Source organism: Bos taurus, chromosome 18 (genome assembly GCF_002263795.3).
Source record: "Bos taurus isolate L1 Dominette 01449 registration number 42190680 breed Hereford chromosome 18, ARS-UCD2.0, whole genome shotgun sequence".
NCBI lineage: Eukaryota > Metazoa > Chordata > Mammalia > Artiodactyla > Bovidae > Bos > Bos taurus.
The window spans coordinates 45654903-45712372 of record NC_037345.1 but is presented as its reverse complement, the minus strand read 5'-3'; the positions used below and the strand labels follow the sequence as shown (position 1 = coordinate 45712372).

The window sequence follows — 57470 nt, the reverse complement described above, 5'->3', positions numbered from 1 at the left end:
TGGCCAATCATTCTAATTCAGAGTCTTTCCTGGTGACTCAGCCAAGATGGATGCTAGTGAGAGGGATTCTGGGAAGTGGACGGACAGGAGGTGTCTCCTTTAGACTTTTCCCGAACTCTTCCTGTTGGCGGTGGCTTATTAGTTCCGTATTCCTTATCAAGATCTCCTGTCCTAAAACAACTCATGCAAATTGTTACTATGGTGCCTGGCCAGGGTGGGCGGTTTCAATCAGTGTGCTTCCCTTAACATTAGTACACAAAGAACCCGTATATTAGATATTATCTTTATTATTTAAAGTGAATCTAGGTCCCGGGGAGCCTGCAGGATCAAGAGACCAGCCTACACCCACACAGGCAAGTGTGGGTCTCAAATTACAGACTTCTGAGGGCAGGCGGCACTTGGCCCCAGGCAGTCCCAGAGGTCTGGAGACCGTCCCTTAAGGAAGAAAAGCTCGCGGTGCCTCCCGGCCAATGTCAACCACTAGCGTAAGGTCCGCTCTCTTCCCCAGCCCACCTCCCTCCCGCTCCTCCCTGCGGCCCCTGACCCACCCTGCCGGATGCGGGACAGAAAACACTGTCCGGGAGGCTATGCCGGTGCGTCACCGGCTGGCGCTGGGCCAATGACAGCCCGGGAGAGTGTCGTTTCTTCCGGTCGGGGAGGTGGGGGCCGGAACTTCCTGCGTTTCTGCCCAGCTAGTCGTTTCCCCGGGCTGGGTCGGTGTGCCCCGAGCCGTGGGTCCGGGACTGGGGGTGGGGCTGGGCGGGTACCGCTTCCCAGGCGGTTTTCGGGAACGGGAGGGGAAGGACAGGGAGGCCTTGACCCTTCTCTGCGCTTTTGAACCATCAGTGACCCCCTGGAACGCGGTGTCCGCCAGGGTCCCGCCGCGCCGCGCTCTCCGCGGCACCCGACTCTGGGCGCACTTGACCCGGAGGAGACTGAAGTCCCACCTCGCCCGGGGCCAGGCGCCGTGTCGCTACGCAGAGCCCGCGACACCCGTCTCGGTCACCCGCCTCTGAGGGCTCCTGCGTCCAGGGGCTGCGATGGCGGCGGCTGCGGCGCTGATGGACACAGCGCAGGTGAGTGGAGGGGCTTCAGGCCCGCAGCCGCTCAGCCCTTCATCCTCACGTACTCGCAGCCGCGGGATCAAAGATGGGCATTGCTCTACAACTTGACGTCTTTTTCATCTCTCTGCTTTTGAGTATGGGCTCCTGAGGGTTTGAGAGGGAGCGAGTGGTCACTTGCAGCCTCGGGTCCTGAATCCAGGGCAGGGGTCATAGAGAGCGGGTCCCATTTCTGAACTCTAGTGGATGAGGTGGGAAACGGTTTCCTAGGCAATAGGAACCAGCGGTGTGCAAGTACAGGATGGAGCTGGGAGTGTTCAGAGAGCAGGTGGGCTGAAGTCAGCCTGGAATGGCCGGCTGAGAAGCCTGGCGTCTATTCTGAGAGTGTTGGGAGCCACAGAAGCCACAGAGCAGAGGAGGAAGGTGATGTGATTTACATCCTAACAGGGTCACCTGGATGCCAAGTGGAAAACTGACTGTGGGCTGAGGGTGAAGGTGGGGAGAGCAACCAGTAGCTGCTGCAATACTGCTGGCCAGGTGAGGAGGGCAGGTGATTGCAGGTAGAAGAAGCGATTGGATTCTAGGTAGGTCTTCTAAGTGAGGCTGACCAGATTTTCTGAGGTGGAAACTGAGAAAGAAAAGCAGCGACTCGATGGATTTGGTGTTAGCAGCTGGAAGGATGGATGAACCATCAACTGAGAAGGGAACTTGTTTGTAGGAGGAATTTTCATTGGAAATAGCAGAAGTTACATTTGGGCCATGTTCTGATGTTCCAGGGACCCCTGAGTGGAGTTGAAGCTTGAGCAGCTAGACACACAGTTATGGTGTTTGGGGGAGGCTTAGTTTAGGTTAAGAGACACTGAATATATCAAGGGACATTGGCAGACTATACATAAAATAGAACTCTGACCCACAACCTGCGGCAACCTGGCCAGGAAACAAACCCCCTTATCTACAATAAACAACCCAGGAAGCCATTCTGCTGTAAGTTAGACTTGCAGGAACCCAGATTGCTATCTCTAGTGACAATCCAGGGAGTTAATAATGTCTATAACAGTTGGCCTCAAATAACCAGGACGTAATAACTGACAACTGCTCTCGTTTTTGTTCCAACTTAAGACCAACCAGAAATAGCCAAATATGCACCTCTAACTGGTCACCTAGGATGCTCTGCTTCTAGTTAGTTTGCCTACAGCTTTCGCAGGCCAACAGGGCTTACCTGAAGCCTTCCTTTTTTTTTTTTTTTCCCCACTTATAAAGCTGTCCCATTCCTCTGCCTGCCTTTGAGTCTCTGCCAACATAGGTGGTTGGGAGATGGGGATTGACACATATGCACTATTGATCCTATATATAAAATTGATAACTAATGAGAATCTACTGTATAGCACTGGGAACTCTACTCAGTGCTCTGTAGTGACCTAAATGGAAAGGAAATCCAAATAAGAGGGGATATATGTATACATATAGCTGATTTACTTTGTTGTATGGTGGAAACTAAACATTGTAAAGCAACTATATATCAATAAAATTATTTTTAACAAAAATATTTAAAAATAAAGGGAACACACATAAATTAAAAAAAAAAATCAAAACTTAAGTGGCTAACTCCCTTTCTATAACAAACTCAGAATAAATAGCCTTTAGCTTTCTTGTTTGGTTGGTCTTTATTGTCACAGTGAGAAACACCAGGGACTTCCCTGGAAGTTCAGTGGTTAGGATTCCAGGCTTTCACTGCAGGGGGCATGGGTTTGATCCCTGGTCCAGGAACTAAGATCCCACAAACTGCACTGAGTGCTTAGTCACTCAGTCATGTCTGATTCTTTTGCGACCCCCATGGACCGTAGCCCGCCAGACTCCTCTGTCCAGGGGATTTTTTCCAGACAAGAATACTGGAGTGGGTTGCCATTTCCTCCTCCAGGGGCTCTTCCCAACCTAGAGACTGAACCCACATCTCCTGTGTCTCCAGCATTGTAGGCTAATTCTTTACTGCTGAGCCATTGGCAAAACCTGTGTGACAAAACAAAAACAAAAACATCCAAAATGTGGCATCTGGTGTGTGGACAAGGGTGTAACTGTGTGTCTGATTTGGAGGGTGGCAGTGACCTTAGGGGGAAGGAGGGAGGAAAGTGGAGCCTGAGAACTGGGCATCTTGCTTCGGTACGTTGGCTGGCTTGTTTGGCATCATAGAGGCAGTTGAGGGAGAGTTAGTGTTTGTGGTAGTAGCTGGGTGGGGAGAGGGGGTCTGTGTGTAGGGAAAAGTGTGTCTGGCAGCTGGCCAAATTTTCCTGGGGGCCTAGATACGAAAGGAGGTCTGAGGCTTGATGATGATGGAAGTAGCGCTCAGTGAGGCCTCGGCTGGTGCTCGTTTGGCCATCTGCATTCTCACCAGGCCTTTGTGGACCCTCGAGGGAACCATGGGATTTTCAGTCAGGCTGGAGAACCAAGGGGCAGATGGGGCAAGCTGGGAGAGCTATTAGACCCTGGTGGGTGGGGGCAGGAGGACTGGCTTTGAATAAGTGATGGTGAAGGGATAGAATGTGCCATACAGAGAAGCGAGGGGTCTGCTGTAGTCCCGGGTAGCTTGGATTGAAGCTAGGATCATGGCCAGGTTGGGAGGCCTTCACCTCAAGGGTGGATGTTGCCCTTGGCAGTGGGAGTCATAGAAGGTCTGGGGCAGGTTGGGATCGTAGTTGTATTTGTCTAGAATTCTCTGGATGCTGTCAGGGAGGGGGAAATTTTTCTCTCTACCTCTTGTTTGAGTTCTCGTGGATGCACTAATAAAAATAATTAGCATAAGGCACATTAACAGGAGAAAAATACATTTTAATGTAAGTGAAGTCAGAAATGGGACCTAAAAAGTGGCCAAAGTCAGCATCTTTTACTTATTAGACAAACAATACCTTTGTGAGTAATCAACTGGACAAAGGAACTTAGATTTTGGGTGCCCAATTATGAAGAATCTAAACAAAGTTTGGGCTTCAGGTAGTAAATTAAAGAAGTAACAAGGTTTACTTATATAGGTTTCTTGGTCCAAATTCCCTCCCTTTGGCAATAAAGGTGTGCTTTACCTCCAGATACAGGGGGTGCACTTTTAAATAGTTTTTTTTTTTTTTTTAAATATCTTGACCCAGTTTATTTTATGTATTTATTTATTTATTTTACTTTTTGGCCATGTGTGACATGTGGGATCTTAGTTCCCTGACCAGGGGTCAAACCTGTGCCCCCTGCAGTGGAAGTGCAGAGTCTTAACCGTTGGACCTCCAGGGAGTGCACTTTTTACGTAGAAATTAATTTTCTGTTTTCAGGGAGACAGAAATGTGGGTCACAGTATTCCTCTTGTGTTGGCTGTTTCTTCAGTAATTTTAATTCAAAATAATCAATAGGCCATTGAGGCACATTTTGGGGAGGCCTACACTAGACCCCTAGAGAAGGCAATGGCAACCCATTCCAGTACTCTTGCCTGGAAAATCCCACGGACGGAGGAGCCTGGTAGGCTGCAGTCCATGGGGTCGTGAAGAGTCAGACACGACTGAAGTGACTTAGCAGCTTAGCAGCAGCACTCTAGGCCCCAGTAGTTCCCTCTCTGGAACTTCCTCTGTGGAAAGAGAACAGGTAAGAGGAGTTCTCCAGCTTACTGAGGGCTTCCCAGGTGGTGCTAATGTTAAAGAATCCACCTGCTAATGTAGGAGACATAAGAGAGGTGGGTTCAGTTGCTGGGTGGGGAAGAGCCACTGGAGTAGAAAATGGCACTCCACACCAGTATTCTTGCCTTGAGAATTCCATTGACAGAGGAGACTGGCAGGCCACAGCCCATGGGATCACAAAGAGCTGGACACGACTGAGCGTCTGAGTACCAGTTCATTGAAGCAGATTGTTAGTTCTGAGAAGAGGTCAGTTCAGGAAAACAATTATACCTCATTTCAGGAGGCAGTGATGCAGATGGGCTCCAGAAGCTAGGCCTATGGTAAAAGCGATCAGGTAATGAGACATTTCTAGGAAAACAAAAGAAAACAAAGGGTTAGTGTTTGGAGCCAATTATAAACCAGTTTCTGACATCAGGATGCAGTCAAGAAGATTTCTAGATGTCAGGGTCGAAGCATCTTTTGCAGTTTGAAATGTCTCTGATGTCACCAGGTGTTCAAGAATGCTTTCTAAGTGGCTCATACAGCAGCAAGCATGAAGATTGTTTAAATATGAGCTGTTGTGGCAATTTCTCTGAAATTTCTATCAAGTTGTCTAGCTTCAATTTTCAAGGCATGAGGAAAAGGGCAGTTTTAGTTCTCAATTATTCCAGGTCAAAAGGGTGGGAGAAAATTGGAAACATTAACGAGTTGTAGCCAGATATTGGATGAAATTAGAACACTTCAGGATCTAGTCCAGATTTCAAGTAAACAGCAAAACCTCAATGAAACTGCTGCTGCTGCTGCTAAGTCGCTTCAGTCGTGTCCGACTCTGTGCGACCCCATAGACAGCAACCCACCAGGCTCCCCCGTCCCTGGGATTCTCCAGGCAAGAACACTGGAGTGGGCTGCCATTTCCTTCTCCAATGCATGAAAGTGAAAAGTGAAAGTGAAGTCGCTCAGTCGTGCCTGACTCTTAGCGACCCCATGGACTGCAGCCTACCAGGCTCCTCCATCCGTGGGATTTTCCAGGCAAGAGTACTGGAGTGGGGTGCCATTGCCTTCTCGTCAATGAAACTAACAGTACTAAAATCATACATACAAGGGTTCAATTTAGAACCAGGGTTTAATCCCCGGTCAGGGAACTAAGATCCTGCAAGCTATGGTGCAGCTAAAAAGAAAAATAATGAAATAAAGTCAAGTTCTTTCAAATTGTTTGATCGTATCTGAGTCTGTGTGTATTTCTCAAATATGACTTTCCAGTCAAAGGCCTTGATAAGATAACCAATATTTCTAATTGTGTTCTATTTTAAGGAGAACAGAGTCTTATTGAACTTTTCCAAATGTAATTATATTGTTAAGAAAATAAGAATACTCATGAGAGTTTCTGAATTCTGGAGCAATCAGGTGGGGAGAAAAAAATGTTTCATTTTTGCTTACAAAGGTATGCTGTGCCATGTTTAGTCACTTAGTCGTGTCTGACTCTTTGCGACCCTGTGGACTGTAGCCAGCCAGGCTCCTCTTTCTATGGATATTCTCCTGGCAAAAATACTGGAGTGGGTTGCCATTTCCTTCTCCAGGGGATCTTCCCAACCCAGGGAGGAACCCAGGTCTCCCGCATTGCAGGAGGATTCTTTACCATCTGAGCCACTAGGGAAGCCCAAGAATACTGGAGTGGGTAGCCTATCCCTTTTCCAGGGGAACTTTCTGACCCAGGAATAGAACCAGGATCTCCTGCACTGCAGGTGGATTCTTTACCAGCTGAGCTACCAAGAAGTACGATTCACCAAACTGCTGTAAATCTTTTTAAAATAATTCCTTGCATTTGGAAAACAAAAGATTAAAAAAAGTAATATTGTATTTTAAACAAAAAGTCATAAAAACTATAATCATATTCATTAGTTCATTCAATTCCGTGTAATTAATTTTTGTTCCTCTTTGTGTCCAGTTCTTCCATTAGTTCTGTTGACTTTGCCTGATGATTAAGCGTGAGGGTAACAGTGATATTCCAAGGAGTTTGTGAGATTTTTGTTAAGGCTTGAATGATTTGCCCAGTGAGGTGGGTGCCTTGATCACTGGAGATTATGTAAGTTATACCCCAAATAGAAAATACATTATAAAAAATTGTTTCTTTGCCCCTGTGGTGTCATCAGTCTTGTAGCAAGGGAAGGCTTCAACCCATCTGGAAAGCATACATGTAATAATAAGAACATTCTGATAAACCATACTTAGTGGCAGTTGAATGATGTCCAGCTGCAGGTGCTCAAAGGGTCCAGAGAGAAGAGGTCTGAGGCACCTGGGGCAAAAATAGTTTTTCCCAGGGTTATGGACCTGAAAGGTCAGACATCACTGATAGGGTGTTTTTTCAGTTTTATAGAGTTCTCCCTGCCAATGTCTATTTAAATGCACCTTAAATGCATGATGGTGAGTGAAGGAATGCAGGGGGAAAAAATGAGATTTGCCAGGGAGCTGGGGAGAACTAAGTAGCCATCTTGGTTTTCCCATAGCTCTGACTATTTGTTTAGTTTGCAACTATTGTTTACCTATTTTAATTTCTCTTATTCAGTAGCATACTGTTGCCTTGGTACAAGGATATCAGGATGGCAAAAGTCTGGCAAGAAGGGGTCAGGATTTTTGCAGAAGCAGAATGGATTTTGTTCACATGTGCCACAGTCTGTATAAATTCTGTTGCTACTGCCTTCGCTTGAAGGTCAGTTAGGGCATTTCTCTGATACTTGGGTTCAATTCCTTTAGTCTGAGCCTCCATCTTGATGACAGATAACATTTTATGCCAGGACATATATGACTTCAGGAATTTCACCTTATTTCTGGAACACTTAGAACACATACCTATATAGACACAACATAAAGAAGATGATAACAATTTCCACATAATTTAACGTATCAAATATAGCTGATTAATATCTTTTTATAAGGAGAAAGAATAAATCTTTGAGGTATTTTAGATATATATCTAAAAACTATCTCATCTCTCAAAGTCCTAAATCAAAAAGATTTCATTTACAATTTGATTTGAGGGAAGTTTGTCAAAAGTATTTTTAAAAATTGGACTTTGTCAAATAGATCTTCACAGCAATGCTTCGTTATCCATTCAACGAAACTTAACAATTAAAACCTTCGGCAAATATAAATGGTTATGTAGTTCTGAGCAAAATTTAGCTCTTTTAATAGCAATAGATTTACTCAATGAATCAAAGAACTGATAAAGACAACAGAACATAAGTAATTATTTTGACAAGACAGAAGATCTTTGGTGTTTTCCTAAGTATATTATTTAAAGGTAAAGAAAAGCCTTTCATAATCTCTGATTATCAAGAGCAGACCAACAGGAAAACAAAACTTTGTTCTTTTAATAGAAAACCAAATTCCAATTTTTACTGTTTTACTTTGATATTAAAACTTATTTGTTTAACTAAATCCATTCCAATCTTATTCAATCATGACCACATATAAAATTCCTTTCTAAAGACTCCTTTATGCACAATCCTACAGAATTTCATTTTAGTTTATCCCTTGTTTTCTTTCCCATTTAGAAGAAACTAGCTTTAGGACAAAATTACTTTCATTTTCCTTAACAAAAACACCTCCACACCTTATTTTTCCTCTTCCCCAAACACATTCTATTTCTATTATTGTATCTGGCAGCTTTAACCACATATTTAATTGGAATCCTCAATCCTTTGAAATCTTAATTTTTTAGTGAAAATAAAGAAGTAAACAGCTGTAAATTTTATTAACATTTTGTGGCTTGGCAAATTTATAAGTACATTGTATAATTTCTAGAAACATATGCTATTTCATAGTACAGTCTTTCAATAAAGCGCAAGATATATTCACCAGAGCCAAACATACTTAATCTGTCTGTAATGAGAGGCCAAAAGTACATATAAACTTAGACTTTAGCAATTAATGTTTCAGTACTTTATCTTACTTGGAAATGATCTAGGCATCCAACAAATTCCCATCATTTAATTTAACATAGCAAAACATAGGGTATAACTTACCAAATGGATTTATGGAGTTATTTAAGTGGACATACTGTAACACAATTATTGTTTAAAAATCTACCTAAAAACTGATCACATTTACATCTATTTTATATATTTATTTTTATTTATTTTTCCTGTCAAGTTGCATGGTTTACAGGATCTTAGTTCCCTGATCAAGGATTGGCCTGGGCCATGGCAACAAATCCTAATGACTGGGTCGCCAGGGAATTCCCTAATTTATTTGTTTTTAACAATTATACTTAGATTACTCATAAAAATTTCATAAGACTTTAAAATAATCATTATTCTAAGTTTGTTTGTTTGGTGACAAACTTTGCAACAGAGGCAATGAGCCCATTTGACTAATAAACCCAGGTAGAACAAGTTGTTTACATTATATTTAATGTTAAATTTGAGATATTCCTGTATTAATTTAACCAACAAGTTTAAAAGTAGCTCTTATTTACTAAAGATTATCCTAAATATATGAACTTGAAAGATATTTGTTTTTTTTATTACATATTTGAGAATTTTTATATAAGTGCTTATTTTTATAAGCCAATTAAATAAAGGCCTTTTAGAAATTAATTTTGGCAGTGCCATCAGAGGTAGCATACACATATGGACTTACAGACAGACACAACCAAAGAACTCATAGTTCTCATTTTAAAACTTTAATCATGAATCAAGTACAACATAAAACTTACGCATGTGTGCTCAGTCTATTAGTCATGTCTGACTCTTAGCAACTCCATGGACTGGGGCCTGCCAGGTTCCTCTGTCCATGGAATTTTCCAGGCAAGAATACTGAAAAGGGTTACCATTTCTTACTCCAGGGGATCTTCTCGATCCAGGGATCAAACCCAAGAGACTCTTGAGTCTCCTGCATTGGCAGGTGAATTCTTTACCACTGCACCACCGGGGAAGCATATAAAATTTGCTAGTTTATAAGTAACAGTTGGAATAAATTAGATTATTTGCTCGGATTGTGTCCTTTGAGGAGAAGACAAATAAGATATGTATTTGCCTTTGGCAAACAGTTTTAAGGAGGTTGTGACTTAGAGTTTCAGCAAGAGAGGCTTTTTAGCAGTTGGGGTTTTAAAAAGTCTCTCTCTCTCTCTCTCTCTCTCTCTCTCTCTCTTTTCAATTTCAAGTTTTACTAATTGAGCTAATCTAGGCTCAGGCTCAGTGGGCTGTGTTTACATTCAAAAAACATGATAAGGTTTATAACTTGAAGAGACAGAAAAAGAAAATATGCTTTCTCCTAGGAGTTTTGGAGTATCTTTGTCTATTATCATATGCCTTAGGGTAATTATTAGGGGCCCTGCATTTCAGACCCAGAGCTCAACTGGTATCTCTCTGCCTACTTGCCTGTGGGTATTGCTGTGGACTGACACAGCAGTCATAGAAGGTGTGGAACCGGGGTCTGAGATCTCCTCTGTGTTGGGGAGCTGGGGAGGAGGGTGAACAGTGAACAGAGAGGGAATCCTGAGGAAAGAAGCTGATCATGGAATGAACTGTATCCATCATCATGGCAGGGCTGTGTGACCTTTGAGGACGTGACCATTTACTTCTCCCCGGAGGAGTGGGGACTCCTTGATGAGGCTCAGAGACTCCTGTACTGTGATGTGATGCTGGAGAACTTTGCACTGATCGCCTCCCTTGGTAAGGCTTTTACACCCACCCAGGTGTCCTGAGCTCATCTCCGCCCATTCCCTCTTCCCAAGAGGTGGTTCTTTCCTTCCCACAGCTGCGCTGTGGGCATTGCTTCCTCCCCTCCCCACTGCCTTTGTTTTTGGGGCTATGATGGGTCTTTGTTGAAATGTTCAGGCTTCTCTATTTGCAGTGAGTGGGGTTCTCTAGTTGTGGTGTGCAGCATGTGGGTTCTTAGTTCCCCGACCAAGAATTGAACCCAAGTCCCCTGCATTGGGAAGTAGATTCTTAACCACTGGACCACCAGGGAAGTCCTCCCACCTCTTCAGGTATATGTGCTGTGGATCCAGAGCTGAACTGTGTGCAGGGTCCCATGCTCTCCCCAAGCAGCCTCAACACCTACTGTCTCAAAGCCTGGTGGGGAAGGGTCCTAGAAGGAGGAGTCTTGTGGTCAGCCCAGCAGATCCTGTCTGACTCAGCCACGGATCTCCTGGATGATTGTTCAGATCTCTGACAGTTCTGTTTGGCTCCTTTGCTTTAGCTAACATTGCCTAAGGCCTGACTGCCAGGAACTCTAGGCACTTATGTGGTCACTGTTTGCCATGACCACTGGGATGTTCCTGCCAGATCTCCCTTGTGTGTTCCTTTTGTAATTATGTTTCCTTTCCTGTGTTCTATTGTGGGATAATTCACCTGGGCAAAGTGCTGGTCCCTTATCTGCTCCATCTTCCCCCTAGGACTTGCATCTTTCAGGTCTCACATAGTTGCCCAGCTGGAGATGGGGGCAGAGCCCTGGGTGCCTGACCAAGCGGACATGACTTCAGCCATGGCAAGAGGGGTGTATAGAGGGCTTGGCTCAGGTAAGTGTGCGTGGGGGAGCATGTGACATCACTACTGTCTTCAAATCATACCTGACACTTTTCTTGTGTTCATCATTCTTTTGGTGCCAAGCCAATGGGCTTATATCTTTTCTACCTTGCCTTTCCTATTTTTGGTATGTTGACCACTGGTCATTTCTTCTCTGATTGGGGCCTTTTCCAGTCAGGGGCCCTTTTCCAGTCCTGTGGCCACTGCTGAGTTTTCCAAATTTGTTGGCATACTGAGTGTAGCACTTTCACAGCATCATCTTTCAGGGTTTGAAATAGCTCAACTGGACTTCCGTCACCTCCACTAGCTTTGTTTGTAGTGATGCTTTCTAAGGCCCACTTGACTTCACATTCCAGGATGTCTGGCTCTAGGTGAGTGATCACACCATCGTGATCATCTGGGTCATGAAGATCTTTTTTGTACAGTTCTTCTGTGTATTCTTGCCACCTCTTCTTAATATCTTCTGCTTCTGTTAGGTTTCTACTATTTCTGTCCTTTATCGAGCCAATCTTTGCATGAAATGTTCCCTTGGTATCTCTAATATTCTTGAAGAGATCTCTAGTCTTTCCCATTCTGTTGTTTTCCTCTATTTCTTTGCATTGATAGCTGAGGAAGGCTTTCTTATCTCTTCTTGCTATTCTTTGGAACTCTGCATTCAGATGCTGATATCTTTCCTTTTTTCCTTTGCTTTTCACTTCTCTTCTTTTCACAGCTATTTGCTAGGCCTCCCCAGACAGCCATTTTGCTTTTTTACATTTCTTTTCCATGGAGATGGTCTTGATCCCTGTCTCCTGTACAATGTCACAAACCTCCATCCATAGTTCTTCAGGCACTCTATCTATCAGATCTAGTCCCTTAAATCTATTTCTCACTTCCACTGTATAATCATAAGGGATTTCATTTAGGTCATACCTGAATGGTCTAGTGGTTTTCCCTACTTTCTTTAATTTCAGTCTGAATTTGGCAATAAGGAGCTCATGATCTGAGCCACTGTCAGCTCCTGGTCTTGTTTTTGTTGACTTCTCCATCTTTGGCTGCAAAGAATATAATCAGTCTGATTTTGGTGTTGACCATCTGGTGATGTCCATGTGTAGAGTCTTCTCTTGTGTTGTTGGAAGAGGGTGTTTGCTATGACCAGTGCGTTCTCTGGGCAAAACTCTATTAGCCTTTGCCCTGCTTCATTCCGTATTCCAAGGCCAAATCTGCCTGTTACTCCAGGTGTTTCTTGACTTCCTACTTTTGCATTCCAGGCCCCTATAATGAAAAGGACACCTTTTTTGGGTGTTAGTTCTAAAAGGTCTTGTAGATCTTCATAGAACCGTTCAACTTCAGCTTCTTCAGCATTCCTGGTTGGGACATAGACTTGGATTACTGTGATATTGAAAGGTTTGCCTTGGAAACGAACAGAGATCATTCTGTCATTTTTGAAATTGCATCCAAGTACTGCATTTCGGACTCTTTTGTTGACTATGATGGCCACTCCATTTCTTCTGAGGGATTCCTGCCCACAGTAGTAGATATAATGGTCATCTGAGTTAAAGTCACCCATTCCAGTCCATTTTAATTTGCTGATGCCTAGAATGTCGACATTCACTCTTGCCATCTCCTGTTTGACCACTTCCAATTTGCCTTGATTCATGGACCTGACATTCCAGGTTCCTATGCGATATTGCTCTTTACAGCATCAGACCTTGCTTCTATCAGCAGTCCCATCCACAACTGGGTATTGTTTTTGCTTTGGCTCCATCCCTTCATTCTTTCTGGAGTTATTTCTCCACTGATCTGCAGTATCATATTGGGCACCTACCGACCTGGGGAGTTCCTCTTTCAGTATCCTATCATTTTGCCTTTTCATACTGTTCATGGGGTTCTCAAGGCCAGAATACTGAAGTGCTTTGCCATTCCCTTTCTCCAGTGGACCATATTCTGTCAGACCTCTCTACCATGCCCCACCCATCTTGGCTGGCCCCACAGGGCGTGGCTTAGTTTCATTGCGTTAGACAAGGCTGTTGTCCTAGTGTGATTAGATTGACTAGTTTTCTGTGATTATGGTTTCAGTGTGTCTGCCCTCTGATGCCCTCTTGCAACACCTACAGTCTTACTTGGGTTTCTTTTACCTTGGACGTGGGGTATCTCTTCACGGCTGCTCCAGCAATGCGCAGCTGCTGCTCCTTACCTTGGATGAGGGATATCTTCTCACTGCCACCCCTCCTGACCTTGAACATGGAGTAGCTCCTCTAGGCACTCTTGCACCCGCACAGCCACTGCTGCATGGATGTGGGATTGCTGTTCTCGGCAGCCGTCCCTGACCTCCGGCTTCTGGTATGGCCTCCCTTATTTCATGAGCTTACCGGCCCAGGACTGCTGGGAAGACCATTCCTTATTTTGACCTTAGGCCTCTCATCTTGCCAACAGTCCCATGGACTCATTCCTGGGTCAGACTTGCATTTGTGATTGGATTGTTTCCTTCCATGAAAATTAACATGAATATCACCAGCATTTCTCTACTTTCAGATTTTTACTGTGGAACAGAGAGTGAGGAATCACCTGCTGAGCTCAGTGTTTCTGTAGAAGTGTCACAGAACATGAACTCCAAGGCAGTTTCATCCACCCAGAAGGGCTACCCCTGTAACCTGTGTGGCCTCCACTTGAAAGACATTCTATATCTGGCTAAACATCGGGCAACACATTCCAAGCAGAAACCACATGTGCATGAGGCACATAGGAAAGAATTGAAGTTCAACGCCCACTTTCACCAGCCACAGATGCAGCAGAATGTGGACAAGTCTATTGGAAGGAATGAAGGCAGGGCCTTGCTTGTGAAAAGCTTCAGATATGACACATCAAAGAAATCTTTCACATTCAGGGAGAATGGGAAGGCCTCTGTGGCCAGATGTGGTTTTCTCCAGCATCAGGTCACTACCAGTGTGGGGGAGCCAGAACAGAGCTCTGAAAGTGTGGTGGATTTTCCCACTGTGCAACTCCATAAGAAGTGCAGTGAATTTGAGAATGCTGTCAGTGACAAACTTTCGCTTGTTCAGCAGAGAACCCACACTGGAGAAAGGTCTTATGAGTGCAACAAATGTGGGATATTCTTCAGCTGTGCTGCTGGCCTCTTTCAACACCAGAGAGATCATAATCGAGGAAAGCCTTATGAGTGTGGCGAATGTGGGAAATTCTTCAGCCAGCACTCCAGTCTCATTAAACATCAGAGAGTTCACACTGGTGAAAGCCCTCACGTGTGCAGCGAGTGTGGCAAATTCTTTAGTCGAAGTTCTAATCTTATTCAACATAAGAGGGTTCACACTGGAGAAAAGCCTTATGAATGCAGTGAGTGTGGGAAGTTCTTCAGGCAACGCTCGAACCTTATTCATCATAAGAGGATTCATACTGGTAAAAGTGCTCATGAGTGCAGTGAGTGTGGAAAATCCTTCAACTGCAACTCCAGCCTAATTAAACACTGGAGAGTTCATACTGGAGAAAAACCTTACAAGTGCAATGAATGTGGGAAATTCTTTAGCCGCTTTGATGGACTTGTTCAACATCAGATAGTTCATACAGGTGAACGACCGTACAGATGCAGCGTATGTGGGAAAGCCTTCCGCCGGAGCTCTGACCTCATGAATCATCAGCGAGTCCACACTGGTGAAAGACCTTATGAGTGCAGTGAATGTGGGAAAACCTTCAGACGAAGTTCTAATCTGAGGCAGCATCGGAAAGTTCACAAACCAGATAAGACATATAAATGCAATGAATGTGGAAAAGCCTTCAGCCAAAGGTCTACTCTCATCCAGCATCAGAAAATTCACGCTAGAGAAAAGAGTACAAAGGATGTTCTCCCTCCTTCAGCACAACAGCACCTCCTAGAGATGAACTCTGAGAGTGGTCTTTATGAAGGAGCTGTCAGCCAGAAGTTAAACCTTGTTCATCCAAATATCTATGCTGGAGAGATTCCCAATGGATGCTAAATAAATTGGAAGCTTTCTGGAGAAAGCATACATTTTCTGATCCCAAATTTTGTCAGAGTTTTTGTCACTGCTAGTATCTGTGGAAGAAGTCATCTCAGCTCTACCCACTGGCAGGTCTCCAGAGTGTGTGCCAGCCACTTCCTGTTCTCAGAGAAGACAGGCCTCTGTTTCCTCTTTTGAGACGGAATTGTGAGTAGCCTGAGGCCATAGGAAGATGTCTTCCCTTCCACTGTGACTGCTTTAGCTGTGATCATGACCCATCTTTGCCATGAAGACCTGATCTGGGTCCTACTGGCAGCTTGCAGAGGTTTCCCTTTTCCAAGGACATTGTTGATCTTGTATGATGCTCATGATGGATTCATCCAGCTTCCACATTATCCATCCTTGACTTTACATTGCTCTGGTTTGGGTGATAAGGGCCTTATTGATAAAATCACCTTTAATCTCCTGTATTCTGACAACTGTGTGGAGTGGGTTGAGAACAGGATGAAGGTCTTGCAAACCAAACAAGTCTCCAAATTTATTGCCTCAGTGAAGAGTGGGATGGCAGAGAACAGTTCTCAGTCCAGAGTTGGCCTCATTTGTGTTGCTACCTGAGGTCTCCTAGGGAAGATTATAGGGCTTGGTCGGCCTAATGTTGTGACCTGAAGGGCATGACTTTTTGTAGATCAGAGATTACCTTGAGGAAGGGAAGGTTGTGCAACTGCCAGTGTATCTGGAAGCAGCCTGATTTAGCCCCCCCCCCCCCTTTTTTTTTTCTGAGGATGGCTTCTATTCCTTAGCACTGTCTAGTAGACATTGTTTACCTGGCCTCTGCCAAGGAGTCATATGCCTTTGATGTCTAAAATCCAGTATAAGTCACCTATTGTAAGACTTACTGGGTCCAATTGGCAGATTAGAGGGAATGTATCTTATAAAATTGCATCCACAAATGTTCCCTTAAATGTAACTATGCAGGATTCAGGACTTGAAGAAATTCTCAGGACCTCCAGACCTCTGTCCTATGACTAAGGCCACTGGCAGAGGAAATCAGCTAAAGGTTTTGTGGATTATTGCAGGCTGTCTGCATTATTCATGTCAAAACCAGTGTTGTGTTGGCAGAGAAATAGGGACTAAGAGAAGGTATATCTTGTAACCCAGGGAGGAGGCATTTGCAACACAGCCAACTATTTTTGGTGCCAACACATGAGGAGAGAGGGAATATGGAGGTGCCAAATCTTAAATTTTCTAAAATGAGTGGGAGAGCAGATTTTTACTTGCAACAATTTCTTTTAATGCTTTGTTGAGATATAATTTCTATGCAATAATTGGCTGTACATATTTAATGTGTACACTTTGATAAGTTTTAATATATGTGTACACTCAGGAAACGAACACCACAACCATAATAATGAACCCATCCGTCACCCACATGGCTACCTCGTGCCCCTTGACAATCCATCCTTGCCTTCCCCAGAGAACTGTTAGCTACATCCCAAGGAAACCACTGATTTACCTTTTATTCACTGTGAATTTGGTTGCCTTTCCTAGAATTTTGTACAATTGGAAACATAAAGTATTTATACTCTGTTTTTGGTCTGTTTTCTTTCATACAGCATAATCATCTTGAGAATCATCCATTCTGTGAATATGAAGAGTTCATTCCTTTTACTGCTGAGTAATCCTCTCCTGGGAACTTCCCAGGTGGCAGAATTGGTAAAGAATTCACCTGCAATGCAAGAGATGTGGGTTTGATCCCAGGGTCAGGAAGATCCCCTAGAGTAGGAAAAAGCAACCCACTCCAGTATTCTTGCCTGGAAAATTACATGGATAGTGGAGCTTGGCAGCCTGCCATCCATGGGATTGCAAAGAATTGTACATGACTGAGTATTCACACACACACACACACACACACACACACACTTCTCTGATGAATGAATACCTTAACTTTTGGTTTTTTAATTAAAAATATCTTATAAAATCTTAAACATTGTTAGGTATACAGTTTAATGGTATCAAGTATAGTCACGTTGTGCAACTATCACTACTATTCATCTCCAGAATTCTTTTCATTTTGTAAAACTGAAACTATATTCATTAAACAATAACTTCTTATCCCCCCACCCATTCCCCAAGCCCCTAAAAACCAATATCTAACTTTATGTAATGGAATTTGACTACTCTGGTTACCTCATATAAATGGAGCTATATATTATTTGTCTTTTTGTGACTGGATTATTTCACTTAGCATAATGTCCTCAAGGTTCATCCATGTTATAGCATGTGTCAGAATTACTTTCCTTTTAAACTGAATAATATACCATTGTATGTATATGTCATATTTTGTTTATTCATTCATCCTTTAATAGATACTTGTTTCCACCTTTTAGTTATTGCAACTAATGCTGTTATGAACATGGGTGTACAAATATCTGTTTGAAACCTGCTTTCTCTTTTGGGTATATACCTGAAAGTGGAATTACTGGATCATATAGTAATTACATTTTTAATTTTTTGAGGAATCTCCATAATGTTTCCCACAGTGTCTATACCATTTTACGTTTTCAACAAGGGTTCTAATTTTTGCACATCTCTACTGACACTTGTTTTTTCTTTTTAAATAATATCTATCCTGATGAGAATGAGGTGGTATTTCATTGTCATTTTGATTTGTATTTCTGTTAATGAGTCATGTGTTTCTTGGTCATTTGTATATCTTCTTTAGAAAAATGTCATTTCAAGTCCTTTCCACTTTTTGAATAGGATTGTTTGTGTTTTGTTGTTATTGAATTTTAGGAGGGCTCTATATATGCTGGCTATTAATTTATTAGGTATGTGATTTGCATATAATTTCTCCCATTCTGTGGGTTACCTTATTACTCAGTTGATAGTGTCCTTTAATGCACAAAAGTTTTTAATTCTCATGAAATTCAGTTTGTCCTTTTGTTGTTGTCTATGCCTTTGGTGTCATATCCAGGAAATCATTGCCAAATTCAATGTTATGAAACTTTGGCCCCATGTTTCCTTCTAAGAGTTTTATAGTTTTGGGTCTTACTTACATTCAGGTCTTTGATCAACTTTGAGTTAATTTTTGTGTAAGGTGTTAGGTAAGGGTCCAGCTTCATTGTTTTGCAGGTGGATATTCAAGTTTTCCCATTGGTTGATCTTGTCAAAAATTATTTGACCATATATTGGAGGGCTTATTTCTGGACTCTATTCTATTCCATTAATCTGTACTTTTATCTTTACACCAATAACTCAGTATTTTCATTAATGTGGTTTTGTATTACAGTAAGTTTTGAAATTGGAAAATGTTGAGTCCTCCAATATTGATATTCTTTTTCTTTAAAAAACTTTTTTTCTAATTGGCAGTGCTGGGTTTTCATGGGATATACCTGGGTTTTCTCTAGTTGTGGCGAGTGGGTGCTCTGGTTTTGTTGCGTGGGATTCTCATTGCAGTGGTTTCACTTGTTGTGGAGCATGGGCTCTAGGGTGCATGGGCTTCAGTAGTGCAGCTTGTGGGTTCTAGAGTGCAGGCTCAGTAGTTGTGGTGCAGGGGGTTAGTTGCTCTGAGGCATGTGTGATCTTCCTGGACCAGGAACAGGAATCTGTGTTCCCTGCATTGGCAGGCGATTTTAAACCACTGGACCACCAGGGAAGTCCTTTGATATCCTTTATCAAGAATGTTTTAGCTGTGTCCCTTGAGAATCCATATGAATTTTTGTATAGATTTTTGTTTTCCAAAAAAAAAAAAAAGGTTACTGGGTTTTTGATTGGGATTCATGAAATCTTTAGATTGCGTTGGGTAGAATCAACATCTTAACAACAATCAGTCATCCAATCCATGAACATGGGTTATGTGTGGCTGCTAAGTTGTTTCAGTCGTGTCCGACTCTTCAACCCCGTGGACTAGCCCACCAGACTCTTCTGTCCACAGGATTCTCCAGACCAGAATACTGGTGTGTGTTGCCATGCCCTCCTCCAGGGGATCTTGACCCAGGGATTGAATCCACATCTCTTATGTTTCCTGCATTGCTAGGCAGGTTCTTTACCACTAGCGCCACCTAGGAAGCCTGAACGTGGGATGTTTCTATTTATTTATGTCTTTAATTTTTTTTCAACGATGTTTTATATAGTAGAGTTTATGTAGTAAAGTTTTTACCTCCTTGGCTAATTCCTAAGTGTTTTATTCCTATTGATGCTATTGTAAAAACCTGTTTTCATCATTTTCTACTCATTGTTAGTATACAGAAATGTAACTGAGTTTTCAGCATTGGTTTTGTACCCTATTTTGTTGACTTAATTTACTCTAACGGTAATTTTGTGGAGTCTTGAGGGTTTTCTAGGTTTAAGATTATTTCATCTGTAAAAAAAGATAATTTTACTTATTCCTCTCCAGTTTGGATGCCTTTTATCTCTTTTTCTGGCCTGATTGCTCTGGCTAGAACTTCCAATACTATGTTGAATAGAAGTGGTGACAGTGGGCATTCTTTCCTTATTCCTGTTTGAAAAGCTGTTAGTTCTTCACTGTCAAGTATGATGTTAGCTGTGGGTTTCACATATATATCTTTTATTATGTTGAGGTAGTTTTCTTCTATTCTTAACTTGTTGAGTGTTTTTATTGTGAAATATTGTTGAATTTTGTCAAACACTTTTTCTGTGGCAAGTAGATGATCATGTTGTTTTCCCCCTTTATCTTATTAATGTGATGTGAGATAATTTTCATACGTTGAATGAACCTTGCATTCCAGGGATAAATCCCACTTGAACATGGTGTTTAGTCCTTTTAGTATGTTCCTGAATTCTGTCTGCTAGCATTTTGTTAAGGATATTTGAATCAGTGTTCATAAGAAATATTGGTCTGTACTTTTTGTTCTGTATCTTTTTCTGGCTTTCTATCAAGACAAATGAATTAGTGTTCTCTTTCAAGCTTTTGGAAATTTTTGACAAGGATTGGTGTTAACTTTTCCTTAAATGCTCAGTAAAATTCACCAATAAAGCTTCAGGTTCACAGCTCTGTGTGTTGTTGGGAGATTTTTGATCACTCAGTCATTTTGCTTAGTGCTTAAGAGTTTTATTCAGATATTCTCTTTTTTCATGACTCTGTCTTGATGGATTTTGTGTTTCCATTTGATTTATTTGATTTATCTTTATTTTATTTATCTTTAAATATTACTATTTCTTTCTTTATAGCTTTTAGTTTAGTTTGTTTCTTATTCTAGTTCCTTAAGTTGTACAGTTGGGTTATTGATTTGAGATCTTTCTTCTTTTTAATACATGCTTTAAAGCTGTAAACTTCCTTCTTAATACTGCTTTTGCTGCACCTCATAAGTTTTGGTGTGGTATGGTTTTGTTTTCTTTCATCTCTAACTACTTTCTAATATTCTCTGTGATGTCTTCTTTGTTCCATTGATTGTTTAAGGGTGTATTGTTTAATTTCCACAAATTTGTGAATTTTTCAATTTGCCTTTTATTATCGATTTCTACCATCATCTCGTTGAGATTGGAGCAAACACTTTGTGTGATACCTACCTTTTAAAATCAACTAAGCCTTAATTTGTGGCATAACATGATCTATTATGGAGCTGTCCCATGTGCACTTGAGAAGAATGTGTTTTCTGCTGTTCAGTACAATATCATGTACATTTCTATTAGAGTTAATTGGTTTATTATGTCATCAAGTCTTCTGTTTCTTTATTGATTATTTTTGTCTGGTTCTATCCATTACTGAGAGTAGGTATTCAAGTCTCCAGGTATTATTGTAGAACTCTTTTGATTCTGTCATTTTTTTGCTTTGCATATTATCTTGATGTATTGTTAGGTGCTTAAATGTTTATAATTGTTTTATCTTCTTGCTGTTTAGAACCATTTATTGCCATGTGAAGTCTGCTTTGGCTTTTGTAACCTTTTTTTCCCCTATAAAGTCTGTTTTGTTTGCTATTAGTATAGCTATTCTTACTCTCTTTAGTTATTATTTGCTTGGAATATGTTTTTCCATCCTTTCATTCTCAATGTACTATAGTTGGTTCATTTTTAAAAAATCCATTCTGTCAATCTCTATCTTTTGATTGTATAGTTTAATTTATTTACATTTAAAGTAATTACTGATGAAGGATTTACTTCTGTCATTTGCTATTAGTTTTCTATATGCCATATAGCTTTTTCTTGGTCCCCCATTTCTTGTATGACTGTCTTTTTAAATTTTAATGTGAATTATTTTAATTCCCTCATTTCATTTTACATATATTCTATAGCTATCTTCTTTGTAGTTATCATGTGGTTACCATCCTAAAGTTATAACACTGTAATTTGAATTTATACCAGCCTAACTTCAATAATATATAAGAACTGTGCTTCTATACAGTTCCATCTCCAACCTTTTCAGTTACTGATGTCACAAAATTACATCTTTATATTTTGTATATACAAAAACATAGACTAATAATTTTTCTTTTTAATGCATTAGTTTCTCAATTGTACAAATTTTTAACTGGAGTTACAGACCAAAGTTACAATAATAGTAGTTTAAAAAATTGCCAATGTATGTACCTTTGCCAGAGATCTTTATTTCTTCATATAGCTTTGAGGTATTCTAATGTCCCTTTATTTCAACCTAAAGGGTTCCCTTCAGCATTTCTTGCCAGGCATGTCTAGTGGTAACAAACTCCCTTAGCTTTTTTTAATTTAGGAATTTATTAATCTTCGCTCCCTTCTGAAAGACAATTTTGCCAGATATAAGATTCTTGATTAACAGGTTTCTTTCCTTCAGCAATTTGAACATAACATGCCCATTGCCTTCAGGCTTCCAAGTCTTCTGATGAAAAAACTCTTGTGTATAATCTTACTGTGTATCTTTTGAATGTGACAAGTCACTTCTCTATCATTTCTTTCAAGGTTCTTCATCTCTGTTTTGACTGTGGTTTCTTTTTCTTTTTGGCTGTGCTCATCTTTGTTGTGGTGCTAGGGCTTTCTCTTCTTGCAATGCATGGGCTGTAGAGGGCGTGCATGCAGTAGGTTTGGTCCGGAGGTTTGTGGGATCTTAATTCCTCGACTAGGGATTGAATCCCAGCCCTCAGCAGTGAGAGCTTGGAGTCTTCACCACTCGACCACAAGGGAATTCCTGAAAGCAGTTCACTGTAGTGATCAAAGGGCAATCTTTCACCATGGTAAATGACATAGATGAAAGATCAAAAGCTAAGATTATATTTAATGGGAAAGAACTATATGTTTTCTTCCTAAGATTAGACAAGAGCCAAGATGTCCATGCTCATCCCTTCTATTCTACAGTATACTAAATGCCCTAGGAAATGCAGTAAAAGAAGGAAATTCAGACTAGACAGGAAGTAGTAAAAGTATCTTTATTCACAAATGACATGGTTTTGTATGCATAAAATTCTAAGAAGTCTAAAAAACCTATTAGAACTCCAGTGATATCATAGGAAAGAAAGTCAATATACAGGAAAATTATATATATAATTTTCCAGTTATTCAGCAATAGAATTTATCATAATATTAAAAATTATGATATACTTAAGGCTAAGTTTAACAAAATATGTAGAAAACCTGAACACTGAATATTACAAGACATTGCTAAGAAAAATTAAAGGCCTAAATAAAAGGAGATGTTTATGGACTTGTCAGACCTAACAGTGTTAACATATGAATTACCTCCATATTGATCTATAGATTCAGTGCATTCCATGTTATAATCCTTAAATCCATTGTGCCCTATAGAAATTGACAAGCTAATTTTAAAATGTGTAAAAAGGACCTTCAACAAAGCAATTTGAGATGAGCAGCAATTAATATTTTTTGGTATTAGAAGAATAAGAAACACATGGTACCATGGCATTGGGGAGTTTTCTGAGATATGAGTTTATATTTTGCTAATTTTGAACAAAGCAACTCAATAGAGAAAGGTAATCTCTTCAAGAAATGGCCCCAGAATAAATGAATATTCCTTCTTTTAACAGATATATTGGTTGCATACACTATGACAATTATTGCACAAGTGGTAGGGATAAAGAAGTGAGCTATCAAATTCTGGCTTTTAATCCTGGTTTCCTGTAGGCATTATTTTTCTAATTAATTTTGTTATTTTAAAATTAATGTCCCAATTACAGTTCTTTCTTCATAGAAAAAGTTTTGATACATAGGTATCTCATTATTATTCTTTCCTGAATAGGCTACCATTTCAAATTTATACATACATACATGTGATCACTTCCCAAATGGAGATGTTAAAAATATCCCTATTCAGATCACTAATTACAAAACAGGAGCTGTATGATAGAAAACTCCAGCAGTGACTACCTCGACCAATTCCAATTAGTATTACTAATTACTATTAGTAATTTAGCAATTAGTATTACTAATTATGGGAAACTCTGATAGTAGGTGTTTGCAAATATATGCAGTATTACCTTAGAAGTGTTCTTCAGAATCCACTGAAATCTTTTAAACTTACAATATAGGAAAAACCTGGGGTTGAGGAAAAAGTTAAATGACAGAGTGAGGAAGCAAATCTAGAAAGTGAGCCATTCGGTAATCAACTTCCTTCAAGAAAAAGGTGGGGTTTAAGTGCAAAAGATTAATATTCAGGGGCAAAGTCTACAGCTTCTTCTTCAGTTCAGTTCAGTTCAGTTGCTCAGTCGTGTCCAACTCTTTGCGACCCCATGAATTGCAGCACGCCAGGCCTCCCTGTCCATCACCAACTCCCGGAGTTCACTCAGACTCACGTCCATCAAGTCAGTGATGCCATCCAGCCATCTCATCCTCTGTTGTCCCCTTCTCCTTCTGCCCCCAATCCCTCCCAGCATCAGGGTCTTTTCCAATGAGTCAACTCTTTGCATGAGGTGGCCAAAGTATTGGAGTTTCAGCTTCAGCATCAGTCCTTCCAATGAACACCCAGGACTGATCTCCTTTAGGATGGACTGGTTGGATCTCCTTGCAGTCCAAGGGACCCTCAAGAGTCTTCTCCATCACCACAGTTCAAAAGCATCAATTCTTCGGCCCTCAGTTTCTTCAGTCACGTCCAACTCTTCATGACCCCAAGGACTGCAGCATGCCATGCTTCCTTGTCCATCACCAACTCCCGGAGCTTACCCAAACTCATGTCCTTAGAGTCAGTGATGCCATCCAACCATATCATCCTCTGTTGTCCTCTTCTCCTGCCTTCAATCTTTCCCAGCACCAGGGCCTTTTTCCAATGAGTCAGTTCTTCGTATCAGGTGGCCAAAGTATTGGAGTTTCTGCTCCAGTGTCAGTCTTTCCAATGAATATTCAGGACTGATTTCCTTTAGGATGGACTGGTTGGATCTCCTTGCAGTCCAAGGAACTCTCAAGAGTCTTTTCCAACTGGTTTTTAAAAATTAAGATGAATTACCTGACGTTCCAAATGATTTAAAAGCAATTGGAAGGCTTTTAAATTCACTTATTCAATCGTATTAGAATATGTCATAAATGCTGTCAATATTATGAGCATTAATAATGTTTCCCACTTTCTCTGAATTGGCCACCAGTATGATGATGATATTCTGATAATTTAAACACAGGAATGACAAGTGAAGGCTTTCTTACCTTTTCTGAATTAAATATCATGAATTCTCTAATAAAAGATGAGAATATTTTCTAAAAGCCTACCAACATATTTTATATTCAAAAGATTCTCACCAGCACAAATTCTCTGATGTTAAACAACGTTTGAACCATACATAAAGGACTTTCTAAATTCCTTAAATTCTTAGGGTTTGATAGCCATGTGGTTTCTCTGATGTGCTCTAAGGCCTTTATGTCTAAAGGCCTTTATGTCTAAAAGTCTTCCTGTATTTTTTACATTTAAAAGGTTTCTCAACAGTGTGTATCCTCTGATATTCAGTAAGAAATGAATTAAGTCTAAAAGTCTTTCCACATTTCCTTACATTCAAAGGGTTTCTCACCTGTATGAATGCTCTGATGTCCAATAAGTTGTCCATACACAGTAAAGGCTTTGTCACATTTGTTACATTCATAAGATTTCTCACCAGTATGAATTCTCTGATGTTGAACAAGGTAAGAGTCAGAACTAAAGGCCTTCCCACATTCCTTACACCCATAGGGTCTCTCACCAGTATGGATTCTATGTTGTACAATGTATGAGGCATGACTAAAAATTTTGCACATGCTTTACATTCATAGGGTCATTAGTGTGAATTTTCTGATGTTGTATAAGATGTACATGTACTCTAAAAGCCTTTCCACATTCCTGACACTCAGAGGGTTTCTCACTAGTATAAACCTTCTGATGTACAGTAAGTTGATAACAACTAATAAAAACCTTGCCACACACCTGACATTCATAGAGTTTCTCACCTGTATGAATTCTCTAATGCTGAACCAGCTAAGCCAGTACTAAAGGCCTTACCACCCTCCTTACACTCATAAGGTTTCTCACCTGTATGAAGCCTTTCATGTTGAACAAGGTATGAGGCTTGACTAAGGGCTTTTCCACATTCTTTGCATTCATAGGGCTTAACTCCTGGATGAATTCCCTGATGTGCATTAAGAAATGAACTAAGTCTAAAGGCCTTTCCACATTCCTTGCATTCAAAGGGTTTCTTATCAGTGTGAATACTCTGATGTCAAGTAAGCTGTCCATAAACAGTAAAGGCCTTCCCACATTCCTTACACTCATAGGGTTTCTCACTTACATGAATTCTCTGATGTTTAATAAGGGGGAGGGGGGAGCTAGTGCTAAAGGTGTTCCCACATTCTTTACATTTATAGGGTTTTTCACAATATGAATTCGCTGATGTTGAACAAGGTATAAGAAGGTACTAAAGGCCTTTTCACATTCTTTACAGACAAAAGGTTTTTCCAGTGTGAATCCTCTGATGCCAAATAAGTTTTCATGCACTATGAAAGTTTTCCTTTCATTCCTTACATTCACAGGGCTTCTCACAGTTATGGTTCTTTGATGTTGAACAAGGTATGAGCTATTATAAAAAGCTTTCCCATATTCCCCACATTCATAGCGTTTCTCACTAGTATGCAGACTCTGATGTACAGTAAATTGATGGCAACTGCTAAAGGTCATCCCACATTCCTTACATGCATTTGGTTTCTCACCAGTACGAGTTCTTCCATGCTTAACAAAGGCTGAAGTGAAGTGAAGTCGCTCAGTTGTGTCCGATTCTTTGCAACCCCATGGACTGTAGCCTACCACACTTCTCCATCCATGGAATTTTCCAGGCAAGAGTACTGGAGTGGGTTGCCATTTCCTTCTCCAGAGGATCTTCCCAACCCAGGGATCGAACCTGGGTCTCCCACATTGTAGGCAGACGCTTTACCATCTGAGCCACCAGGGAAGTAAGCTTTCCCACATTCCTTACATTTTTAGGATTTCTCACCAACATGCAACCTCTGATGTACAGTGAGCTGATTTCTTTTGCTAAAGTTTTCTCCACATTCTTTACACTGGTAGATTTTTCTGCTAGAACATGTTCTCTCATGTTGAACATGCATTGAGACTTGACAAAAACTCTCCCCATATTCCTGACATTCACTTCATTTCTCTCTATTAAAATTTCTCTGATGCAGAGCAAAAGATGCACATTTTTTCATAGGTGAGAATTTCTTTATAGCTGATTATTTCATCCTTCAATGAAAAAATCTGAAAGAAAACAAAAACTTCCCAAATATTTTATTTTCCTATATGAGAAAAATTGGATTTCAATGGAAGGAACAAATTGAAAAGAGTGTCCATTAAAAATGGGTAACCTAGATAATATTAAAATACTGTTATGAAAATTTTAAAAAAGGTCAAAGAGGAATGCAGAGATGAATGAGAGTATGTAAAATAGAAAGGCTGGTGATTAGCAACAAAGGTTTCATTTCTGATACTTAGATATGGATAAGAATCTCTAAAAGAGCCTGTTAAAAAACTGATACTCAAGCACCATCGCAGACCCCATGAATCAAAACATGCAGGGAACATTCCTGGGCACTAATATTTTTTTTTTTTTTTTAAACATTTCAAACAGGTTTCTGGTATAGATGAAATTTCATCCCCCACCCCCTTTTATACTTGACATTTAGAATAGAATCCACATATCTTTCCATTAATAATATGGTCCCTGCTTACCTATCAGGCCTCATATCAAGTCATAATTCCCTTTGTTCCCTATTTACCTCACTTGCCCCTTTCAGCACCTAGAATGTGTCACAAATTTTCTCATCTTTGGTTCCATCTGCTGGTGGCTTCAACTCCCCCAAACCCTTTGGCACATGTTGTTTTCAGACTGGATCTTTCTCATCCTATATATGGTGGTGGTGATTTAGTTGCTGAGTTGTGTCCAACTCTTATGATCCCATGGGCTGTAGCCTGCCATGTTCCTCTGTCCATGGGATTCTCCAGGAAAGGATACTGGAGTGGGTTGCCATTTCCTTCTCTAGGGGATCTTCCTGACCCAGGGATAGTTTAAGGTAAACCATCACTTCATCAGGAATACTGAAAACTGCTAACCTTGTCTAAGGATGTCCATGCTTTTCTGTTCTAATGCTTCATTCTTGTCATTCCTACCTGTTTCAGTTACACAATTATTTCTCTTTGTTATGATTTTTATTTCCCCCAAACCTCCCTCTAGTAGGTAGTATTAAGGCCTTCATGACCTTTGCTTTCATCATGCCTATGAAGATACTGCATCACATGGAAAAAGGTATATAATCAAGTTTACCCCATTAGCTGATATATCACAAGGTGATGATCCTGGATTCTCTGGGAAAGCCCTTCAAAGAGCTTTCTCTTGTCTCAGGAAAGAAGGGGAATCAGAGACATTCAAAGTGAGAGGACGAGACCTTGCCGGCTGTTGGCTTGAAGACAGAGGGGGCCACATGGAAAGCTGAGAAAAGAAATTCTGCCCAATAACCAGAAAGAGGTTGAAAGAGGACTCCATGTGCTAAAGAACTGCAGCCACAGCTGGTACTTTGTTTAGCCATCACATGCTGAACTTCTGACCTGCAGAACTACGTGATAATAAGTAAGTGTAGTTTTAAGCTACTAGTTTCTGGTAGTTTGTCACATAGTGGTAGAGAGATAATATACTTCCCAAGAGCAAGCCCAACCCCTGTTTCATTCAGCACTGAGTGGACAGATAATGCTCTAGCATGAAGTAGGAACTGATTACAAAACAACAACAAAAAAATACCTAGACTGAAGAAATGAATTAGGATATTATTAAAACATACTATTATAAAAATAATTAACTGATAATCTATTAATATGAAATAGGGAATCCTTGAAAAAATAAACAGTTTATGAATGAGGCAGGGAAAATACAAGGTGAGCCTGAGAAAGTAAGGAAAATTTCAAAGATTCATGGCTTGGCCAAGAATCAGAGAAGACAACATGGAGCTCTGTGTGGCAGATACAATAACAAAGGGAGCATACATGATTATTTTGAATTATACATTCTTAGGTGGCTGCGCGGGTGCAGGAGGGCCGAGAGGAGCTACTCCATGTTCAAGGTCAGGAGGGGCAACGGTGAGGAGATACCCCTCGTCCAAGGTAAGGAGCAATGGTGGCGCTTTGCTGGAGCAGCCGTGAAGAGATACCCCACATCCAAGGTAAGAGAAACCCAAGTAAGACGGTAGGTGTTGCGAGAGGGCATCAGAGGGCAGACACATTGAAACCATAATCACAGAAAACTGGTCAATCTAATCACACGGACCACAGCCTTGTCTAACTCAATGAAACTAAGCCATGCCGTGTGGGGCCACCCAAGACGGGCAGGTCATGGTGGAGAGGTCTGACAGAATGTGGTCCACTGGAGAAAGGGAATGGCAAAGCACTTCACTATTCTTGCCTTGAGAACCCCATGAAGAGTGTGGAAAGGCAAAATGATAGGATACTGAAAGAGGAACTCCCCAGGTCAGAGGGTGCCCAATATGCTACTGGAGATCAGTGGAGAAATAACTCCAGAAAGAATGAAGGGATGGAGCCAAAGCAAAAACAATACCCAGTTGTGGATGGGACTGGTGATAGAAGCAAGGTCTGATGCTGTAAAGAACAATATTGCATACGAACCTGGAATGTCAGGTCCATGAATCAAGGCAAATTGGAAGTGGTCAAACAGGAGATGGCACGAGTGAATGTTGACATTCTAGAAATCAGTGAACTAAAATGGACTGGGATGGGTGAATTTAACTCAGATGATGATTATATCTACTACTGCGGGCAAGAATCCCTTAGAAGAAATGGAGTAGCCATCATGGTCAACAAAAGAGTCCGAAATGCAGTACTTGGATGCAATCTCAAAAATGACAGAATGATCTCTGTTGGTTTCCAAGGCAAACCATTCAATATCACAGTAATCCAAGTCTATGTCCCAACCAGGAACGCTGAAGAAGCTGAAGTTGAATGGTTCTATGAAGACCTACAAGACCTTTTAGAACTAACACCCAAAAAAGATGTCCTTTTCATTATCAGTTCAGTTCAGTTCAGTTCAGTCGCTCAGTCATGTCCGACTCTTTGCAACCCCATGAATCGCAGCACGCCAGGCCTCCCTGTCCATCACTAACTCCCGGGGTTCACTCAGACTCACGTCCATCAAGTCAGTGATGCCATCCAGCCATCTCATCCTCTGTCGTCCCCTTCTCCTCCTGCCCCCCAGTCCCTCCCAGCATCAGAGTCTTTTCCAATGAGTCAACTCTTCGCATGAGGTGGCCAAAGTACTGGAGTTTCAGCTTTAGCATCATTCCTTCCAAAGAAATCCCAGGGCTGATCTCCTTCAGAATGGACTGGTTGGATCTCCTTGCAGTCCAAGGGACTCTCAAGAGCCTTCACCAACACCACAGTTCAAAAGCATCAATTCTTTGGCGCTCAGCCTCTTCACAGTCCAACTCTCACATCCATACATGACCACAGGAAAAACCATAGCCTTGACTAGATGGACCTTTGTTGGCAAAGTAATGTCTCTGCTTTTAAATATGCGATCTTGGTTGGTCATAACTTTCCTTCCAAGGAGTAAGCGTCTTTTAATTTCATGGCTGCAGTCACCATCTGCAGTTATTTTGGAGCCCCCCAAAATAAAGTCTGACACTGTTTCCACTGTTTCTGCATCTATTTCCCATGAAGTGATGGGACCAGATGCCATGATCTTCGTTTTCTGAATGTTGAGCTTTAAGCCAACTTTTTCACTCTCCTCTTTCACTTTCATCAAGAGGCTTTTTAGTTCCTCTTCACTTTCTGCCATAAGAGTAGTGTCATCAGCATATCTGAGGTTATTGATCTTTCTCCCGGCAATCTTGATTCCAGCTTGTGCTTCTTCCAGTCCAGCGTTTCTCATGATGTACTCTGCATAGAAGTTAAATAATCAGGGTGACAATATACAGCCTTGGCATACTCCTTTTCCTATTTGGAACCAGTTTGTTGTTCCATGTCCAGTTCTAACTGTTGCTTCCTGAAGTGCATACAGATTTCTCAAGAGGCAGGTCAGGTGGTCTGGTATTCCCATGTCTTTCAGAATTTTCCACGGTTTATTGTGATCCACATAGGGGACTGGAATGCAAAAGTAGGAAGTCAAGAAACACCTGGAGTAACAGGCAATATTGGCCTTGGAATACAGAATGAAGCAGGGCAAAGGCTAATAGAGTTTTGCCAAGAGAACGCACTGGTCATAGCAAACACCCTCTTCCAACAACACAAGAGAAGACTCTACACATGGACATCACCAGATGGTCAACACCGAAATCAGATTGATTGTATTCTTTGCAGCCAAAGATGGAGAAGTCAACAAAAACAAGACCAGGAGCTGAATGTGCCTCAGATCATGAACTCTTTATTGCCAAATTCAGACTTAAATTGAAGAAAGTAGGGAAAACCACTAGACCATTCAGGTATGACCTAAATGAAATCCCTTATGATTATACAGTGGAAGTGAGAAATAGATTTAAGGGACTAGATTTGATAGAGTGCCTGATGAACTATGGATGGAGGTTCATGACATTGTACAGGAGTCAGGGATCAAGAGCATCCTCATGGAAAAGAAATGCAAAAAAGCAAAATGGCTGTCTGGGGAGGCCTTACAAATAGCTGTGAAAAGAAGAGAAGCAAAAAGCAAAGGAGAAAAGGAAAGATATCAGCATCTGAATGCAGAGTTCCAAAGAATAGCAAGAAGAAATAAGAAAGCCTTCCTCAGAGATCAATGCAAAGAAATAGAAGAAAGCAACAGAATGGGAAAGACTAGAGATCTCTTCAAGAAAATTAGAGATACCAAGGGAACATTTCATGCTCACTTGGCAACCAGCATCTGTAAGCTGCCAGCCTTTCCCCTAGGTCTCTGTCTCCGGAGGCGGAGGCTGGAGCCACTCTGATCCTCCCAGCACAGGGAGCCCCTGGTAGCAGGAGGGCAAGAGCTGTAAACTCCTGGGGCAACCAGCATCTGCTCAGGCAGCCCTGGAGGCCACAGAGGGTGGGGGGCTGAGGTGGAGAGGAGAGACCAGAGCAGCAGGGGCCTAAGACCCCCCAGCGTCTTCCTTTCAGGCAGCTGCTATAAAGGACATGTTTTTCCTTCCTCTCCTCCTCATACAGTAGTTCAGAGCTCCCGATGCTACCTCTTCCCTGGCCATATCCAGCCCCTCTCCATGCCCTGGTGCCAGGGAAAGGTATGAGCCAGCAGCATTACCATCTGGGCACTGAAGCTTTCTGAGGTGAAACCTGGGACGCTGCTTTCCACAGAATCTTTTCCTGGTAACCATGTTCTCTTTTCCTTCCTTCAAATTTGGTAAAACAGCATACAAGCCTTATACTTATTTTCTAGGTGGTATAGATGATAGCAGCAGCCCAGAATTTTTTTTTTTAATTATTATGATTATTTTTTAAATTTAAATTTATTTATTTTAATTAGAGGCTAATTACTTTACAATATTGTATTGGTTTTGCCATACATCAACATTAATCTGCCATGGGTGTACACGTGTTCCCAATCCTGACCCCCCTCCCCTGCCCCCATACCATCCCTCTAGTTCATCCCAGTGCACCAGCCCCAAGCTTCCTGTATCCTGAAGCAGCCCAGAATTTGAACCCAGTCCATCTGATTCTAGAGCTCCTGAATTTAACCACCTGGGTTGTGGCACCTCATCATGCCAGCATCACTTACAATTAAAAAAATTAGTCTTTATGGTACTTATTGCAAAATTCAGGCTTAAATTGAGGACACTAGGGAAAACCACTAGGCCATTCAGGTATGACCTAAATCAAATCCCTTATGATTATACAGTGGAGGTGACAAATAGATTCAGGGTATTAGATCTGGTAGATAGAGTGCCTGAAAAACTCTGGACAGAGGTTCATAACATTGTACAAGAGGCAGTGACCAAAATCACCCCAAAGGAAAAGAAATGCAGCAAGGCAAAATGGTTGTCTGAGGAGGCTTTACAGACAGCTGAGAAAACAATAGAAGCAAAAGGCAAAGGAAAAAGGGGAAAATATACCCAACTAATGCAGAGTTCCAGAGAATAGCCAGGAGAGATAAGAAAGCCTTCTTAAGCAAACAATGCAAAGAAATAGAGGAAAACAGTAGAATAAGAATGACTAGAGATCTCTTTAGGAAAACTGCTGATACCAAAGGAACATTTCATGCAAATATGGGCATGATAAAGGACAGAAACCACAAGGACCTAACAGAAGCAGAAGAGATTAAGAAGAGGTGTCAAGAATACACAGAAGAACTATACAAAAAATATCTTCATGACCCAGATAACCATGATAGTATGATGTCTCACCTAGAGCCAGACATCTTGGAATGTGAAGTCAAATAAGCTTTAAGCATTACTAACTACTAACAAAGCTAGTGGAGGTAATGGAATTCCAGCTGAGCTATTTCAAATCCTAAAAGATGATGCTGTGAAAGTGCTGCACTCAATATGCCAGCAAATTTGGAAAACTCAGCAGTGGCCTCAATACTGGAAAAGGTCAGTTTTCATTCCAATTCCAAAGAAAGGCAATGCCAAAGAATGTTCAAACTACTGCACGTTTGTGCTCATTTTACATGACAGCAAGGTAATACTCAAAATCCTTCAAGCTAGGCTTTAATGTATGTGAACCAAGAAGTTCCAAATGTCCAAGCTGGTTTTAGAAAAGGCAGAGGAACCAGAGATCAAATTACCAACATCCAATGGATCATAGAAAAAGCAAGGGGATTTCAGGAAAACATCTATTCCTGCTTCATTGAGTATGCTAAAACCTTTGATTGTGTGGATCACAACAAACTGGAAAATTCTTAGAGATGAGAATGCCAGACCACCTTACCTGTCTCCCAACAAACCTGTATGCAGGTCAAGAAGCAATAGTTAAAACCAGACATGGAACAATGGACTGGTTCAAAATTGGGAAAGGAGTACATCAAGGCTGTATGTTGTCACCCTGCTTATTTAACTTATATGCAGAGAACACCATGCAAAATGCTGGGCTGGATGAAGCTCAAGCTGGAATCAAGATTCCCAGGAGAAATATCAATAACCTCAGATACGCAGATGACACCACTCTAATGGAAGAAAGCAAAAAAGAACTAAAGAGCCTCTTGATGAAGTGGAAAGAGGAGAGTGAAAAAGCTGGCTTAAAACTCAACATTCAGAAAACCAAGATCATGGCATCTGGTCTCACCACTTCATGACAAATAGATGGGGAAAAAATAGAAACAGTGAGAGACTTTATTTTGGGGGGCTCAAAAATCACTGCAGATGATGACTGCAGCCATGAAATTAAAAGATGCTCCTTCGAAGAAAAGCTATGACAAACCTAGACAGCATATTAAAAAGCAGAGACAACATTTTGCCAACAAACGTCTGTGTAGTCAAAGCTATGGTAGTCATGTACAGATGTGAGAGTTGTACCATAAAGAAGACTTAGCACTGAAGAATTGATGCTTTTGAGTTGTGGTGCTGGGAAAGAGTCTTGAGAGTCCCTTGGACAGCCAGGAGATCAAACCAGTCAATCCTAAGGGAAATCAACCCTGAATATTCATTGGAAATACTGATGCTGAAGCTGAAGCTCCAATATTTTGGCCACCTGATGAAAGAGCTGACTCATTTGAGAAAACCCTGTTGCTGGGAAAGATTGAAGGTGGGAGGAGAAGGGGATGACAGAGGATGAGATGGTTGGATGGCATCACTGACTCAATGGACATGAGTTTGAGTAAACTCCAGGAGTTGGTGATGGACAGGGAGGCCTGGCATGCTGCAGTCCATGTGGTTGCAAAGAGTTGGATGCAACTGAGCATGAACACATGCAAACATATGATCTCATATATTCTTCTTTTAGGTTGTAATTAGCTGATCTTTACTACAAACATTGCTGAGAGAAAAGTTTTGCTGCTCTTCAGTTGCTAAATCAAGTCCGACTCTTTGAGACCCCATGGACTGCAGCATACCAGACTTCCCTGTCCTTCACTACCTCCCAGAGTTTGCTCAAACTTATGTCCATTGAGTCAAAGATGTTATCCAACCATCTCATCCTCTGTTGCCCACTTCTCCTCCTGCCCTCAATCATTTACAGCATTTGCCGTTTCCTTCTCCAGGGGATCTTCTGGACCTAGGGATCGAACTTGGGTCTCCCACATTGCAGGCAGATTCTTTACCGTCTGAGCCATGAGGAAATCCCAAGTTTGCTGAGTTCTGATTTCAAATGGGTGTCAGAGTTTGTCCAGTGCTTCTTCTGCATCTATGGATCTGATCATTTGATTTTTCTTTTTTAGCCTGTTGATGTGATGGATTGTATTACTTGATTTTCATCTTGCTGCTGGACTGGTTGTTGCCATCTCTCCCGTCACAACCTCTGCTGTGGCTGCTCTGCTGCCACCTCCTTTGCTCTGTCACCTGCTCCAGTCTACCCACTTTTGGGTGCACAGATGGATGGATTGCTCAGATGTCCTGGTATGCTGGACAGAAGCATTTTTTCCTCAGTTTTAGAGATCTGATGAGTTGTAAATCAAAGGGGAGAGAAAAAAAGAACAGCTCTCACAATCATGATGCTGATGTCACTCCTTTAAATGTTGAACCAGCCTTCCATGATTGGGCTAAATCCCACTTGGTCATGGTGTGTAATACTTTATATGCATGTTAAGTTGCTTCAGTCGTGTCCAGCTCTTTGCAACGGCTTGGAGTGTAGCCCTCCAGGCTCCTCTGTCCATGGGACTCTCCAAGAAAGAGTACTGGAGTGGGTTGCCATGTGCTCCTCCAAGGGATTTTCCTGATCCAGGAATCGAACCTGCATCTCATGTCTTCTGCATTGGCAGGTGCTTCTGCACTAGCACCACCCGGGACGTCCAGTACTTTATATACATTGTTGAGTGTGGTTTGCTTCTAGTTTGTTGAGGATTTTTAGGTCTATGTTCATGAGACATTGTTCTGAAATTTTCTTGTCATAGGTGTCTGATTTTGGTGTTAGGGATGCTGACATCAGAGAGTGGGTTGAGGAAGTCTTTTCTCTGCTTCTGTCCTCTAAAATAGATTGTAGAGAATTGATATAATTTCTCCCTTAAATGTCTGGTAGAATTCCAAGTGAACCCATTTGGGCTTCAGGCTTTGTGTTTTGGAAAGTAACTAACTATTGAATTCATTTCCTGAAGAGATTTAGGCTTATTCAAATGGTCTGTTTCTTCTTGTGTGAATTTTGGCAAACCGTGTCTCTGTCCATGTCATCTAGCTTATCACATTTGTGGGCATAGATTTGTTTATGGTATTCGTTTATTATCCTTTTAATGACCATGTAATCTTAACAATGTTTCCTCTTTCATTTCTGGTATGTCTCTGGGGAGGCCTCCTTCTGAATGGGTCTCCATAGAATTGTTAACTTTTCAGACTTGTTCACACTGAGCTTCCAGAAGCTTGTCAATGAGAGTTCAGGTTTTCCTTCTCTGGCACTGGTTCCCACAGTGGTTTCTGCTCCCAAGTCTTTGTTCCGGTAAGCTGTGACTCCTTGGGTTCACCTGTCTCTCCAGTCTTAGGGGTAACAGTTTGCCCTGTGTGCTCACCCCTTTCCCAGTTTGAAGAAGAGCTGTTGATTGTTCAGTCTGTTTAGCTCTTTCCTTGTTAGGACAGAGTGGCAACCCTTAAATGTGGAACTTGAAGTCTCCTTGTCTTTTTCTTCTTCTTCTTTTTTTTTTTTTTAATATTCCATAGTCTGGCCATCCAGGCATGGACTATGGTTATTTTATTATTTTGCTGCACCAAATGGCTTGTAGGATCTTAGTTCCCCAACCATAGATCAAACCTGGGCCATCAGCAGTAAAAGTGCGGAATCCCAAACACCCAACCACGACAGAATTTCCTTGTCTTCGTTTTTGGAGGAGATTCTGAAGAATTGCTTATTAATTCTAAGTTTTATCTGCTCTTTATCTGTCCTTATCTGCTCCCACATCCCTAATAAGTCCTTCAGCTTTAACATATAGTCTTTGTCTTTCCTTCTGTATTGTAAATTCCTTTGGGGCAAGAGATGTCTTTAAACTCTGTATCATTCGGCCCTAGCAGAATGTTTAGTATAGAATCATCACTGGATAAATGTTCAACAAAACATATAACAGCTGAGGAAAATGTTGGTGTTTTTCTTTTTCTCCCAGCTTTAGATAGCTCTTATAACAGATAAATTGTCTTAGACAAGAAATATTTTAAGAAATAAGTCTAGTGGAGACAGCAGGATTATACAGTCAGCCAGATCTGGGTGTCATTGTTCAGTCGCTCAGTCGTGTCTGACTCTTTGTGACCCCATGGACTGCAGCACGTCAGGCTTCCCTGTGAAATTATTACTATTGGGATTTGCTATTTTAGGCCTTTAGAGTAATGCCAGAAACCAATTATTTTTCCAAATTGGTCTTTTCCAGTTATTTCCTTGAAAGAAGGAACTTTTCTTGGAGCATGGAAACATTTCCAGTATAATATGTGATATCCTAAACCTAAAACTGCAATGCTTACATGTCGGGAGCCGCGTTAGGCATTACTGACAAAATGGAGGCACAGCCCCAGACCCCTCTCCTCATTCCGCAGGCACGGCCCCAGGATGAAGGAGTTAGGCCCAGTAATTCTGACTTGTCTTTTCCTCTCCTCGGCTGAGTTGACCGAAAAGGAATATTAAGGTGCTTATTGTTCTTGAGAGGAGCATGAGAAGGCACAAAGCCTTCTGCAGCTGTGCTCAGAAAATAATTCATAAAGTTAATCATTGACATTTGTTCAAGGACTTTTACAAAAGAGTGTTCCAGGATGAGCACATAGACTGTAGCTTGAGGCCATGGGAGGGATTGCTATTTGAAGCCTATTTGTGAGGAGAATGTTTATGGCAAAGGAGTTTGTTGAATTTAGGGCTTAGAAATAATTAAAACAGTTAGAAGTTAAAGTTAAAGATTTAAGGAATGTTGTAAAGTTAGCATATTTTACTATAGCTTATAGAAGTTAGGAATTTTTAGAGATACTATAGCTAGAAGCCTTTTTAAGAGATAGTGAGCTCAGGATGTTAGGGGCAAACAGGATTTAGGAAGATAAGTAGTAAACTGAGGAATGTAGCATAAGTTACTATGTAATCACAAGTTAACTATAGGACATGTTAGAGGAGGTAGATAATAGATGATAAGGCTGATTCCGAGAGAATCACTGAAGCAGGAACTCTGAAGAGCAACAGTGATTTATGGAGATAATAAATCTGGGAGAGGGGGAACTGAAATGTCAAACCTCTGGCCTAATGTTTTTGTAAAAGTATAAAAGATAATCTTAAACTTGAAATAAACAGGCAGTCCAAAAGAAAACTGAGAGGCTGCCTCATTTTTCTCACCGACACCGTTTGTCTTTTCAGGTTGAATCCCTGGCTGCTGGGGTTGGACTTCGGCACTTACAGAGTGGCTGTGAGAGCCTAAATGCCACATCCATCCTCTCTGGTAGAGTTATGAATACGTGGGGATGAATTGCCTAAGTCTAAATGAAAGAGAAAGACACAGTTGAGACATTTGATTATCTTTAGAAGGCCAGAATTGTTAAGTGTGTTCCCCTGAAATACGCTTCAGTGTGATTTCACACATCAGTGAAATCAGAGGCTTGGATGCCGTGTCTGAAGAGGTGCTGGTTATTGGATTGAGGTGACTGTAGAATCAGTGGTAGGTGAGCCAGAAAAGACAAGGGACACTGGGGAGAGTGGCCCCTTCTGCTGCCCATATAGATCCCCAGCTAAACAATGGTTCCTGCCCCAAAGGGAAGGTTGAAAGTTCAGGTAGGGATGCAGACCATAAAAGCAGGTGGGCAAGTGGTGACTGGCCTTTGCAGGGCATATCTGCTCCATACTGGGATAGACCTGGTAAAATGCCAGGGAGCTCACACAGGATCCTGATGGGACCTGAAAATGAAAGCTTGGGAAGGCAGAGTGGTGTCCATGTCAGTTACACCAAAGTCCAAAGGCCCCTGAGAGGTCTAGGCTGCAGACGGGCTGACAGATAGAGGAAGTGATTGCAGAAGCAGTGATGGGCTGGCTGACAAAGTCTGGGACGCTCATGAAAGGGATTTGAAGAGAAGTCTGTAAAGAGGGAGGAGAATCCACCTACCTAGGTGAAGGTGATTCAGTTCTACAGAAGGTAAGCTTTGAGGAGAGAAGGGAGGTTCCAGGCGGTATGGTGAGAGCAGAAGATCCTGCGAAACTATGACTGAGGGACTGGATTGCTGATAGCATCTATTCATTCTCCTTAGTACATGGAACCCCAAATATGGGTTGGAATCTGAAGTGAGGAACAGCAGCAACAGCAGAAGGAAAGTTTGAAATTGTGCATCTCATTTCATGACTGATATCTGGTGTGGGGGATAGGCATGGAGCAGACAGGTCAGTCAAATCAGTGGTTACTAATGGGGTAGTCTCTGGAATCTGCAAGGGGAGAGTGGCCAGTGGCAATGGAACTACAGTCCCTGGCAACTACCAGGGCAAAGGAACAGGCAGGTTGAGTGGCGCCGCTATCAGTGGTGGCCTCAGTTTTATCCTCTAACCTATGGTTTTGTTGGTGCTGCGTTCTCCAAGCTCAGGTCTTCAGCAATGACTGTACACTGGAAGGTAGGATGCAGGGCCTCTCACTTGATCCCACGACATGGGTAGTAGCAGCAGCGGTGGCAGCAGTAGTGGCATTGCTGTGTTCTGTTTACAGAGCCCACAACTGACAGGGGTGGGTGGAGAATTTCTCCTTGACAATGTATCTGAAAGCCCTCCTCTCTGAGTCTACTTTGACTTCAGTAAGGCTGAAGAACTGATTCAGTGGTCTTCATCAAACTCTTTCTCAACCACTCCAGCTGTAGGAAGCAGACTGTGGCTGGGCCAGACAGGCCGGCTGCACTTGGATCACTCTTGCAAAAAGGCCAGACACCTCCAGTAGGGCTGTGTGAGCTGCTGATGGTAGGTCCTTTGGGAAATGAGCTCATAAAGCTGCCAGTGATATCTTACCTAAGCTCTCTTCTTGAAATAGAAGTTTCCCTTCAGAGGCTCAGGACTGCTCCCAAATACGTGACAACTTGTCACCAGGAGCCTAGGTCCTGGTGGTATACTTTCATTGCTGTAAGGACCCCTTTTCTGAAAGTCCTGCATTTTGGAAACTTTGTGACTCCTTCCTCCTTAGATATTCCCTTCTTTCACATTTCCAGTGTCTTCAGCTCAGTCTTCTCTAAGTCAGGATTTGGAGGGTGATTGGATAGCCCAGAAGGAGAGTAAGTTTGTGCCCCTGAGGGAGAATATTGACCATTTCTCAGTGGCTAGACTCTTTGAGATACAGCAGACACCAGAGGCTTCTTCAGAGAGCACTCTCCCACCCAATTCAGGACCCTCGAGAGGAGCACTCAGGCTGTCTCTCTGATACTGCCTCTTAAGTAACATGGAGGGGCAGAGGCACTGGATCCATATAGAACTGCCTAAGAAAAGGGCCAGGAGAGAGACAGGGCAGTGGGATTCCTTCAGCCAGAAGGGAAACACAGATGTAACCAGGGGTGGGGAAGGGGCCGGAGTGAAGCTTGTTGAGCAGGTTGCCCACAAGGGGCAGTTCGTGCACTGTCTGATCCCGGGAGTGTAGAGTTGCGACTTGGGAGAGTTCTCTTAGCGACCTGCTCCTCCAACGTAAAGCATGCAGTGTTTGGTCTGATGCTTGAGACACAGCACCGGAACATGTGAGAGAGAAAGAGCACCAGCTGGGCACACACCAGCAAACAGCATAAGGGAAAAGTGCCAAAGGCAAAGAATGAGGCCCAGAGGCCAAACCCCAGCAGGACCTTTTAGCGCTTTCTGACTTTCTGCTGCTGGTTATGAGTGTTTGGTTTGACAAGATTGTTCAGTACTGTGACTTCCAAGAGCCTGCATACCTGTCATCCCTAGGTACGTGTCCCCGTGTCAAGGGTAGCAGAGGCTGCCTGTGCCTGAAGGTCCACCAGCCCTTTCTCTGTCATCACTAGTGGGCGGAGTATGCTCAAAGCCAGAGCAGGAGAGGAGCCTAGATCCTGCCAGTGTGGGGGCCTTGTTTGTGGGAGGATGGGGCAGAGAGACCGAGGTTGGGGAGACGGGGGTGGGGGCAGGGTGGGAGGGCGGGATGCTCAGCCCTAGCCTTGTCTCATGTGGTTACTGTGTACCCAGACATTATGGGACGGCTACAGCAGGGCACATGCTGAGATGTGTGTGTGTCGGGGGAGGGGGGGGGCGGGGCGGTGAATTTACCCCAGCCTCTTCCTTTTGGATGCCCCCAGTTGACTCCTGCAACCCCGCCTGCCCACTCTGTGATGGTAGGTCAAGGCTCCGAATACTGCCTCCTCCAGAGGCCACTCCAGCTCCACTCCAGCTCCTGGAGTCAGGTGTGCCTTTTCTGTGGCCACCCTGGAGAGGCAAGAGTCATGAGGCTCACCAGCTGGACTATGAAGGTTTCTCATGCAGAAATGTGGCTGTTGCACAACACATTCTCTCCTGGCAGGCAGTTTCTCTTAGTTTTACAAATTTGGTAAAACAGCATTTAAGCCTTAGACTGTTTTGCAAGTCACACAGGTGGTTAGTAGCTCAGCCAGAATTTGAGCTCAGGCTGTCGGATTCCAGAGCTCACAAACTTAAGCACCAGCCTGTGGTACCTCCTCTGCAGGTACGCATCATATATTTCCATTTTTGATACTTAACGTACAGTTACATCCCTGTAATGAACACTGTCACTGCCTATAACAAAGTCTTCTTGGGCTCACCTCATATGTCAGTCATTGGCTACACTGAGCTCCAGTCCAGATGTAGGACAGCTACTGTCAGTTGGTAACACAGCCGCATGATGCAGTTGTCTTTTATATGAGCCTGGCAGCAAACTCTACAACTGTGAGAGATCTTCTCCCATGTGCATGGACACCGGGCACACCAAGTGGGTGGTGGACCCACCCTAGCTACCTACAAGCCTTAATGCCCCAAGGGAACCAGTCACTTATAATTTATGATTCCATATGCTAGCTTTCAGGGTCTTAACTGAGATGAACAACTTAACTAATTTTTCTAGTCCACAAGAGTATGGTATAACCTTCCCTATACTTCAGCTCAGTTCAGTTCAGTCGTTCAGTCATGTCCAACTCTTTGCAACCCCATGAATCACAGCACGCTAGGCCTCCCTGTCCATCACCAACTCCCAGAGTTCACTCAAACTCACATCCATTGAGTCGGTGATGCCATCCAGCCATCTCATCCTCTGTTGTCCCCTTCTCCTCCTGCCCCCAATCCCTCCCAGCATCAGAATCTTTTCCAATGAGTCAATTCTTCACATGAGGTGGCCAAAGTACTGGGGTTTCAGCTTTAGCATCAGTCCTTCCAATGAACACCCAGGACTGATCTCCTTTAGGATGGACTGGTTGGATCTCCTTGCAGTCCAAGGGACTCTCAAGAGTCTTCTCCACCACCACAGTTCAAAAGCATCAATTCTTTGGTGCTCAGCTTTCTTCACAGTCCAACTCACATCCATACATGACCACTGGAAAAACCATAGCCTTGACTAGACGGACCTTTGTTGGCAAAGTAATGTCTCTGCTTTTGAATATGCTATCTAAGTTGGTCATAACTTTCCTTCCAAGGAGTAAGCATCTTTTAATTTCATAGCTGCAATCACCATCTGCAGTGATTTTGGAGCCCCCCAAAATAAAGTCTGACACTGTTTCCACTGTTTCCCCATCTATTTCCCATGAAGTGATGGGACCAGATGCCATGATCTTTGTTTTCTGAATGTTGAGCTTTAAGCCAACTTTTTCACTCTCCTCTTTCACTTTCATCAAGAGGCTTTTTAGTTCCTACAAAGGTCTTTTAAAATACTTATTTTGCTGCACAGGGTCTTAGTTGTGGCATGTGGACCTTAATTCCCCAACCAGGGATTGAAACCAGGCCCCCTGCATTGGGAGCATGGAATCTTAGCCACTTGACCACCAGGGAAGTCCCTCCCTATATTTAGGTCTTTTGAAAACATTTTCTCTCAGATATTTTGTAGCAGGGTTCCATAAATTACAGCTTGTGGGTCAAATTTGATCCACAGCATATTTTGTTGTCCCCATGAGCTTAAAATGGTATTAACATTTTAAAAACATTGTGAAAACAAAGTAAAACAGAGGAATGTGCAACAGAGACCATACATAAACTGCAAAGCCTATAATAATTCCTATTTGGTCCTTTAGAGCAAAAGATTGCCAACCCCTGTTTTGTATTAATGGTTTTGGGTGCATAGGTCTTGTACAGTGTTTGCTAATTTGTACTTTAGTACTTCATGAGGTCTTAAAAATGCTGTTGTAAATGGTATCTTTTAAATTTTAGCTTTCAATTGTTTACTGTTAGCATAGAGAATATAGAATTGGCTTATATATTGATTTTTGTATGCTGGAAACTTGTTAAAATCACTCTGTACTTCTGGTAGTATCTTTGTAGATTTCTCATGATTTTCTACATACACATTCATGACTTCTGTGAATAAAGAGAGTTTTTAAAATCTTTTAAGTCTGTATTTTATTACCTTTATGTTTTTTTCTGACACCTAGTAAAATATCAAATATTGATGGAGAACAATGGACATGCTTTCCAGGTCCCAGATCTTAAGGGAAAAGTTTTCAATATGCTGTTAGCTGGGCTCTTTGTATATTTGCTTCATCACATGAAGGAAATTCCTCCAATGTATGTCTGGCTGAGAGATTTTTTTTGATAGGGATTGGTATTACTCTGCATACACATTTGAAATAATAATATGGCTTCTTCCTCCTTATTCTCCTAATATGGTGAATTACACTGACTGGTTTTTGAATGTTAAACCAACCTTGATTCCTGAGACAAACCTCATCCAAAGGGCTGGTCATGCTAGATCACCCTCTTGTATTTGATTGGATTTGATTTCCTAAAATTTCATTGAAGATTTTATGCCTATGTTCCTGAGAAATACTAATTTTTACATTTCTGTATTATGTTTTCATTTTAAGGTAATGCTGTCTTCATTGAATAAGTTAGGAAAAATCTCTTCCATTTTCAGAGTTTGTGTAACATTGGAAAAATATCTTAACTTTGTAATAGAATTCATGGTAAAACCCTACAGAAGTGAAATTTTCTTCATGGAAAAGTGCTCATAGTCACTTGTTACCCCTACAGTGACTGTACAATCCATAGTAGTGATGCCTCCACTTATACCTAGTGGTGTAAGTGATAATTAGTGATCACTTCCATTTTCTCCTTTCATTTCCTGGTCAGTCTTTCTAGAAGTTTGTCAGTTTTGTTAATCTTTTCAAAGTCCATTTTTTTGGTGTTAATTTTTCCCTACTGTATATTTTCTATTATCATTTCTTTAGTTCTGTCTACTTCAGATTTATTTTTCTATTGCTATACTCTTAAAATGGAAGAATAATTCACTGCCTTACAATGTTTTAAAAAATTTTGTAGCCCTATTTAGTGTGAAAAAAGCCCAACACTTCCTGACAGACAAAACTGGGCCTATTCTATTTAGCTATTGATGAGGCAGAGCGCGGGCAGCTGTGACGGTGCACAGATTCCCACGTCTGAGGTCAGGGGCAGAAGCCGGGAGGACCCCATGCTCGAGGGGTGGCGGCTGAGAGGAGCTACCCCAAGTCCAAGGAGTGGCGGCTGTGCAGGTGCCGGAGGGCCTAGAAGAGCTATTCCATGTTCAAGGTCGGGAGGGGCAGCGGTGAGGAGATACCCCTCATCCAAGGTAAGGAGCAGCGGCTGCACTTTGCTGGAGCAGCCTTGAAGAGATACCCCATGTCCAAGGTAAGAGAAATCCAGGTAAGACAGTAGGTGTTGCAAGACGGCATCAGAGGGCAGACACACTGAAACCATACTCACAGAAAACTAGTCAATCTAATCACACTAGGAACACAGCCTTGTCTAACTCAATGAAACTAAGCCATGCCCTGTGGGGCCACCCAAGACAGGCGGGCATGGTGGAGAGGTCTGACACAATGTGGTCCACTAGAGAAGGGAATGGAAAACGACCTCAGTATTCTTGCCTTGAGAACCCCATGAACAGTATGAAAAGGCAAAATGATAGGATACTGAAAGAGGAACTCCCCAGGTCAGTAGGTGCCCAATATGCTACTGGAGATAAGTGGAGAAATAACTCAAGAAAGAATGAAGGGATGGAGCCAAAGCAAAAACAATACCCAGTTGAGGATGTGACTGGTGATAGAAGCAAGATCTGATGCTGTAAAGAGCAATATTGCATAGGAACCTGGAATGTCAGGTCCATGAATGAAGGCAAATTGGAAGTGGTCAAACAAGAGATGGCAAGAGTGAATGTCGACATTCTAGGAATCAAAAAACTTAAATGGAGTGGAATGGGTGAATTTAACTCAGATGAGCATTATATCTACTACTGTGGGCAGGAATCCCTCAGAAGAAATGGAGTAGCCATCAACAAAAGAGTCCAAAAATGCAGAACTTGGATGCAATCTCAAAAACGACAGAATGAACTCTGTTCGTTTCCAAGGCAAATCATTCAATATCACAGTAATCCATGTTTGTGTCCCAACCAGGAACGCTGAAGAAGCTGAAGTTGAACGGCTGTATGAAGACCTATAAGACCTTTTAGAACTAACACCCAAAAAAGATGTCCTTTTCATTATAGGGGACTGAAATGCAAAAGTAGGAAGTCAAGAAACACCTGGAGTAACAGGCAAATTTGGCTTTGGAATACGGAATGAAGCAGGGCAAAGACTAATAGAGTTTTGCCAAGAAAATGCCCTGGTCATAGCAAACACCCTCTTCCAACAACACAGGAGAAGACTGTACACATGGACATCACCAGATGGTCAACACCGAAATCAGATTGATTATATTCTTTGCAGCCAAAGATGGAGAAGCTCTATACAGTTAGCAAAAACAAGACCAGGAGCTGACTGTGGCTCAGATCATGAACTTATTGCCAAATTCAGACTTAAGTTGAAGAAAGTAGGGAAAACCACTAGACCATTCAGGTATGACCTAAATGAAATTCCTTATGATTATACAGTGGAAGTGAGAAATAGATTTAAGGGACTAGATAGAGTGCCTGATAAACTATGGATGGAGGTTTGTGACATTGTACAGGAGACAGGGATCAAAACCATCCCCATGGAAAAGAAATGCAAAAAAGCAAAATGCCTGTCTGAGGAGGCCTTACAAATAGCTGTGAAAAGAAGAGAAGCAAAAAGCAAAGGAGAAAAGGAAAGATATAAACATCTGAATGCAGAGTTCCAAAGAATAGCAAGGAGAGATAAGAAAGCCTTCCTCAGTGATCAATGCAAAGAAATAGAGGGCAACAACAGAATGGGAAAGATTAGAGATCTCTTCAAGAAAATTAGAGATACCAAGGGAACATTTCATGCAAAAATGGGCTCGATAAAGGACAGAAATGGTATGGACCTAACAGAAGCAGAAGATATTAAGAAGAGGTGGCAAGAATACACAGAAGAACTGTACAAAAAAGATCTTCACGACCCAGATAATCACGATGGTGTGATCACTCACCTAGAGCCAGACATCCTGGAATGTGAAGTCAAGTGGGCCTTAGAAAGCATCACTGAGAACAAAGCTCGTGGAGGTGATGTAATTCCAGTGGAGCTATTTCAAATGCTGGAAGATGATGCTGTGAAAGTGCTGCACTCAATATGCCAGCAAATTTGGAAAACTCAGCAGTGGCCACAGGACTGGAAAAGGTCAGTGTTCATTCCAATCCCAAAGAAAGGCAATGCCAAAGAATGCTCAAACTACCACACAATGGCACTCATCTCACACGCTTGTAAAGTAATGCTCAAAATTCTCCAAGCCAGGCTTCAGCAATACATGAACAATGAACTTCCAGATGTTCAAACTGGTTTTAGAAAAGGCAGAGGAACCAGAGACCAAATTGCCAACATCCGCTGGATCATTGAAAAAGCAAGAGAGTTCCAGAAAAACATCTATTTCTGTTTTATTGACTATGCCAAAGCCTTTGACTGTGTGGATCACAATAAACTGGAAAATTCTTCAAGAGATGGGAATACCAGACCATCTGACCTGCCTCTTGAGAAATCTATATGCAGGTCAGGAAGCAACAGTTATAACTGGACATGGAACAACAGACTGGTTCCAAATAGGAAAAGGAGTTCGTCAAGGCTGTATAATGTCTCCCTGCTTATTTAACTTCTATGCAGAGTACATCATGAGAAACCCTGGGCTGGAAGAAGCACAAGCTGGAATCAAGATTGCTGGGAGAAATATCAATAACATCAGATATGCAGATGACACTACTCTTATGGCAGAAAGTGAAGAGGAACTAAAAAGCTTCTTGATGAAAGTGAAAGAGGAGAGTGAAAAAGTTGGATTAAAGCTCAACATTCAGAAAACAAAGATCATGGCATCTGGTCCCATCACTTCATGGGAAATAGATGGGGAAACAGTGGAAACAGTGTCAGACTTTATATTTTTGGGCTCCAAAATCACTGCAGATGGTGATTGCAGCCATGAAATTAAAAGACGCTTACTCCTTGGAAGAAAAGTTATGACCAACCTAGATAGCATATTGAAAAGCAGAGATATTACTTTGCCAACAAAGGTCCATCTAGTCAAGGCTATGGTTTTTCCTGTGGTCATGTATGGATGTGAGAGTTGGAATGTGAAGAAAGCTGAGTGCCGAAGAATTGATGCTTTTGAACTGTGGTGTTGGAGAAGACTCTTGAGAGTCCCTTGGACTGCAAGGAGATCCAACCAGTCCATTCTGAAGGAGATCAGCCATGGGTGTTCTTTGGAAGGAACGATGCTAAAGCTGAAACTCCAGTACTTTGGCCACCTCATGCAAAGAGTTGACTCATTGGAAAAGACTCTGGTGCTGGGAGGGATTGGGGGCAGAGGGAGAAGGGGACGACAGAGGATGAGATGGCTGGATGGCATCGCTGACTCGATGAACGTGAGTCTGAGTGAACTCTGGGAGTTGGTGATGGACAGACAGGGAGGCCTGGCATGCTGCAATTCATGGGGTTGCAGAGAGTCGGAAACGACTGAGCGACTGAACTGAACTCAACTGATTGATGAGGCACATTCTCTGCATCTGTTATTTGAGATTTATAATTGCAAGCAAAGAAACATACTCCTGCCAATTTAAGTAGGAAGATAACTTATTGGAAACCTATCAGAATCCCTGGAAAGCTAGAGAACTGAATTCAGCAAATAGGAATGAGGGAGGCCAGACAGCCAAAGCATGCTAAAAAACTACTTGTTGGATCTCTACTGTCCTTGCTTCTCTGGGGCAAAGTCTGGGGCAAGTCTGGCGCAGAGGTATCTGGTTGTCAAATATAGGTCAAGTGCCTACATCCACACCAAAGCAGAACCTGGACATGATGAATGACACTCACTTTTTAAAAGAAAAGGATAGTACTGTGATGGTATTTTATTTGGACTAAACTGTGAAATCACTGATTGTTGAAATTAAAGTTTTCTAGTGGTAAAACACATAGGTTGCTAAGTGCCAGGAAAGAGGATCTTGATTTTGGCATTGTGTTCTCCTCCTACCTCACACTACAACTTATTTTCAACTTCTGAGAATTGTTAGTCGCTCAGTTGTATCCGACTCTTTGCGACCCCATGGACTGTAGCCTGCCAGGTTTCTCTGTCCATGGGATTCTCCAGGCAAAAATACTGGAGTTGGTTGCCATTCCCTTTTCCAGGGGATCTTCCCAACCTAGGGGTCAAACCCAGGTCTCCCGCAATGCAGGTAGATTCTTTACCGTCTGAGCCTCAGGGAAGCCCAGAAGAGGAAGGAATTTGGCTTAAAGCTGAAGACTTTCTTGCATCTGCTTGGCTGAGGCTGAGGCAAGTCCTGTGAGCCTCTTTGTCACAGCAAACAGGAGACTGTGTGCCTGGGGCCACCTTCCTTGTTCTGGAGAAGATGTCATCTCTGATCCCTTGTTTGGCAGGATAGACTGAGATTGCCTGCCTCCTCCTTCCTGAAGGGTGTTAGGAGTACACTGTGAGAAGCTAAAGATGGGGGCGGCTCTGGGAACTTACCTTAACCCAGGAACCAGGCCAGCCAAAACCGTGGTTGGTAGTGGGAGGGAGGGAGAGGGGACGGCACTGGGCCTGAATACATTTGGGGAGGTGGTGCTAGGCTTCAACCAGACAGTAAAAGGAAGCAGAGTTACACCTTTTCTGCTAAAACTGGTTTTAATGAAGGATGGCGCCAAGAGGAATACTGAGGCTAGATGAGCACGGCCCCTCTCTGAGCCATTCCTGGAAGCTTTGCTCATCAGTTTTTCTTCTTCGTGACCCTAAATCTATACCAATGTACAGCGTAGACCAAATTCTGCACCTGATTTGACTCCAAATAATTGAGTATTTGACTATCCCACATGTACTCAGGGGAAAGGACCTTGGTGGGTTTGTGATAAAGCAGGTATTTGTTCAGGTGGCTCTCATCATTTCATGTGGCCTCGATGTGATTGGCCTGGTCAACCATCATCGCCTCATGGCAGGCCTTGGCAAGTCTGTAAACCTCTGGCATGGACTCCCCAAATAAGGCCCCTATGTAATAAAAGTCCTCCTTATCTTCAGGAATATGGGCCTGTGATGGAAGCTGGTGTTCATATTCAAAGTATTTCCGAGTCAATCCATGGAAGCCAGGATGGAGGATGCTGAACAAGGAGGACAGGATCTCCACGCCCACATCATCACTAAACTTCATGTCCACATTTGCACACACAAGGTAATCCACTTCCTGGTGGAAGCGCTACTCAATAAAATTGCTGATCACCTTCATGCGGTGTGTGGAAATCTTCTGCCAGTGGGCATACCTCTGGACCTTGAAGATGACCATCTGCCGTCCTCTCTGAAGGCGAATGAGAGGAACGTAGTCTGGCCGATCAGTGAAGATATAGTAGTTCACCCTGTGTCCCACCATAAAGTACATCTCTGCCATCTCCAGGAAGAGCTTCAGGTGGAAAATGTATTTTTTTTACAACAAACACAGTTAATCCAATGGTGATGTTCTGAAGCCGGAACTGCTCATTCAGGATGTCAATGTTGAAAGTCCCATTCCAGATGATGGGAGCCAGCCAGGGGGTCATAAGAAGGACATCTTTCGTAGGTGGTACAAGCACATCTGGTGGGGAATACACCATCCTTGATAATCTTACATTTTGTGGTGTGTGGTGTTCTTTAATAGTTATGCTTGCCTCAGTTGGGATGTTTTCCAGTTTCTGGTTTCTGGGGTTCAAGTAACAATAGCCAAGAAAGGCTATGATGAAAACTGTTAGAAGAAAGTTCACTCAATGAAACAAGCAGCATTTTTGTGTCCCAGCCAATATTTATAGTACCTGAATGTCACCTCTTGTCTTCTCCACCATACGGGGGCACTCATCTCTCCTGACCTTCCACCCTCAGTGTTCTCCCCAGGGCAGGGTGAGGCGGAAAGGCCCCCACTCCCTGCTCACTCCTCCAGCAGCGCAGTCTCCCTTGAGGCCTGACACCAGTGCAAGGGGGCACCTTGACCCAAGGGCATTTTTTGGGGTGCCCTGTGGAGAAAGATGGGATCCTGGCAGGACCTTTATAGACTCAGTTTCTGTCTGAGGTGCTGTCAGAGTAACCAGGTAGCAGGAATTAGTCTACGGACTGCTGGAACTTAATGACCTGTGTGTAGAAGTCTGGGCATGTGAAGCAGATTCAGGGCACTGGCTCAAGGCAGTTCATTGAGTAGGTCAAGGACAGAGATTGTGATGAAAGCGGGGCAGAACAGTAGCCACCAGAGTGCCTGGCCAGGGGGTCAGGGCTTGTGCACTGGCTTACCATTGACACTTACTGTCCATGAGCTAAGCACCGGGTTTCCTAAAGTCTATTAAGTCAAGATCAGACTGTCTTCATGATCACATCCACATAGGCTAACATGGGCCAGCCTTTGGGAGGCCTGACTTGGGACCCACGATTCAGGTGGAGAGGAAAGACGACCTATAGATCAAGGATTGTTTTCCTTTATCCTCTTTATAATGACTTAAAATCCATTGAGTATTTACTTCTTTTTTGATACCTACCTTCCATTAGTGTTAGGATTAGACTACTAAGCTTTATGCACATTATCTTGTTTAATCCTTTCAAGTCTAGAGGATAGATGCTACGTTATCCTCATTGTACCGATGGAGAAATAGGCTCAGGGAGGTGGGTCTTGGTCCACAAATACAAAGCAGCTGTACTCCAAAATATCCTGCATTTTTACCCTCTGACTCATTTGTGCCTTCTCTGAGGTTTCCTTTATTGAGGTGGTTTTTGTTTGTTTTGTTTTTTGTCGGGTTCTTTTGGTTTTCTTCCTTAGGGTTTACATGCAGCTGTCCCTCAGACTTAAGGCCTGAAGACAGTGAAGAGAGGCTAAGACAGTGCTCCGTGCTAACTCAGGGTTCAACACATTACCATTTCACACACCTCCTCCCTCTGATATCCTAGGCAGCTCCAAATATATACCTCCCAGAAAACGAAGCTTCAGACACAGACCCCTCTTACCACACTGTGGAACCAACCACAGGTTAAAAAAAAAAAAAAAATGGTCTCATGGCCAGTGAGGAGTACCTGCCACCTGACCATGGAATGGGCTGGTGCTCCTATATTGTTCTGTGATACCTTGCTCCCACCTTCCTTCAGAAGTGGGTGGCTGGGACTTCCTTGGTTGTCCGGTGGTTAAGAATCCACCTTCCAGTGCAGAGGATATTGGTTCAGTCCCTGGTCCAGGAAGACTCCTCATGCCACGTGGCAATTGAGCCCGAGCTCCTCAACTACTGGAGCCCACGTGCCTAGAGCCTGTCCTCCACAACAAGAGATGACACCTCAACAAGAAGCTTGTGTGCCCCAACTAGAGAGTAGCCCCCACTTGATCAACTAGAGAAAGCCCAGGCTCAGCAAATGAAGACTCAGTGCAGCCAAAAATAAATAATTTTAAAAAATTTAAAAAGAGAAGTAGCTGGTTGGAGATGGGAGTTGTCCGGGCATTATGAAGTCTTCTCAGTAGAGTTATGAGCATATTGGGAGGAAGAGTGTTCTGATTAATGTCTTTTACTGGAGTCATCTCTTTATGATATAGATTGTGCCTTTTGCTTTGCTGTGCATAAAGATATAGCAGATTCCTGATGAGCACTCCTGGCTGGAGGGCCCTCCCTAGGAAGTTTCAAAGAGGGTGCAGTGTGGCTTGTTTCTTTTATCCCTTGAGGCTTTGAAAGGTTGTTGTTGAACCACAACCTCTGGGCTCCAGAGGAGAAGAATTCAATCCAGGGCCAGAGACAAGGCTTGACCGCTCAGAGCTTTTGTGTAATAAAGTTTTATTAAAGTACAAGTGAGATGGAGAAAGCTTTTGACATAGACATCAGAAGGGGGCAGAAAGAATACCTCTCCTGCTAGTCTTTAGCTGGAAGTTATATAGCTACTAGCAGTCTGCTAATTAAAGGAAGGAAATGTCTCAAAACTCAAAACTCAGAGAATGGCACCAGGCCCTTCACCCACAAGATGCATTTTGAGATTATCTTGGCACCAGGTGAGTCGTCCTGGGCCATAAAACAACTGACATGAATCTTGAAGAAAAGCAGATTCCCATACAAATATATAGTTTCATTAACATAGATTAAGAGAACAATGTATGAGTATAACATACTGGTTTGTCAAGTCAGTTCTGAGCCTTTAGGCGAATCCACTTGAAGACAGAGTCTGGGGTAACATTAACATAGCTTAAGAGAAACTTTCCATAAGAAAAATGCATTGATTAGCTCAAAGTTTAAGAATAGTTAAGTTCAGGTGGAACGAGGTGTCATGGCAACATAGAATTTTAAGAGAAACCTCTATCTTTTTTTAGAAGAAAAATTTGCAAAAGATCTTTCCAAAGATAATGTGCCACAGATCTTTTGTTTATTGTTTTCTGTAATGAGGATTCATTGCTGTTTAAAAAAATGTGTAATTGACTTGTTCGTCTTCAGATTCTTTACTTTTCATTAGAGGATCGAGCTGTAAAAAAAAAAAAAATTAATAAAAATTTAGAGAAATCAAAAAAAATAAAATCTGTATAGAGAAGGGGAAATATATATATATACATATATATATATATATACACACACCACTAGTTTGTTTCCTCCTGCCGCTTAAGAGAGAGATTAAAAAAATGTTTGACACTTGCAGCCTATTTCCTTCGTTTGGAGACCCCTGGCCTTCCTGCCTGTTACCCTCTCAGCTTCACCAGGTTTACTAACCTCCTTTCTGAATAAAAGGTACTGAAGTGCTTTTGTGTTAATGGAGTCATCCTTGCAGGCATCCCAAGGAAACCACTTGACTGAAGAGAAGTAGTCAGCCATGTCCACATATCTGACTGGAGGATTCCAGCAATAAAGCCTTGCAGTTCATTAGGAGAGAGCTTATTCCATGAACTGGAGTTCCAGCATTCTGGAGAGGTATGAGGTACAGTGGGGTACAGTCTCCACCTGTGATTTTTGACAGGGGCTGGGTTTGAATGTCCTCAGGATGCTGTTTCACCTCTGAACTAGGTGGTGGTCTTATGGCGTTGGGAGGAAGACAACACAGCAGCTTGAGTGTCTGCGCGTTTCTGTAGACCATGATCTACAGTCACAAGCATTATCTACCATATTTCAGCCTCCTAGCAACCTTGAGAGATGAGAGTAAAACCTAGCATTATAGATAAGGAAACTGAGGTTCAGTGTGTTACAGTGTATGCTAAAGTCATACAGATGCTGGTCAGCAGAATCTGCTCCCACTGCCCATTGCTGGGGAGACAGGCTTGGCTAATTCACCATGTGCCTGTGTACATATTACAGTCATTTTCCTCTGAATTCCTCTGAATCCTATCTAAGGAATGGGAACAATGCCCCACCCCTTACACATTAAATATAATTATTTTAAATGAAAATGCCACTATCTGAAGTATTTAGGGACTTGATTTTTTCCCTTTTCTTCTGTTGATTCTTGTTCATGGTGCCTTACTTCATTCTGTGTTTTGTGTTTTAAGTTTTTCTGAGCTCCTGCCATTGGAGGATTCCTTGGTAATTCTTGGAGATTTCTCTTGAGGCTGGATTGAGAGAGATTTCTTCCAGATTTTATACATATGCTTCTGTCAGGTGCTTCCAAAACCAGCATCATCTTAAAATGAATTGTTAGCTTGAGGTTTTTTTTTTTTCGGGGGGGGGGCGGGTTCCTCTCAGTTAATTTATATTCAGATTCCAAATTCATCTGAAGTCCTACTGATTGAATTTCAAGGGAAATGTTTTCCACTACACTTATTATTACTTATGAAACAAAAGATTGGGGAGTTTTTTGTCTCTTATTTTCTTCATTTTATTCTTAGATTAAGGGTATTGCATGCTGGGATTAGAATTTTATTAGATTTTTATGTTGTTGGATTTTCTACCTTGATGAGGCCCTAAGATGTCTGGTGCTGCCCATACCCCATTAGTTAATGCAAACTAAAGGTCAGTTTCCCTGAAGCTTGACAAATTCCTCCTTGGAAGAAGTTATCCTACCTCTGTGGGTTCCTGCTTTCTTTAGATTTTGGCTTCCTTTCTATACTTCTTATCTTTTTGCAAACTCAGTGATGTACTCAAAACATGGAGAATCTAAATTATTAGCTAAACTAATAGTTAAACTAGATTAATAGTTTTCAATGGGAACGATATTCAAGGTAACCAGATAATCATAGTGCTGAAATCCAAATTCAGCACTGAATACTCGTTTTCACTGTAGATAAGCATAACTTTGTGACTAACACTAGTTTTCTTCCAAGAGTAATTTTATTTTTTATTTTACTGAGCTATTATAATATTGACTATAAATAGTGATGCCAACAACTTACTTTGTTTCTGATTTCAAAAGGACTGCTAACATTTTACCATTAAGTATGAAGTCTGATATAGCTTTTAAATTAATTTATATTTTGTGGTAAAAAACATGTAATGTAAAATTTCCCATATTAACTACTTGTAAGTGTACTGTTTGGTAATGCTGCTGCTGCTGCTGCTAAGTCGCTTCAGTAGTGTCCAACTCTGTGCGACCCCATAGACGGCAGCCCACCAGGCTCCTCCGTCCCTGGGATTCTCCAGGCAAGAACACTGGAGTGGGTTGCCATTTCCTTCTCCAATGCATGAAAGTGAAAAGTGAAAGTGAAGTTGCTCAGTCGTGTCCGACTCTTAGCAACCCCATGCACTGCAGCCTACCAGGCTCCTCCATCCATGGGATTTTCCAGGCAAGAGTACTGGAGTGGGGTGCCATTACCTTGGTAATGCTAAGTCTATTCAAACTATTGTGAAACAGATCTCTATAACGTTTTCATCATATAAAACCAAAATTCTATCCATTGAACAATAAATTCTGATTTCTCCCTCCTTTTGGTCCCCAGATAGCACCATTCTATATTCTGTTTCTATGAGTTTGACTATTGGGTTCATAAAGACTGGGAGAGATGACTGTTTTTTCATTGCCCAAATTTCAACAGAAGGTCACAAAGCATACAAAGAAAATACAGATCCTCGAATTACCTTACAAAGAATTTAAAATAACCACCTTAAAGGTGTTCAATGAATGAAAAGAGAACACAGAAAATTAAATGACATCAGAAAAATCATGCATGAAAAAACAAGAATATCAACAAAGAGAAACTCTAAAAAAGAACTATCAGTAATTCTGGAGCTGAAAAATACAATAACTACAATGAAAAATTCACTAGGGAATTTCAACTGCAAACTTGATAAAGCAGAAGAAAGAATTTGTGAACTTGAAACAAGTCATTTGAAATTATCAAGTCAGGGGAACAAAAGAAAAAACAGTGAAGAAAATAATTGCCTAAGGGATTTAAAAGATACCATCAAGTGGAACAATACATGCATTATGGGAGTCCTAGAAGAAAAAAAGAGAAATAAAGGGGCAGAGAGACTATCTGAAGAAATTTGCTAAAAACTTTCCAAATCTAGGGAAGAAAATAGACATATAAATTCAAGGAGCTCAGCAAATTCCAAGTAGAGTTAATTCCAAAATATATGCACCAACATACATTATAACAAAACTGTCAAAAATCATAGACAAAGAGAGAATCTTCAAAGCAGTATGAAAAATAGTGACTTGTCATGTACATAGGAGCTGCCATAAGATTATCAGTGGATGATGAGAGAAATCAAAGATGACACAAATAGATGAAAAATATACCATGTTCGTGGATTGGAAGAATCAACATAGTGAAATTAAGTATACTACCCAAATCAATCTACAGATTCAACGCAATCCCTATCAAAGCTACCAATGGTATTTTTCACAGAACTAGAACAAATAACTTCACAATTTGTATGGAAATACAAAAAACCTCGAATAGCCAAAGCAATCTTGAGAAAGAAGAATGGAACTGAAGGAATCAACCTGCCTGACTTTGGACTATACTACAAAGATAAGAAAGCCTTCCTCAGCGATCAATGCAAAGAAATAGAGGAAGCAACAGAATGGGAAAGACTAGAGATCTCGTCAAGAAAATTAGAGATACCAAGGGAACATTTCATGCAAAAATGGGCAAAATAAAGGACAGAAATGGTATGGACCTAACAGAAGCAAAAGATATTAAGAAGAGGTGGCAAGAATACACAGAAGAACTGTACAAAAAAGATCTTCACGACCCAGATAATCATGATGGTGTGATCACACACCTAGAGCCAGATATCCTGGAATGTGAAGTCAAGTGGGCCTTAGAAAGCATCACTATGAACAAAACTAGTGGAGGTGATGGAAGTCCAGTGGAGCTATTTCAAATCCTGAAAGATGATGCTGTGAAAGTGCTGCACTCAACATGCCAGCAAATTTGTAAAACTCAGCAGTGGCCACAGGACTGGAAAAGGTCAGTTTTCATTCCAATCCCAAAGAAAGGCAATGCCAAAGAAAGCTCAAACTACCACACAATTGCACTCATCTCACACACTAATAAAGTAATGCTCAAAATTTTCCAAGCCAGGCTTCAGCAATATGTGAACCGTGAACTTCCAGATGTTCAAGCTGGTTTTAGAAAAGGGAGAAGAACCAGAGATCAAATTGCCAACATCCGCTGGATCATCAAAAAAGCAAGAGAGTTCCAGAAAAACATCTATTTCTGCTTTATTGACTATGCCAAAGCCATTAACTGTGTGGATCACAATAAACTGTGGAAAATTCTGAAAGAGATGGGAATACCAGACCACCTGACCTGCCTCTTGAGAAACCTATATGCAGGTCAGGAAGCAACAGTTAGAACTGGACATGGAACAACAGACTGGTTCCAAATAAGAAAAGGAGTACGTCAAGGCTGTATAATGTCATCCTGCTTATTTAACTTATATGCAGAGTACATCATGAGAAACGCTGGGCTGGAAGAAGCACAAGCTGGAATCAAGATTGCCGGGAGAAATATCAATAACCTCAGATATGCAGATGACACCACCCTTATGGCAGAAAGTGAAGAGGAACTAAAAAGCCTCTTGATGAAAGTGAAAGAGGAGAGTGAAAAAGTTGGCTTAAAGCTCAACATTCAGAAAACGAAGATCATGGCATCTGGTCCCATCACTTCATGGGAAATAGATGCAGAAACAGTGGAAACAGTGTCAGACTTTATTTTTTTGGGCTCCAAAATCACTGCAGATGGTGACTGCAGCCATGAAATTAAAAGACACTTACTCCTTGGAAGGAAAGTTATGACCAACCTAGATAGCATATTGAAAAGCAGAGATATTACTTTGCCAACAAAGGTCCATCTAGTCAAGGCTATGGTTTTTTCAGTGGTCATGTATGGATGTGAGAGTTGGGCTGTGAAGAAAGCTGAGCGCCAAAGAATTGATGCTTTTGAACTG

At 41.9% G+C, this 57470-nt stretch overlaps 1 protein-coding gene and 1 pseudogene across 6 annotated transcripts; one reads left to right on the top strand and one right to left on the bottom strand.

The window, feature by feature from the left end:
- Positions 1-690: 690 nt before the first annotated feature.
- ZNF792 (zinc finger protein 792) lies at positions 691-37931 on the top strand. Of its 6 annotated transcripts, none has more exons than XR_009491382.1 (8): positions 691-1076; positions 10230-10356; positions 11082-11204; positions 13726-15368; positions 16775-16874; positions 27950-28174; positions 28613-31884; positions 34889-37931. XR_009491382.1 is itself a non-coding variant. In XM_010814848.4 (4 exons), the coding sequence occupies exons 1-4, from the start codon at positions 1041-1043 to the stop codon at positions 15177-15179; spliced, it is 1740 nt and encodes a 579-aa protein (XP_010813150.1). In that variant the 5' UTR covers positions 691-1040; the 3' UTR covers positions 15180-16748. The 6 variants fall into 6 exon arrangements, 2 of the variants coding, with proteins under 2 accessions (XP_010813150.1, XP_059733479.1); XR_009491381.1 differs by having other exon boundaries at positions 34456-37931; XR_009491379.1 differs by having other exon boundaries at positions 28613-37931.
- Positions 37932-48545: 10614 nt separating this feature from the next.
- LOC789050 (histo-blood group ABO system transferase-like) lies at positions 48546-50513 on the bottom strand (annotated as a pseudogene).
- Positions 50514-57470: the final 6957 nt, after the last annotated feature.

Bases quoted from the DNA above. Each gene is read 5' to 3' on its own strand.
- ZNF792 (XM_010814848.4), top strand. From the start codon at position 1,041: ATGGCGGCGGCTGCGGCGCTGATGGACACAGCGCAG. The intron at 1,077-10,229 runs GTGAGTGGAGGG...TCATCATGGCAG, and splicing joins CGCTGATGGACACAGCGCAG to GGCTGTGTGACCTTTGAGGA. The intron at 11,205-13,725 runs GTAAGTGTGCGT...CTCTACTTTCAG, and splicing joins GTATAGAGGGCTTGGCTCAG to ATTTTTACTGTGGAACAGAG.